This window comes from Nicotiana tabacum, chromosome 11, assembly GCF_000715075.1.
Source record: "Nicotiana tabacum cultivar K326 chromosome 11, ASM71507v2, whole genome shotgun sequence".
NCBI classification, from domain to species: Eukaryota; Viridiplantae; Streptophyta; class Magnoliopsida; order Solanales; family Solanaceae; genus Nicotiana; species Nicotiana tabacum.
The window spans coordinates 119853813-119925901 of record NC_134090.1 but is presented as its reverse complement, the minus strand read 5'-3'; the positions used below and the strand labels follow the sequence as shown (position 1 = coordinate 119925901).

Genomic DNA, 72089 nt, shown 5'->3' with positions numbered 1-72089 from the left:
GTAGTTTGTTTTAGGCGCGTTAATTATATAATTGCCTTGGCTACTATTAAAATCCGGGGTATATTTCATGTGATCCGGTTCTAATTTCCAACAAGGTTAAATAGAACGTGTCGTGAACCACGGGTGCATTTCATGTAGCGTGGTTTGCGATATATTTTAAATAACCTTGAAGTAATTCTTTAAATAATTAAAAGCGGCTAAAAGGTTAAAAAATGCACATAGGTTTAAAAGTGTTTCAAAATCAGATAAATAGGCCAATAATAATAGTTGAGCGACCGTGCTAGAACCACGAAACCCTGGAATGCCTAACACCTTCTCCCGGGTTAACAGAATTCCTTACTCGGATTTCTGTGTTCGCGGACTATCAAACAGAGTCAATCTTTCCTCGATTCGGGATTTAAAACCGGTGACTTGGGACACCATAAATTATCCCAAGTGGCGACTTTGAGTTTAAAATAAATAATCCCGTTTTGATTGTCACTTAAATTGAAAAAAACTCCCTTATACCCTTTCGGCGATGGTGAAAAGGAGGTGTGACAGCGATTGTGCTGAAAAATGACCATCTTAGAGAATTCTTAACTGGTCGGGCTAAAAATAACTACAGCCAAAACCAAGATAACGTAGATCCCTCTAAGATAGAAGAAGATCCTCGTCGACTAACGAACAACATGATTTTTGTGGGGAACGAGATTAATGGTGTAACTTTTTCGGCAGCAAAAAAGACAAAGGTATATGTGACTCATAGCAAGAGACTCCGGGAAGTTGTCGAGGACGATATCACCTTCACAGAGGAGGACGCCGATGGATTCCTACTACAGCACAACGATGCCCTGATAAATTCTATCAATGATTTAGATTTTAAAATTAAACGTGTTTTGGTGGACAAAGGAAGTTCCGCCAATATCATTCATGGAGAGTGCCGGAACAAGCTAAGCTAACTGGAAGCATCATTCCGGCCAAAAGCTCCTCATTGGGTTCAACTTAGCAAGTGTGACAACCCGAGGGGAGATCCTACTGCCCACAAATGCCAATGGGATCATGAAGACTACCTTGTTTGAGGTAGTAGATGGCGACATGGGCTACAACATTATTCTCGGCAGACCATGGCTGCACGAAATGAAGGTTGTGCCATCAACTTATCATCAGTTCCTGAAATTCCCAACTCTAGAGGGAATTAAAAAAATAATAGGATATCAACCAGTGGCAAGGGAGATGAACGCGATCTTAATTTCTAGCAGTAAAGGGAAGGAACATGCGGCATAGCAATTACAGGAACCGACGCCCGCTCCCAAATCAAACGAAGTCGACAAAGGGGAGGAGCTGTCAGAATCCTATTAGGTACCAAGGTATTTTCAGGTACCGCAAGAGATGGATGCAACCAAATCCATGGCGGAAGAGACTGGAGGATTAGGAAAAGACTTCGTTCATAATGAACTTTTGCACATATTGCTACAATGTGATGCCTTTTGGGCTTAGGAATGCCGGATCCACTTATCAGACGCTCATGAACAAAATGTTCGAAAAAAAGATAGGGAAAATAATGGAAGTTTACATAGATGATATGCTGGTTAAGTCTTTGAATGCAGGTGACCATTTGAAACACCTTCAAGAAACTTTTGACATCCTAAGTAAGCATAACATGAAGCTTAACCCCGAAAAGTGTGCATTCAGAGTCGGCTCGGTAAACTTTTGGGCTTCTTGGTATCACAAAGGGGGATCGAAGTCAATCCCAATAAAATTAAAGTCATCGGGGACATTCCTAACCAGCTAACAAATGAGAAAGAAGTCCAAAGGTTAACTGGAAGACTGGCCGCTCTAAGGAAGTTTATTTCCCGGTCATCGGAAAAATGTCATCACTTCTTCCCACTTTTGAAGAAAAATAACAATTCCGAATAGACACTGAAATGCCAGTAGGCCCTAAAAGACTTGAAAATATATTTATCAAGCCCTCCGTTACTATCAAAATCAGAGGAAGACAAACAATTGCTAATTTACTTAGCGGTCTCGGAGGTAGCGGTAAGTGATGTTCTAGTCCTGAAAGATGAAGGTACGCAATCTCATATCTATTACATTGGCAAAATTTTAACCTGAGCGAAAACTCGCTACCCACACCTCAAAAAATTGGCCTTAGCTCTCGTAGTTGCAGCTCAAAAACTTAGGCCTTATTTTCAATGCCACCCGATAGTCATGGTTACAACTTTCCCCTATGGAATATCCTTCACAAACCTGAATTGTTAGAACGACTAGCCAAGTGGGTAGTTAAAATGAGTGGATTTGACATCGAGTATAATCCCAGTACTACGATCAAATCACAAGTTTTGGCTAACTTTGTGGTCAATTTCGGTGTCATACTGCTGCCTTTGGCCACCAAAGAAGTGGCAATGGTGTCGGAAATGACTTTAGGAGTTTGGACCTTGTTCATGGATGGGGCTTCCAACTTGAAAGGGTCTAGGCTCGGGGTATTATTAAGTATGCCTTCGAGAGAAACCCTAAGGCAGGCCATAAAAATCGTTCCCTTAGCTAATAATGAAGTTGAGTGTGAGGCTTTGATTTCAGGACTTGAACTGCCTCGGGGACTAGACTTTGAGGTCATTGAAATCAAATGTGATTCCCAACAAGTAGTAAATCATGTATACGAGATCTTCGACACCAAAGAGGAACACATGCAACAATATGTGGTGAAATTTCAGACTCTTCTCGCACGGTTCAGGGAATGGTTAATCACCCATATTTTGAGAGAATAAAATACAGAAGCAGACGCACTGGCCAATTTGGGAACGTCCATGGAAATGAAGGGATCAGATTCCAGTACAGTCGTACAGCTCATGCATTCGGTATTAGATGTGGACGGTTATTATGAAGTAAATGCAACCAATTTGATCTGGGACTGGAGAAATGAAATAATCGAGTATCTTGAGCACAGTAAGCTGCCCGATGATCTGAAGGCATCCCGGGCACTCCGCACGAAAGCAGCTCGTTATAGCTTCTAGGGAGGCTAATTGTATAGAAATTCATTCCAAGGCTCGTTGACCCGATGTTTAGGAGCCTCCGAGGCTAATTATTTTATGAGAGAAGTTCAAGAAGGAGTCTGTGAAAATCACTCAAGTGCGGACTCATTAGTGTTAAAGTTAGTTAGGGCAGGATACTACTGGCCTCGGATGGAACAAGATGCTAAGGTATTCATTCAGAAATGAGACAAGTGTCAATGTCATGCGCCGTTCGTACACCAACCGGTAGAGCTGTTGTACTCAGTATTATCGCCATGGCCATTCATGAAATTGAGGATGGATATAGCCGGTCCGCTACCACCGACTCCCGGAAAGGTAAGGTTCCTTTTGATTTTAACTGATTACTTCTCTAAGTGGGTTGAAGTAGGTCCTTATTAGAAGATCGGCGAGCGCAAAGTGGTCGATTTCCTATGGGAGAACATAATTTGCAGGTTCGGAATACCAAAGGAGATAGCCTATGACAACGGGCCACAGTTCATAGGCGCAAAGGTCATAAAATTCCTTGAGGATCTGAAAATCAAAAGAATCACACCTTCACCATACCATCCGAGTGCAAATGGCCAAGAAGAATCAACAAACAAGGTGATTATTCAAAACCTCAAAAAAAGATTGGAAGTAGCCAAAGGCAAATGGCCCGAAGAGCTACCGAGAGTGTATGGGCATACCAGACAACAACCAAGTCAAGCACGGGAGAGGCACCTTTCTCTCTCGTATATAGAGCAGAAGCTCTAATCCCGGAGATGTGGGAGAACCTACCATAAAATATTTCTGGGCGGACGAAGAAACAAACAACGAAGCATTGCTAGTCAAATTGGAGTTGCTTGGCAAACACAGGGACTTAGCGCACATAAGGATGGTGGGCTAGAAACAAAGAATGGAAAGATACAATAATCGAAGGGGCAATCTCCACTATTTCAAAGTAGGAGACTTGGTTTTAAGGAAAGTGACTCAAAACACCCGAGAACTGAATGTAGGAAAGCTTGGTACGACTTGGGAAGGCCCCTACCGGGTTTTAACTGTCACCGGGAAAGGATCATATGAACTGGAAAACCAAGATTGAGTAAAATTGCTGAGCAATTGGAATGTGTCACACCTCAAAAGGTATTATTGCTGATAAGCACCGCTTATACTGAAAGTATGTGCTACACTCTTTTTCCATTCCTCCAGTTTATGTACAAATTGGGTTTTTCTGGTAAGGTTTTTAATGAGGTAGCAACAGAAAGCATACTACGAAGGAAACTCCATCAGCAGAAATAAGACATTTAAATGACAAAGCATGGAAACAAACCACTATGGGATGGTTAGATAGTCTTTGGCTCGATAGCAAAGTTCTAACGGAGAAGAAAGCTTGCTATCGGACCAAAAGCTATTCGACCCTTCACGAGTGCTTCTTTACTACAAGCCACTGGGGGTGGTTAGATAATCTTTGGCTGGGTAGCAAAGTTCCTAATGGGAAATGAAGCTTGCTATCGGACCAAAGATTATCCAACCATTCACTAGTGGAATCCTCAAAGGAGCAAGACTTCCAGTGTTCCAATTCGTATTCTTCGCATTTGAACACTAGGGAGAAATGATATGAGAATACGGCATCCTGATTTCCAGAAAAATAGGGACTACAAAATCCGGATACAAAAATATCTCATCGGGACCAGGGGCTACGTAGTCGGCCCTTTAGAAACAAGTTGTACAAATTAGCCACAAGTAATATTTTTCAGCAGAACGAATGCTTATGTACCTTTGAAGATAGAAGGAATAAAATATAGTCATTTGATTTTTATCCTTTTTCTTGTCCAAATGATGAATTAATTTTATCATTTGAAAGTTAATCATGTACTTCAAATGCTAGTGCCGGAATGAATAGGAGACGTCCTATTCAAGAGCACCGTAAACATAAGAGGGCCCTATCTTATGAAACCCTCATAGTAAAGGGTTGGTTTCGGAAGAGTTTATGCCCAGAACCCAAATGTTTTCGGGGGAAAATGCAGCCGAAGCCTTGCATAATTCGATGCAAAAAATTAAACTTTGTGCAATGCTTAAACGAAAAGCACTTTTATATAACGAATGTGCCAAGCAGAACAAATACAAAAGTATGAAAAGAAAACAGCAAAGGGAAAAGAAAGCAAAAAACTAAACTACTGCATCCCCTGAACTTGGGGGAAGAGAAGCATTTGCACCCTTAGGAGAAGTAGGCGGATCTGCCGCCAGCTCGGGATCTTGATCTTCATCATTATCCTCTACAAGTTCCTCCTCAGTTCCCAAAAACTCGAAACCGGAATCGGAAGAGTCAGTTGCATTGGGTCGAGCCGGGAGGCACCTTCAGGCGGTTGACACCAGCTCTCGAGCTTTGGCAATCTCGGCATCAAAATCGATGACACCTGTTTTGGCCTCTTCCAAGATTTTTCTCCTCATGCTATGCATAGAATGTGCTTTCTCAACAGTGAGGGAATCTGCTCGGTGCTGGAGCTCTGATTTAAGCCGATCAACCTCGGTCGAAAGGCTATCCTGCTCGGATCTTGTGGCCCTAAGGCTGAGATCAATGTTATGGATAGTAGAGATATGAACCTTATTGTGTTCCATGACCATCTTATACTTCTCCTCCATTTGGGCACGCTTCTCCTCAGCAGCAGCATCCTCTTCAGCTTTTTCCTCCAAGCTATTCAATCTCTCAATAGAGGCAGCCCCGCGCTCAGCAGCAACAAGTATAGTGTTTTGGACCTCAGACCATTTAACCTTGGCTTCTTGAAATTGTATACTTAATTGGGAGGCATTTTGGCTGAGGGCCATCACTTCCTGCTTGCTCTGCTGCAACCGAGCTTCCAACTCACCGGCTTCAGCAGCTCGTGCTTCAAATACGGGGAGGCGATCAGCAACTTGGTCCCTCTTGGCCAACAATTGATCCCGCTCGGACGTAAGCTTCTTTTTATCAAGGATCAACTTCTAAAGGCCCTACAAAGCAAGGAAATTGGCATGCAAAGCAAAAACCCAAGTTAGAAACCTTGTCATAACAAATTAAGAGAAAACAAATAACAAAGATAATGAGTATCATACCGTTGTTGCGTTGTGCATGGCATTATCTATCATAAACTCTCATGAAAGAGAGTGTATTTTCTTCTTATCTTTCTTTGAAACCAGCGGCTTCAGGTAATTAGCGAGTTCCATTGGTCAGGACAGCAGATGTACAAGGTAGAAACCGAGAGGGAGATACTCCTCTGGGGATCTGCAAAAGGGGCGAATAGTTATGCCCCAAGTTCCCGTCTAGGGACTGGGGAGGAGGGATATCCTCCTCTCGGGTGTCTGCAGCCAGTGGGGTGATGTAGCATTGCTGGTAACAAAGGTATGACCAGCGTGGAAGGAGATGAAGCTGGTGGTATTGTAAATTGAGAAGTAGATGCGGCACAGGCAGTGCTAGTTGTAGGTTTCTCACCAATCGAAGACGGAAGAGGCCCAGTACTCAGCCTCACAGTACCAGGAGCAGCAGCTGGGACTGGAAAGGGAGAATTGGCATTCTCCACTAAGTCATACTCCCCCCAGAGTGCTTGGGCATCGTCCTTGGTTGGGGTTATAAGCTCTTCAAATTGAGCATTATGTTGAGCTGATGAAGGTCATTTTCTCCTTTGTAAAGAAGCCCCTTTATCACTGGCTTCCCCATCATCATCAATCACCACAGTGACTACAATTGGCTCAGACGCGGCTTTCTTCGCCTTTTTATTCTTGCCCTCGACCGAATGAAAGAGCGTCGTCTTTTTGGTTGCTTGCTCTTCGGTCGGGGACTCCGAGAGGAAGAACTTACACCAGAAGTAGATCCGGTGGCGCCTGTTTGGGCGAAGGCCTCCTTCAACAACCTTGCATCCTCTGTAGGATCAGCCAAAACATCCTTCTTGAGGATGGTAATGGAGCCCTGCAGAAGACCTGAATTCGACAGAAAAAGAAGTTAACTAATTTTCTTATACACAAAAATGAAATAAAGACAAGATCAGTTTCATGAGTCAAATTACAATAATTTTTGGCTTTCCACCCGTATTTGGGGGCCAGTTCTTTCCACCGGCGGGTCTCAAGCGTGGTAATGTCCAGAATTTTCTGAACCCATTGGTCCAAGCCTTCCACATTTGGTGGTGTCCACCAAGTTGCTGAAATAATTAAAAGAGAAGTATTAATATCAACACGAAACAACCTTTCAGAGAAAAGTCAGACGTTGAACTTACGTGTACAAGTCTATGACTCAGGGAAAGATGGAGTTGTATCCGGGATGATATCCCCAGTGGCAACAACGATGAACCGCTCCATCCATCTGCGGTCGTTGTCATCATTGATGCTAGTGAGCAAAGCATGGTGGCCACGTTTGCTAAAGTTTATTACTCCTCCATGGAAAATCTTGGGGGAGTCGAGGTTCATCATGAGAGCCAAGGTAAGCTCTTCCTTCGTCTCCTGGCATAGCCTCCATGACAGACTGCCATTCACCACACAAAGGGGCCTACTTGTGCCAAGTAGACTTGATACCGGTGGCAGAACTCCAAGATGACGGGGTTAAGTCCCCTGCTCAATGAGAATTGTCCCAAAGTGAAGGGTTACGTGTAAACGCACGTAAAGCCCTTCTTAGGGAAGGTTACTCGGTCCACCAGTTCAGGAGAGATGATGTTCAGATCATGGCAATCATAATCCTCCTTCACGGCAGGAATGCTAGAAGGACGGATGGAAAAAGGGTACACACCAACAACCCATGTACGAGAACTTGTAGAAGAAAACTTCTCTTCAAAGTCCTTAGCTGTGTTGAGTCTTCTAGGAGTGATGGTGCTCACCGTATGAGGGGCTTCATTATCGGTGTTTTCTTTATTTTTAAGAGAACTTGAGTTCTTGGAGGAGGAAGCCATGGTTAGAAGCAAGTAATAAGAGATCTTTGAAGAAGAATATTAAAGAAGAGTGGAAGAATGAAAGAGTTGAATGCAAAGAAGTTGAGAGAGTTTAAAGAACTGTGAATGCAAAGAAGAGGGACTATCTGTATTGGATAAAATCGGTTCATATTAAATACTCAAATAATAGAGCGACATGTGGAACCGGAGGCAAACGGAAGATGAAGCAAGTGAAAATCAAGAACGGGGACAACAGCTTCGGTTGGCACCGGGCAGACCCTGAAGGAAACATTGCTAACGAGTACAAACGAATACTTGCCACCCGATGACATTCAATGAAGAATATTCATCAATATTACAAAAAAAATTGGCATTCATAGCATGTCGTTACACATTCATCAATGGCCCCCATAATTGTCATTTAAGAGGGGCTTGATCCTAGAACCTTGTTCCCTAGGTGTAGCTATAAATAGTGACTTCAACAACCATCTTAGGACACGACAATTCTAACAAACTTATGCTACACATTGTTCTAAGCTCAATAATACTTTATTTTCAGTCTATTGGTATTCTTACCGCTATCTTCAAAAGCCTTGCTCCCAGAACCAAGTTGTTTGATGTCTTATCTCGATTTTAACACTAAGTCTTATATTTTGTTTAATTTATTTACTATTTTAGGATCAAATTAATTCGATTGTCTATAAACCACGTTACAAATTCAACTGTATCATTTAACGGATAAATGAATCACCTAAACTTGCACTTGTTTGTCATATGAACTTAGAAATTTTCCATTTGAATACTTTTACTTGAGAGAATGAGTATTAATAAACACCATTATCAAAGGGCATCCCTCACTTGTGGTGACAAAGATAGCGCGTCACATGCCTAACTTCTAATTATTAGACAAATGTAAATTATGGTCCCCACAATTTCTTTTACCAATCAAACAATTCCTAGTTTCTTTCTCTTTTTCTATTTTCCGAATCTTTCTTTGATAAAATCCCCATATGTAAAAGAAAAAAATGCATGATGTTCATCCATCGCAACCCATGGAGGAAGGGGGCGGGGAGAAATTAAAGAAGAAGAGAAGAGCGAATTGGGGAGGAGGGGAACGGGAACATTAATTGGGTTTTTCTTTTCCTTTTTTTGTTTTTTTTTTATTTTAATATTTTTGTCATATAAGTCTGGTCAACAGTCAGCGTGGTTTATTATTATACAAATGCATGAATTGAGGTGTTTAAATGGGAAACTTGTAAGTTCATATACCGAGATGACAAACGGATGCAAGTCTATGTGTCTCTTAAACCATTTCACCTTTGAAAATTCTACGAGAATGCTGAATTTCCTTCACAACTTTACGATAGTTTTTTCGTAGACGTTCACTTGCATCACATACACAAGTGCTCTCTGAACCGTGCAATAAGGTCACCCATAACACGACTCTCCCACTTGAGTTACCTTAGCTCCAGGCCATGCTATTCAATAATATTGGAAAAATGACAGCGTAAGGTAACAACTAGTATGGAAAGTTAGTCGCCTTTGGAAGCCTTCGCCGGTAACCAAAGCGTATCGTTCCCGCAACCACTTTGATATTTTGTTTATAACTTTTTTAAGTTATGCAATAGATGTGTTAAATTTGAATTCAAAGAATGAAAATCTATCTATAAGAAGCGTTTTATATCCCCTAGTGAATCTTATTAAATTAAATTTAAATTAATCGAATTAGTAAATTTGAAATACTTAAAAAGAGATTGAAAACTCTAAAGAAAGGAAGCGCACGAAAGGAAAAGAAAAGAAAATATAATGATGTGAAAATGACAATTACGCGAATTGACTTTTGAAGGGTGGTGGCTAAGAAGCTGGAATATAGTACTTCCGGCCCCATCTACCTACTGCTTCAAATCTCTGGCCAAAAACAGAAAATAGATTTCTGATCCAATTGCAAAAAACATGATGCTGGGTGATGTCCCTACCTACTATCTCATGGCCCCACCCAAGTTATATTTGTAACTTTGTTCGTACGTTTCTTGGTTTTCATTCGGCATATTCATGTTGCAATCTGTTTAAATTTGAATTAATATCGGAAAGTTTTACATTAGAAATAAAGCATTACCTTGCAAAAGCGATTATATATTCCGGACTCAAATACGTGATATCTATTTAAGAATAAAGGAATATCTATCACTGCATTGCAACTCCCATTGTTTACATATTAAAGTACTTAGACATGCATCTTGATATAAATCTTTTTTGCTTCAGCACATGCAAATATTTTAATTAATATTGGAGCTTTGAGAATGAAACTTGATCAGGCACTAGTGCCCTTAACTTGTCATAAAAATAACAATTTACTAGACATTTTCTTATTCATACTTGCTTAAGTACAATTTTCAAATTACACTATATATAAGTACAACCGAATTTTCATAATTATCAACCCACCGTATATAACCTTGCAAAAACAAATTAAGTAATATGACATCGAGTGTAATTTATAGACAAAGATAGTACGAGTTATTTATTTCCAATTATTAGATTATATTAGTATTGATTTAAGCTATATAAACATCTTTTTCACAACATATTATTTTTATGTCATGATTAATGAGCTAAGCTTCTAGAATATCAACGACAGTGCTAACACACCTACCAATATTGGCCTATCAAGTCCTTGGACTGTGTCTCTATTCATGACTTGATCTCCAACCTTCTGACCAAATCATTGGAGGGAAAGTGTGTTTCAGAAACTTTAATTACTTTTTTATATTCGGAGAATATTAAAAATAAAAAAAAATTACTTGATTTATCTATTTAATTAAGCCGGTTTTCTTATCCAGTTTCATTAATGCTTAGTATAACAGCTAGAAGTATAACACAGTAATCTAATGTTCAATTAATTAAATACCTTTTTAGCATAGTTAACAGATTAGAAAAGAATATTCAACCAAACAACAATAGAAGAAGCATAGAAATTAATGAATCCAAGTTAGTGAGGCTACGATTCAAATAATAATTAACCTCTTAGAACTCCTAGCAGATTTCACTATGGTACTAATGTTTTACTAGGGCATGTTTGGAAATCACAATTTAATCACTATATTGTGTAATTATTATGATAGTAATTATAATGACATGTTTGTCTATCATAGCATAATTACAATATAATTTTCTGTGTCATGTTTGATTGCACATGTATAATTAATAGTCTGATGATCTTTTATTTTAAAATTAAGTTAATCACAACAAATTAAATAAACCTTTTTTGATGAACATGTAGATAAGTCTTAATGTGACAAATAATATGTGTATAAGAAATATTAAAAATAGAAAAGATAAAATCTGAACCTATTTTGTTCTGATCAAGTAATTACTTGACTAGACAAATATGTTCATATGTATAATTACATGCACCTAAATCCAATTACAACATAACCTTCCAAACAAGCTCTAAATATAATCACTGCATGCAGTTTTGAATTGAACATAGAAGTAAAAGAGGGGGAATAAGCGAAAGAGATCAATACCTCTTTCAAACATTTTTTATAATATTCCTATTACTTAATAGCCAGAGCAGAAGCAACTAAGCAAAAAAGTGATAAACAAGCTAGGAAATGCTGCATGCAGTCCAAAAAAACAAATCTTTTCCTTCTCCCCGTCAATTGTTTTAGCACATATAATTGTTGTCTTATTTGATCTTTTCAACGATTACTAATTTGTTTATTTATACCTTAGCAAGTGGCGTCCATGTATGTGATAAACTTGGTGAAAATCAAAGAACCCGCGTGAAGCACGAAAACTAATATTATTTTAGATTTACCTTCTATACATTGAGTGAGCGTAAAAAGATTGCACACTACAAAATCAGATAGGATTAAAGGTGGCAAAATGGTTAAAAGAAAATAGTTATTCACACATATTATTCATCAAAAAATTGGTCGGATAATAAACTATTTAAAAGCAGGTCGAATATGAATAAAGAATCATATTATTCACTTAGAAAATGGTTAACCAAATGGATAATTAATGAATAATTAATGTGTTTAACTTTTACATTGTAAAGCCTCAAATTGGAGTTACTCAAGTTTGGAAGACAAGGAATTTTATCATAAGTGAGAAGCCATTGATAATATGGATATCCATATTATCCACCAGATAAACCCGTTTTTATCCGTCTCAAATAGAGGTCGGGTCGGATTATATATCTGTTTTTTAAATTATCCATTTTGAACCGCTCATATCCGACCCGACCCGCCCGTTTGCTACCCCTACATAGGACAAAGGTAATTACAAGTAAATACCTAGGGCAGATGGACGTGCGTTTGATGAAGCGGTATCACGCGACACCGTTTCGTCGGAAAATTTTACTAAATATATGTATTAATACTGTGAGAAAACAGATAAGTAGGAAAAAATGATATTATTTGACATAAATTGTCTCTTGTTGTTAAAAATTGTGATTAATTAGAATTAAACTCGGGGTCTTTTCAAGACTCAACAAAACCAATAGACTTAGGCTATCTCTTGTCCAAAAGTATGATAATTAAAGTTATTATTCCTATTCTTCTATAAATTTTAATACCGCTTACAAAAATTTCTCCGTCCGCCCCGGTAACTACTTATACTCACTGAATTTAACTTTGAAATAGGCCACGTAATCTTGCACAACATGTTAAATTGCACCGATTACTTAATTAGTGGATATTAAATCAATATTTTGAATCTACCCAAGTAACAAGTCACTAAATTCAAATCGAAAACATACACACTTCAAACTGTGGTCTCTCAGCATGAACTGTCTTCACTGGACCACCTAAGGGCTTGCTGGAATCTCATGAAAAAATTTCAAACTAGCTAATTAAATTATCGCTCTGAATTTTTTTTTCAAATTAAATTAACACAAATAAGAGTTAAATAATCATATATCAATCAATTACAATGTCAATCCTTGATAGAAATCAATATTATATTAAAAGGAGATTAGTGAAGCATGTGGTTAAGCCAAGTGACAAACTAAAATGAAGCCACTTGGTAATTTTAAGACAATATTAATTACTAGAAATTATAAATAGAAATATAATTAATGGAAGTAGTTTAATGAATCTTATACATAATCTAAATAGATCTTAGACAAATCTAATCTATATATCTATATTTATATGTATATTTGTATCTATATGTATATCTATATATTGATCCACTCATAGATTTTCTTCTATATTAGCTAGAAATATGGAAGTAAAAAATTAATTAAACGTTAAAAACTATAATAGAAAAAAATTTAAAATACAGAAATACGTAAATTGAAATAATCTATGACTATTTATATTTTGGATTGTGTTAAAATATAAAATAAAATTAAAATTTATTTATGATATTAAAAATTTATTGAGTATAAAAATTAAATAAATTCAAGCAGCAAAATAAGATCTTACTCAATCTATCTATATTATATTAAAAGGAGAGTAATGAAGCATGAGGTTAGGCCAAATGACGTATTGAAAAAAAGCCACTTGGCACTTTTATGAAATCTATTTGTTGGATTCTATTTGTATAACATTGAAAAATAAATATTATTTGATATTCTTTTGTATCTAATTATTAATTGGATAAGAAATCTATTGGGAAAGAAAGATGAAATCGAGCTATCCGTGAACATATATTACCATATCCATATTATATTATATATAAGTTCATGGTTTTCGTCAAAAAATTATTATTTGATGTTCTTTTGTATCTAATTAATAATTAATTTTTTTTGGTGGGAATGAAATATGAAATAGAGTTGTCCGTGAACATATATAACCATATTTGGAGTAATATTACATATGACAAATATTCTGTTGAAATATGAAATTAATGCTTTGAGTTAATATGGGTAAGAGAAAAAGGTATGAAATATTCTGCTGACATAAAAATGGAAAGAAAAAATTCTTTTCCAAAAACGTGTTATGGACCAAAGTCCAAAAATAAGTAAAAGAAAAAAGATCATTGTGACATGACAAAATATGATTACTCACACTTGCCATACAAAATTACAGGATCATCGATTTGTAATACTATTAAGGATTTCTTTTATGGTAAGCATCCTTTTTCGAGAAAGAATCAATTAAAATTTTATTTTGTATCTTACACATTAATTTTAAATTGAAATAATAATTCTATATTTAGTACAAGCTTTGCATCTGACCTTATTTGAGAACAATATACATTAATATATGTATCATATACATTACTATAAATATCTTTAATTAAATTTTGTGTATAATTCAGTTATGTTACGTATTCTTTTTTAAGAAAGAATCAATGAAATAAATGTTTTGTCTTACATCTATATTATAGTAAAGAAAATAGACTGAAAATTTTAAGAAAGAATTAATTAAACTAAAATGTTCTCCTTTTAAATACCAAAGTAGAATCTTTTGGTCGTACATAAAAAAAAAGAGACGCAATTTTCATTATGCAGACGAATATACTATAATTATAGGTATCTTTAATTAAATTTTGTGTATAATTCAGTTATGGTAGGTATCTTTTTTTTTTTTGAGAAAGAATCAATTACAATTTCATTTTGTATCTTACACATTAATTTTAAGTTGAATAAGAATTCTATATTTAGTACAAGCTTTGTATCTGACCTTATTTACGAACAATATACATTATTATAGATATTTTTAATTAAATTTTGTGTATAATTTAGTTATTGTAGGTATTCTTTTTCAAGAAAGAAATAATTAAATAAATATTTTGTATCTTACATCTATATTATATTAAAGGAAATAATATTGAAAAATGAACAAGAAGACAAAGGAAAAAGATAAGAAAATTTAAGGCTTGGTGGTTAACAAATTTTAATTAACCACAAAAAAAACGTTGAAAATTAAAATAAGCCAAAAGCTAAAAAATGAAGATCCGTATCATTTTTTGCGCACTCACTCATACAAATTAATTTACACATACCTTTTTAAATATTAGGATTTCATATACTTAAAAATTGATTTACTAGATTGTCTTTTTCTTAGAAATCTTTATTTAAACAATTTTTGCTTAGATTTGGCTTCTCTACATTACTTAGGGTTTAGCTTCCACACAAACTTCTGCAAAATATAGCTCCAAACTATAACTATATCAGTGAAATATTAATGTCCAAAATGAGTTGGAATTTGAAAGGTCGTGTTGTTAGATTATGGCACATTCCAAATCGCAAGAAACCAGAAAATTTTAATTTAATTTAATTAATTATTCAAGATGAAAAGGTGCATACTCTTTTACATGTTATTTTTTTCGAGTGGTGATGTATTTTCTTCAACTTATGTGCCTTACTAACTTAACTTTCTTTTCAAATTTTTTATTTTAGGGAGATCGAATTCATGCAACTATTGGGATTTTCGTACTTTCAATACAAGCATTAGGATATGTAAGGTGTCTTACGCATAATTAGGTTTTCAATTTTCCATAATGTTAGTGACAAGTGTTCACCAGAAATTCTTGAGTTTTTACCCATATTTTTTTGTAGTGATAAACCTCAATACAGAGGACAACTTCTGGAAAATGCACTGCAATATGTCATGAGCATTTGCTACAAAAATGTTCTCTTAGGCACGTGCTACATATCAAGCAAATTGTATAGCATCAATATTTTTTGTGGAACATTCATATCAAACAAATTGTATAGTATCATTATTTTTTATGGAACATTTATTAGGAGATGGAATGAAAGTTTTGCTGGAGTCTTAAAATGTTTTTAATGTTTGGTTGTAAAAATGGTATTAACACTAACATATTAAACTTTATGGTGTAGATCGTTCTTTTTAATTATCCGCGCATCGCGCGGGTATTAATACTAGTTATATTAAAAGGAGAGTAGTATACATTGTAATTAAGCCAAGTGGCAAGCTAAAATGAAACCACTTAGCAATTGTAGGACAACATTAATTATTAGAAATTAAAAATGAAAACATAATTAAAGGAAGTAGTTTAATGAATCTTATACATAATCTAAATATATCTTAGATAAATCTAATCTCTCTCTCTCTCTCTCTCTATATATATATATTGATCCACTCATAGATTTTCTTCTAAATTAGCTAGAAATATGGAGGTAAAAAATTAATTAAAAAACTAAAATAGAAAAAAATAAAAAAATATAGAAAGACGTAAATTGAGATAACCTATGACTATTTATACTTTGAAGTAAGTTAAAATATAAAATAAAACTTACTTAAGATATTAAAGATTTACTGACTTCAAAAATTAAAAAAATTCAAGCAGTAAAATAAGATCTTACATAAAGTATAAAGTTATTTATAAGATAAGAAAAAACTTAAATATTATATATATATTAAAAAAGCAAACAATCTATCTATATTATATTAAAAGGAGAGTAGTATGCATTGTGGTTAAGCCAAGTGGCAAGCTAAAATGAAGTCACTTGGCAATTGTAGGACAACATTAATTATTAGAAATTATAAATGAAAACATAATTAAAGGAAGTAGTTTAATGAATCTTATACATAATCTAAATATATCTTAGACAAATCTAATCTCTCTCTCTCTCTTTCTTTATATATATATATTTACCCACTCATAGATTTTCTTCTAAATTAGCTAGAAATATGGAGGTAAAAAATTAATTACAAAACTAAAATAGAAAAAAATAAAAAATATAGAAAGACATAAATTGAGATAACCTATGACTATTTATACTTTGAAGTAAGTTAAAATATAAAATAAAACTTACTTAAGATATTAAAGATTTATTTACTTCAAAAATTTAAAAAATTCAAGCAATCAATTAAAATTTCGTTTTCAGAAAATTATTTATAAGATAAGAAAACACTTAAATATATATATAGTATTATATTATATTATATTAAAAGGAATGTAGTGAGGCATGACATTAAGCCAAGTGGCATATTCAGAAAATGTCACTTAGAAATAGTACATGGAGAAATAATCTAAATAGAAATATTTCTACTTTAGTATTTTTAAGACATAATCTAAATAGATTTTTAGACAAATTTAATAGGATTAAAACAACTTAGATTTGATCAAATTTAATTTATGGTAGAAATCAATTAAAATTGACCACATTCTAATACTAAATAAATTTTGATAGCTTTCCAAATATAATTATTAACTAACCACTTGATATGCTTTCTTTCATTTCATAATTTTATTATTTTTAGAAATAGTACATGGAGAAATAAAATAATAGTGAAAATATTATCATTAGATACAATGTGTTTAAACAAATAAGAAATTAACTTTTATGATTAATAATAAAATGAGTGTGGTAGAAATAGATATTAAATTAAACAAGCTAATGAAAGCCACATAACAATGTAATAATATTATATATTGAATAATAGAATAGCAAAAATAAGGAATACATAGAGAGAAATTAATCAAAACTTTCATCATAAAGAAAAATGATAAAACTTATTTAAATTTGAGATGTAAAGTTGTTATTTATCTATTATGATAAGAAAGATGATACTGTGGATAATACCACACAACTTATGTCTAACAGATAAAATAAGAACTTAAAAATATTAAAAATAAATTAAAAATAGCGTAAGAATATTTATGCTAAGAATTAGTTTAGAAAATAAAATAAAGTGAAATAAAATACTTAAATATTGATAAATTTAAAAAACTTAAGAATTCAAGCAATATTTTTAAAATAAAATAGATATTTATTTTAAGATTAAAATATTTCTAAATTTATCTATATTATATTAAAGGATAGTAATGGATAATAATACTAAATAAAGTGGCAAATTAATTAAAAGCCATATGAAACTATGATAATACCATATATTTGATAACATAATAGCAAAAGTAAAAAAATAATTAAAAATTAAATATTAGAAATGAAAGGAAAATACTATTTTGCTTAATATTAGAAAGTTCTTAAATTTATGATGAGAATGCTCAAACTATGGATATGACCAGCAAAAATTAAAGTCTTACTAGATAAGAATTAAAATTTAAAAAATATAAAATAAATATCTGATATAAGTAATTTTATTAACTAAAACTAAACGTCAAATTTTGTATCTTGAAACTAAATGAGATTTTTTTTTATTGCATATAATACAAAAAATAAATATAAATATTTTTTAATATATTTGGAATATAATAATCAAGAAACTTATGTATTAATATTTTATACTAATCAAAGTTACAACTTAAAGTTAAATATGATATTATTTTGATTACAGGTAAAATATTAATTAAACATTTCTTAGTAGGGAAGAGACTGTATAAAGAAAAAAATAGATATAATGTGAGAATATATTAAATTAATTTAATATAAAATAAATTAAATGATTAAATAATATTCCAAAATATTATTTATAGATGTAAATAGTAAAATAGTTTCGAGTAAGAGGATAAAAGCGTAAAATATATTAAATTTCAAGAATAAAAAAATAATATTTATCGATAATTATTAAAAGGATAATAAGCAAAATATTAAGTCAATTAGTAAGCCGAAAAACTCACATGAAAGTATAATAATATTAAATAATAAATAATTTAATAATTATAAGCAAAGAACAAAAACAATTATGTAAAATTTAAAAGAATAAGACTTATTTAATTAATATTTTAGACAAAAAAAATAAACTAATACTGAAAATTTTATTAAGATAATATAATTTAATATGTTTAAACGAGACAAATCACCACATGACATAGTTAGTAATTATATTGATAACGAAACGAAATTCAAGTACTAAAATTAACCTATTGGATTAGATAAATATAGAAAAAGAAAACAGGTTATCCAATATGAGATTTGAGAAATGGTTTAATGTCTTGCTTCTTAATTAATATCTAATGATTATCATTAAATTTTATCTGGAAGGTTTATGTTTTAAAGTAATTTATACATAATTCAAATAATCCAAATCACAATCGCGCGGGTACTAATACTAGTCTATATTATATTAAAAAAGAGTAGTGAAGCATAAGGTTAAGCCAAGGGGCAAACTAAAAAAATCCACTTGGCAATTTTAATACAACATTAAAAATTTGAACTATAAATGGAAACATAATTAATGGAAGTAGTAGTTCAATAAGAATTATATTTTAATTATGATACAAATCTCTATTAGTAGTATAATTTAGTTAACATATTTTTGTATAATTATGGTAGGGACGAAATAAATTATGGTAGGGACGAATTTTAATTAATTGATCAAGCTTTGTAATTGACCTTATTTTGGTACAATACACATTACTGTAGGTATCTTTAATTAAAATTTTGTGCATAATTCATATATGGTAGGTATCCTTTTTTGAGAAAGAATCAATTAAATTTTCGTTTTTTATCTTACATATTAATTTTAAGTTGAAATAGTAATTCTTTATTTAGTATAAACTTTGTATCTGACCTTATTTGTGAACAACATACATTACTATAGGTATCTTTAATTAAATTTTGTGTATAACTCAATTATGGTAGGAAAATAATTAAATAGTAATATATATAATGAGGTTATATTAATGTTGACAATTCGGACAATAAATATTTTATACATAAATAAATATTTCTTAAAATAATAGTGAAAATATTGTTGCAATAATTAGAGTTTTACGATTAATATTTGAATTGAGTATTGCTAGGTTGAGTTTGAAAGTATAAGATGATTTTTGAAAATGTGGTCTAATGGAGAAAATAGAAGAATAAGATATACTTGAATTTGAGATGAGACTTTTTTTTAATATGATAAGAAAATTCATATTTAAGAATATGAGCAATAAAGTCAAAGTTACTATTGAAATAATTTTTATTTATTATTTGTATTAAATTAAAATGAATGGATAAAAGTGAATATTAAATTCAAGTAAAATAATAAAAAGCATATGACAACGTTAATAATATTAAGTATTGAAAACAAACAGAGAAAAAATTAAAATTTCTATCATAAAGAACAAAAAAGGATAGAACTTATTTAAATTTGATATAAAAAGCTTTTTTTAAGTATGATAAAAAATGGTCATGATGTGGATAAGGCCACATAATTGAAGTTTAATAGATTAAAAAATTTAAAAAAATCAAAATATTAATAAATTAGAGATAGTGTGAGGTTATTTATACTAAGAATTAGTTTAAAAAATAAAATAAAGTAAATATATAATTCTTAAAAATATTATTAATAAATTTAAACAATTTGATAATTTTGGGTATTAATTTTAAATAAAATAAATATTTATTTCAAGATTAAAAAATCATGCATCGATTTTATAATAATATTAAAGGATAAATAGATTATGATATTAAATAAAGAAGCATGTTAATGAAAACCACATAAGAAAATAAAATACTATATATTAGTTAACTTAATAGCAATAATAAAAAATTTAAAAATATTTAATATTAAAAATAGAAGGGAAAGACGATTTGAACTTGAGATTTAGATTAAATGGTGAAACGCTCAAACTATGGATAGGACTACTAAATTAAAGTTTTACTAGATAAAAAAACTAAAAATTGGATAACAAATTAAAACTAAGGAAATACAAAATAAATATCTCGTGTGGGTAATTTTATGAAAGAAAATTAAAGTCTATTTGTATCCTAACGTTAAAAGAGAAAGAAAATTTAATTACATGTTATACAAAAAATAATTATAAGAAAATTCAATAGATTTAAAATATAATAATAAAAAAAATTATCTATTAATATTTTAAACTAATTCAAGGTTATAACTTAAAATAAAATGTGATATTATATATTTTATTTATTGGTAAATATTAATGTAAAAACTAATTAAAAATTCATAGTAGGGAAGATGATGTATAAAGAGGAAAATAGAGATAGTGTGAGAATATTTATACTTTGAATTAACTAAGTATGTATATTAAATAATTAAATAATACTCAAAAATATTATTGAAAGATTTAAATGAAAATAGAGTTCCAAGTAAGAGGATAAAAGTACAAAAATAAATTAAATTTTAGGAATAAAAAAATTTATATTGATATATGTTTATCAAAAGGATAATAAGCAAGATATCAAGTCAATTGGTAAGCTAATAAAAGATCACATGAATATAACACTATTAAGTAATAAATAATGCAATAACTATAAGAAAAGATTAAAGAGAGAGTTGTTTTGGGTGAAAATGTAAAAGGATAAGTCTTATTTGAATTTGTAGTGAAACATAAACGGGTAGTAAGAATTTTGTTAAATAATATGCTCAAACAAGACATATTACAAACGTGATGTGTTTAATATTATTTAATATTGACCACAAAATAAAATACAAGTATTAAATCAAGGGGTTAGATTGTTACAGATATAAAATAAAAATATAAATAAAAAGAAACATGTTATCTGAAAGTTTTAAATTTTAAGATAGTTCCAATAACTCAAACTATAATTTGATATTTGTGTCCGCGCTTCGCACAGGCAATAATACTAGTTATTATTGTAAAAAGAGAGAAAGTCACCAATTCAAATTCACTTTCCGGTTGGAGCCGCTTGAAACAAGTTTAGAAGGTCTGAGGACAGCTTTCATCCAATTAAGAGTTTCCAAAATCACATAGAAACCAAGTCAAAATAGGGGGCAGCCCAAGTCAAGTATTTTTTTCAACCAAAACGTATGACTGCTTCTGCTACAGTCTGGTTATAAAGAATATTTGGCACATCTAGTTCGTCCTTGTATAAGTAATATTTTTACTTTGAATATACCCTATATATTTACGGTAAAAAATGTTGTTATACTATCCATGTATTTTAATTTTACCAATTGTAACATGTTACTTATATAATCTTTTGCAGGTTACAAGTCTATCATACTTACAAAAGTTACCCGTAAATAGTTCTAAGTTTAAGTTTTATGTATTGACGGTGTAAAAAATATTTACATAATTAAATTAATTACAGATAAATTTTTATGATAAGTATTACGTAACTGTAACCGGTAATCTTATAACAACGGTAATTAACCTGCTATCATAGGTTAAATTATAGTGGTAATGTAAAAAGATTGTCGGTGCATATGACTTAATTCGTTGATTTTAGATAACATAATAGTAAAAAATAATTTTACATTATTGGTGTATTTTAGATACATGCTTTTACTTTTATCGCAACAACTTTATACACATATGAACAGTGTTAGTGGAAGTGCACATAAAAATACACGCTATAACGTGGGAAAGGGAGCATTCATGACAGATAAAGTTGACTTAATATAATTCAGAAAAATACAAAGTAAATACCCAGAAACAAAATACGTCTAGTGCATGAGGTTATATATATTTATATAAAGGAGTTGAGAACCTCTTTCTTTGTGTCCGGTAGAGAGCAATATTTGAATATTAGCTCTTGCCTTCTCTCCTTATAAACTTCTTTAATAGACCATTCCACATTCAAGAAAACTCGTCTTCTTTTCTTGCTCATCAATCTTCTTCTTCCTACGAAAAGACATTCTTTCTATATATACACGATTCTTTTTAGGGATTTCTCAAAGAATATAGAACATTCATTTCAATTTTCTATTTTTGGCATAAGATTGGCGATGAAGATTACATGGGAATCTCTAGTTCCTAGCTGTTTTAAAGGTGAGAATCCAAAACCAAAGGCAAAGGAGATCAAAGTGGTGACAAAACAAAGTTCATTTCATAGGATTTCTATTTCGGATTTCAGCGCATCAACTATTTCGGAGGACCTTTCGATTTCTCTTGCTGGTTCAAATCTTTATATTTTCACACTTCAAGAATTGAAAGTGATCACACAGAATTTTTCTTCGAGTAATTTCTTGGGTGAAGGAGGGTTTGGACCAGTTCACAAAGGTTTCATTGATGATAAGCTTAGACCTGGTTTGAAGGCTCAGCCTGTGGCTGTAAAGCTTTTGGATTTAGATGGCACTCAAGGTCATAGAGAATGGCTGGTATGAATATTACCTTAATAACCCTTTACCTTACTCAATATTGCTCGAATCCTTTAAAATGTCGTTAGGTATGCCAGATCCTCCAAAAGTTATGGATTTTTGAGGATTCGAACAACATTGATCTTACTATCATATGTTTTATAAATAATTATAATTAAATTTGTGATAAAGCATGTGTTTAATTTGTTAATATTTGTGAGCAGACTGAGGTGATATTTCTTGGGCAACTGAGGCATCCACATCTGGTGAAGTTGATAGGATATTGTTGTGAAGAGGAACACAGGCTGTTAGCGTATGAATACATGCCCAGAGGCAGCTTGGAGAATCAGCTGTTTAGAAGTATGTTCTCTTTTACCATTCCACTATCTACCTTTGCTAATCTGAAAGAGTTTAAGTCGCAAAGATTGCATTTTCAGTGGAATTTAACATGTTATATATTTAGTAGATTATTACTTATATTCTATTTTTTATATTAAAAATCAAGCTTAATATATAGAAAGTTACTTATAATTGTAGGTCAACGTGATTTAGGATTATGTAAAAAAATTGATAATTTTACCAATATATAAAACATAAAGTCGATCCGAAATATATTTTGGCTTTTGGAACTTCAGTCTGCACAAAAATAGCTGTATCCCACATAAAGCACTCATCCAACTTGTGAATATTACTCCATAATTTAGAAATTTGAAGAGGGAGAAGAAAAACGGGATTAGAAAAGGCCAGTTACAGTGTAAATGTGTGAAAATTGACCTCAGATTGGTCCACTCTTTCCCTTTACCAACTCCGACTGAATGCTTATATGAATTAAGAATCAGTCAAATAAAGTTTGGTTAAAAAGCAATTGTCCAGTTGAGGAAATCTCACTTCAGCTAATTATTATTGGATATAGTTCAAATGAAAAGAGAAAAACAATTAACTTGTTCCCGTTGTTTCACGAATGAATTGAAATACAAGATTCAGAAAAAATAAAATAAAATTGTTCAGAAACATAAAACAATGATTGTTCAATTAAATTAATTTATTCTTGATCTTGCAGGATATTCCGTATCGCTTCCATGGTCAACGCGGATGAAAATAGCAGTTGGAGCTGCAAAAGGTCTTGCTTTCCTCCATGAAGCTGAAAAACCAGTCATATATCGTGATTTTAAGGCTTCAAACATCTTGTTAGATTCTGTAAGTTCCTGCTTACTTTTGGAGTTTAATTTCTGTAAGATAGTTTTTAGACTATCAAGTCATAACTACATATAATTGCCCGTGGAACTAAATGATCTTGAGAAAAGTAAAGCTAACAACATCATATGATAAGTTAAATTACATTGATATATAGTGTTACATCTCTTTACATATATATTTACTAATTAATTTCCTTGGTGTCTTTTCCTCCAGGATTACAGTGCCAAACTCTCAGATTTTGGTCTTGCAAAAGATGGCCCAGAAGGAGATGACACACACGTCTCCACCCGAGTAATGGGGACCCAAGGTTACGCTGCTCCTGAATACCTCATGACTGGTAAATATTCATTGATCATTTCACCATTATTTCTTTAATTTCTTTTTTTCTTTTTCCTTTTTTTTTTATTTTGCTCGCTCGAAGGGAAATTTTAGAATGATTTAACCATTATTTCACAAAAAATGTTTAGATAAATAAAACAGTGCCTAATCCATTGTAGTCACCAACGGCGGAGGTAGCTAGGTTCTAGCTAATGGGTGTAAACTAGGAGTATACAATTATTGTCTTCTAACTCAAACTATATACATGTAAGAAAAGTTACAAAAAACATATACTTAAACTAATTCTTTCATTGATTGTCATCAAAGAGTAGTGGGTACCATGATATTCTTACCTAATGGCTTAATATCTCAGATTGGACTCTACAAATTGGTAACAGTACATTATTAATATTTTAAAATTTTCAAATATATATACTTATACAAAGTCTATATTCATTGATTGTCACCAAGTAGTAGTGAGTGCCGTGATTTTCGGTCCACCTAGATTCGTATGTGAACTAGTAACCCTAATTATATTTTGAAATTTTTGCAGGTCATTTGACTGCAGCAAGTGATGTATACAGTTTCGGAGTAGTACTCTTGGAGCTTCTAACTGGTAGAAGATCAGTTGATAAAACTCGTCCAAATAGAGAGCAGAATTTAGTAGATTGGGCAAGACCTCAACTGAAAGATCCTCGAAAACTACGTAGAATAATGGATCCAAGGCTAGAAGGTTTATACTCAGAAGAAGGAGCACAAAAAGCAGCATTAGTAGCTTACCAGTGCTTAAGTCACAGGCCAAAGGCTAGACCAGAAATGAGTTCAGTGGTAAAAACCCTTGAACCATTGAAGGATTATAAGGATATTTCAAACATGACATTTGTGTATATTGCTCCAGCCGAAGTGAAAGAAATGTGCAAAGAAAGTGAAAAGGAGGACCAAAAGAAAACGATCAAGAAAGAAAATAGTCCATATCATCAAAAACACCATCATCATCATCTTGATCGTAAGCATAGAAGAAGTCCTCAAAATTCAACAATTTACTCAGAAAAGGCTCTACACAAGAAACTCGGTCCAAATTCACCATTGCGCAATGATTTCCATAGAGCTTAGATATAAATAATTATAAAAGACAAATTCTGTAACAAAAACTGTAGATAGAGATCATTCATCCATATTTTATTTAATTTTTTTACCTGATAAGAGTAATAGTTTAAGATTTTAATGAGAAGAGCAAAAAAATGCTCAAAATTCTTTCTTTCTTTTCTTTGTTTTTTTCTTTCCATTGAACGAAAGTTCTATTTTAGCGTTGTTCTTCATTTAGAGATTTGTTTAGCGGTTGAACAATTGGGAAGAAAAGAGAGACAGATACCAACTGTAAATATTTTACTTAGTAATTTATAAAGTTACTTAATTACCAGAAAAGAGAGACAGATACCAACTTTGTATATGTTGTACTTCCAAAAAATATACATTCCAAAACAAAAAATTCAAATTACAACGAAACATTTTGATTGATGCCATCCATGACGCTAATTAAAAATGACTGTGAGAAGAATTTAAGTAATTCTATACTGTTGCAAATCATATACACAATCAGATAATTAAAAAAAAATTAAAGGTAAATCTGTGGATAAACGATTAACTAATAACCTGGTAAAAATGGAACTAACCTAAAAAATTTGCTATCACAAGTTAAACTTTATATTGTGCAGAAAATTTTACATGTCAGTATATATATAGAAGTTCATCGAATCAAGTCTCCCATTATTTAAATCATGGTATCAAAACAAAGGGTATATACGAAATAACGTAATATAAGGATCACTAAGCCACGTCCCAGTTGTGTTAAAAAATGATCAAAGATTACTGTTAATTACCAGGCGGGACAACTTTTCCCCAAAGACGTGCATAGACATTATATATTGCAATATGTTTGGTAAACCTTCAAATAGTTATATATATCCTCCTATATACCACCAGATGTCAAGCGAGGTGTTAACAGTTCGCGTGGTGTATGCAACTTTATGCGGCCAACTACTTTAAGCTGACTGTAACATATAAGATAGTATTTCTTTTTCAGAAGCCCTATCACATAGTAACTAGTTTGGATAAGCAGGAGTATAGTTTATTTAGAAACTGATTTTTTTTCCTTTTTTTTTTTGGAAAAATTGATGATGTAATTGGAGCAACTCATCGCATTTGTTGGGCCTGGATGATAGCATTTAATTTGTTATCTTTTCACTGCACAGAGTGAAAGTTGTTCGTTGCTCTATGAATCCAAACTCACGCAGTCCACACCAGTTTAGGGCCAAGCAACCCATCCTTCGATTGGTTCACCTGACCAACCTCTGTGCTCGGACAGAGCAGGCCAGATAACAGCCCATTAGGCCCTCTCTTTTCTTTCTTTCCTCATCTCATTGAGTAGGCTTAATAGTCTTCAGTCTAATGGAGTTACGAATAAAAAATCCAATAAGTCTCTATATACTTAATATATGTTTCACAAATGAACGAACCTGAGATTTAGCAGTTGTATCATGTAATATTTTCAGGTATTGATGTATCAAATTCAATTTACGGCTTGTTTGGAGGGTTGTTACGCATCGTTTCATAATGTATCGTATCGTACTGTATTGTATTGTACTGTATCGTTTGCTCAATACAATGTTTGGATAGATTGTATCGTTTGCCATCGTTTCATGATATCATGCACCAGCAATATGAAGAATAAACTTGCAATATTATAAAAAAATAATTATGATACAACGTAAAATTACAATATAAAAAGATAGGGTAAATGATAAAATAAAATAATTTAATAATAATAAAGGGTGAGATTGAGAGAAAAAGACAAAGTAACGACGCGACCACACCAAATCGGTCGTTACATAAAGTGGCACATTTCGTCGTTATGTAACGACGGATTTAACGATACGATACAATAAAATTTAAGTAACAATCAAAACAAACATTGTATTTAAAGTAACAATACGATACGATACAATGGGTAACAACCATCCAAACAAGCTGTTAGATACCATTTTGAGGTAATTTTAATACAATTCTGAAACAACTCTTATAAATTTCTTATACAATTATGATATAATATTGTATTATAATGTGGCAAGTGCAACATATAGCTGTTTTCAGGGACGCTATTTAAAGATTAAGTATTTATTTTGTCCAAAAATTTTAAACTAAAAATCTTAATTTAGGACATTTTTCTCCTAGAACATTAAGTTGAAAAACTAAAATTCAAGATGCACTCGTTAATTCCTAAATAGCAGTCCTTTAGAGTGGCTATCTGATGTCATTTCTACTATTATACTTATATTAGTATTGTATCAGGTTGTTTTACACATTGATGTATCATATACAATTATCATACACTTATGCTACAATTTGAAAATAATTTTGATGCAATTGTGATACAATTTCGAACTTCTTCCTCTTCAAGTTTCAATATGAAATTCCACCTAAAACCAGCAACAAGCTCCATAACAAGCACAAAATCACCAATAATCTTAGCTTTTATTGTCATATTGAAAATCAATGAGGAAGAACACATCACATACAAAAGACATTCAAACAATAAAAAAACTAATACGATTCTAATAGAAAAAATGTATTATACTTGTAATATATAGTATTATATCAGATATTATTTCATGCATGTATTGATGCATCAGATACAATTCAAATATAATTATGATATAGTTATGTTATAATCCTGAGAGAATTTCGATATAATTGTGATACAATTATCATATAATTATCGACAATCATGATACAGTCCTAAAACCTCTTCTTCTTCTTCACGTTTCATTTTGAAATTTTACCTAAAATCAACTTTAGACTTAACCAATCTCCCTCAAATTGAGATATAAACTCCAAAGTATATTCTCAATCATTTGCAAGAATACTCAATCCAAACATATCACAAATTTGTAAAACCCGAATATTGATACAGTTGCGATACAATTTTAAAACTTCTTCTTCGAGTTTTAATATGAAGTTACCTAAACCAACTGTAAACTTAACTAATCTCCCTTTGAATTGAGATATAAACTCCAAGGTATATTCTCATTAATTTGCAAGAACACTCAATCCAAATAAATCACAAATTTATAAAACTTGAATATTGAATTCAAAGCTTCGAATATTAATGATTGTCAATGAGAACTCTTTGTTGCTATAATTTTAGAGATGTCGATGAATTTGTGTGACGAGGGAAAGATTTGGGTTGATTTGTATAAAAGAGAAAGAAATATTTTGAAATATTTTTGAAAACAGGACGAAGACGTGATTTTGGGGGCTTTGTCTAATTGATATACATGAAAATGAGAAGGGGAGGAGAATGGAGCGACGTCGGAGGAGGACGTGGCTATATCAGTTACATCCTAATTTTAAGGGACACACTCTTTATTAAGATTTTGGATATAAATAATAAATATAGGTAGAGAATATAATTTTTAAGAAATCCAAAAAAAAGTGGTAAATAAATTTATATAATAGTATAGCTAAGTAAATTTCCCGTTTAGAAACAATGTACATAATTGGTTGAACTGATAGACCCCTTTGTTTGGGGAGTTTGGTTTTTATTTTATTTATTTAATTATTTTTATTTTTTTTGTGTGTGGGAAGGGGGGGGGGGGGATAAATATTGGGTTTTGATAGAATATCGCTAGTGAAACATTGAGGGAGAGCCAGAGGGATCTTTAAATGTCAATTAATTTTTGAAAATTTTAAAGTCAGTCCACTTAATGTTCCACTTACTAACGAAGTTTTGCAGAATGAACGAATCTTTGAATGTCAAGCCACGTGAAATGTTGATACTTGAGAGTGAATAATGTTGATACTTGAGAGTGAATAGTACGCAAGTTAATGAACCAAAGGTGAAATACGATATCATGAGAAGCAAAATAAATATTTTTCTCAAGGGACAAAAATTGCAACTTTTAGCAAATTGGGATTACCCCGTCTAAAAGAATGCATTAGTCAGAATCTTCCATTTGATTGAATTTCTGATATAACATGAAAACAAGCCATTTCCTCCAAAGGACTTGAGGATGCCGAATTTTACAAGCCCCCAAAACTACTCTATTCGCCTTTCTTTTGAGAAGAATAACAATTGTCAACGTTAACTTTTATATACAAAATCCAAAGACAAAACTAAGAAAAGAGGGAGAACAAAGATCTTTGCGATCTATTCCGTTATTGCAAAAGAGGGCTTGTACTATCTATAAATTGCACATCGAGCCCATCTTCATTTCCACATCCACAATTATACACAAGAAGCAGTTGCTCTTCCAGATATCTCTGCAACAACAAACTCTCTTGACAACTTCCATCTATAACCCCTTCCCCTTCCGATTCCCATGGCGTTGATAGCCGGCGGCGGCGGCGATGACATAGACGGTAGCAGATTTCGGCAGCACAAATGAAGGGGAAAGTAGCACAGAAGAGAGGAAGAAGAAAAGGAGAGCAAAGAAGGAGACACAAGTAGCGCCGGAAGCGGCGACGACTTAGGCAAGAGGTGAGGATCATTGTGGAAAAGGAAAGTGGAGATGGTGGGGTGGTTTGGTTTTGATCATGTTGAAGTGGGAGCAAATTCTGGTTCTCATCAGGGTAATAGTATTTGGTGGGGTTGAAATTAGAGAAAGAGAAGAAGCACCAACAGTCCCACATGACTTTTGGCTAATCTTTTTACATAATCAACGTGTGGGGGAAGGGAAGATGACTCATGAAAGCGATGGACAGACAGAGAGAAAACTGACTTGATTTTTGGAGTGTGTGGGGGATGCTCGTTTTCTTTTCTTTCCCTTTCTTGTCCGTCCAGCTTCTTCTTCTTCTTTTTTTTTTGGTCCAAATAATGAGATTGAGCTTTTATGTGCTGGCAAATGAATCTGAACATGTGATTTCTAGGCTACATAGATGTAATTGGAATGAAACAAAACTAAGGATCCGTTTGGCCACAAAAAATTGTTTACTTTTTTCCGATTTCTTTTAAAACTTTTTTCGGAATTATCATTCGAACATAAAAATTTTAAATTTTAATTGAAGTTGAATTTTTAAAATTTTCAAATTTTTCACTTCAAATTACTCACAAACATTCAGAAATAGCACCAAATTATATTCATGTCCAAACACAACTCTAATTTTCAAATATCATTCACCTGAAATTTTTATTTTAACTTTTTTCGGAACTTCACAATTCTTATATCCAAACGTCCACTAAGCACCCCCCAAAAAATACCATTGTCTCTCCTTGAATCAACTCGCTCTCCATGAGTCACAAATTCCGTACTTGTCCGTCTCAAAGTTAAAAAAAGAAAAGATATAGTTTTAAAATCTATCTGATTATAGATGATCTATCTTAAGGATAAAATGAGAAGATTAAATTAAAATTATTTTTATTTTTAAAAAATATTTTTTTACATACTAAAAAAGTATATTAAATAAATTGTCTTTTATGTCATCTATGAAAGTATGAATTTAATGAGTTAGGGCAAAATTATATAGGCCACACTCTTCAATGTTGTTTATATCTCATTGAATTATATAAACACATGGAATTCATGTGGTTTGTCATTTTTATGAATGACTCAAGACCAGTAGTGGATCAAAATTGTTGATGTTTCTCTTTCCTTCCAAATTACGGCGAGTGGGAGTTTTTCAGATGTCTGCTCACTGTAACTTCCTGTGAGCATAAAGTGAATGGGAATTCAGATGCAACAGTTCCCCTTCTACTGTCATCAATGCTGAAAAGAAACTTTATAAATTATTACCACCTACATAAATTAAATCCTTTGAGTTTCATTTCGCAAATAAAAAACAAGGACTCTTTTTTTGCTAAATCAGATGCTTATATTAAACAACCAAGCAAGAGTTATAGTTATTACAAGCTGGGATTGTTCGAGCGGATAAGTCTCCGGAACAATCGTTATTGAAAGCGTATAACATAAGTGTAGACAATAAATTTGGTTCGAGAAATAAAATCAAGACCGAAAAATATCGCAACAATCGTAGTATTTTATTTCGAATATTTGAGTGTTACAATCTCTATGAATCCTCTGATTCTTCTTTTCAGTAGCAAAAAAATTCAAGGGTCTTTGAGCTTGATCTTGAATATGTGCTTGTTGCCTCGAACGATGATCTTGTTCTTGAGCTTGAGCTTGATTTCTTCTTCGTTCTTGAACTTGAGCTTGATTTCTTCTTCGTTCTTGAGCTTGAACTTGATTTCTTCTTCGTTCTTGAGCTTGAACTTGATTTCTTGAACTTGAACTTGAAGCTTGAAACTTGTGGAGGAATTTGCAGCGTTTGATCCACGAGCTCTTTCTTGCTTCTTGTTATAACTTCTGGTGTCTTTTCTGAGTTATGAAGACCCCTATTTATAGTTGTGGAAGGGAGGAGTCATGATAAGAACAAACTCTTTCCGACCAATCAAATTGAAGTGTGACATGACCGCATTTGATTGGCCAGAACATGTCACTTGCACACGTGGCGCGATTTCATTGGTCTTTTAGTGTGACTGGGCATGCCTTGTCATTTTGACACATGGCACGATCCTATTGGCTCTTTCGTTTGACTTGGTGTGCCACGTCATTTGACACGTGGCACCAAACTGGGCCTCTAGAAAGATGACATCTTGGGCTTGATGAAGTGGGTTCATCACTCTAGCCCAATTAAATGGGCTAGCCCAATAGATTAAGACTTATTTATTTAACCCATATGTATTGGACTTATATAATTAATTCAATTATATTAGTCTATAATATTTATTTGGACCAATATATCTTGAATTTAAAATATAGTCCAAATTATTTAATAAATTTAATTCTAATAAAATTTACATGCCTACAAATGTCCCCTACTTCAAGATTTGTCGGAGTATGAAATCACTTACCCGTGACGAGTTTTGAAGTATAATGTACATACACACACATGTTTTATATGTGTATATAATACACTAGGAATATACATTTGTCCAATAGTAATGGTTAGGCTAGGATAAGTTGAATTCACATGGTTTCATTCTTGTATCCACGTCATTCAATCTACCATTTATTTACATTACTTTAGGCCAAACATTTAGCTTATCCATTAGGCTATTTTAAAGAATCCAAACTGTCATCGAATTAGAATTTGCATGGAAGGTGGAATCCTTTCTAAGGTCAAACACCAATTGCCAAATGTTGTTACCGACAGAGTTGAATGTCGTTTCTCACAAGTCCGAATCCTTCTACAGAACTAATTGTAGATCAAGTTTGACTCCACTTATGAGATCAAATTCTTCGGTTAAATATGCAGTCCCACATCGAATTACATATCATTAACGCCCCTCTCCATAATCTATATAAACCCATGTGCTCGTATTTGTTGAGCATCAATACGCAGTATTCGCAAGCCACTTGAGTCTATTTTTGTGGACTCGGAAGCATCAACGCGAAGGTAATTTCTTCTTCTTTTCTTGTGCTTTTCTTGTTTTGTTGTCTTTTTTTTTGTAGGTCAAGCGAGAATGATTTGTTCTTGTTCAACAAGATGATCCACGCATGAAGAGGACAATCTTGGGGTGTGAGAGGATGAGTATTCATTCTTGCCCGATTCTTGGAGAGATTACTCTCAATGTGGCCCAATTCTTGGAGAGATTACTCTCAAAATGGCCCGATTCTTGGAGATATTACTCTCAATGTGGCCCAATTCTTGGAGAGATTACTCTCAAAATGGCCCGATTCTTGGAGAGATTACTCTCAATGTAGCCCGATTCTTGGAGAGATTACTCTCACTGTGGCCCAATTCTTGGAGAGATTACTCTCAAAATGGCCCGATTCTTGGAGAGATTACTATCAACGTGGCCTAATTCTTAGAGAGATTACTCTCAAAATGGCCCGATTCTTAGAGAGATTACTCTCAAAATGGCCCGATTCTTGAAGAAATTACTCTCAAAATGGCCCGATTCTTGGAGAGCATTTCATCCATTTAGACCTTTGTACCCATTCTAATATTCTTGATTCGGACTTTGATGACCCCTCTTTTCTTTTTCTTTTTTTAGCACGAAGAGATGGCAAATTTCAGGGACTATACCTCACCTTCCTCAAAACTTAGATATCTCATCATCGAGACTGAAGATGGCATAGAACAAACCAAGCTTTTGGTTCACACCTCACAAGCCGACTGATATGAAGCCTCATGGCCTCCTCTAAGGAACTCCCTTCATGTAGAGAACTGGACCTTGGAACACAAATCGATTTCTAATCCATTATCCAAGATGTGGTCTATCCAAGCGCCAATCCATCGCCATGTAAATATTGCTAGCACCCTTTCAAACTTAGGAAGTCGCATAATTCAAGGCGAAATACATTGGGAAAACACAACAACAATCGAGGGCGAGTATCGTCATATCCCAGGATATTGGGAATGGGCTGAAGACGTACTTGGTGGAAGCCACCAAACTCTGAGTACAACAAAGATTTATGATGCTGTCTATGCCTCACTTTTCACTTATGATCGAAACTCGAACATTTTGCAAGCATTTTGTGAGGCTTGGTGCCCCAAGACGAACACACTTCTTACATCAGCTGGGGAGCTATCTATATCTCTTTGAGACTTACATATCCTTGGGGGTTTTCCCATTGCGGGTTCTCCGTACGAAGAAGTAGTACCTGAGACAAGAGAACTCATCTGTTTGAATGAAAAACAAGTCAGATTTATTCCTCGATCTTGCGAGTATTTATTTTCCGCATTTCATCATCTTAAGGAGGGTACGGGTGCTACCCAAAAGGTCTCCTTCATCAAGTGGACAAGTTTTTGGTATAAAAAAACTTTAATATATAGGCCTGCCCCGTTGCGAAAGGAAAAGAAATCTGCACGCCTAAAGTCAACACATAATCCTAACGAAGTTATTCCCGAGACGATGAGGTGGTCAAGTGATCAAGAAACTATATTCTCTAAGCTTAGGGTGAGGTCTGACAAGAAAGACATATGTAGCAGCATTCTTATCAATTTGGCTATGTGCCTTTGTGTTCCCCAAGGTAGAAAATTCCATTCGTCCTGAGACTTTTAAGATGGCAAGCATGATGGCAGGCCGGTGACAGATTAGCCTTGCAGTCCCAGTTTTAGCGAGTATTTATCATGGTTTGAATAAGATTTCGCATTCTTCCCAACTCGATCAGGTCAAAATTTCTTTTCCCATTCATTATGTTTATGGCTGGCTTGCACATTACTTCAAAACCCACTATCCACTTGCTAAGGGTCCGTCTGTCCCTTTGATCGTGGCATACTCAGGAGAAGGGGCTGCAAGGTACTTTGACGAGAAGGATGGAAGAAAACACATCCACAATGGGGAGGATATAGTTTGGGCACCAACAATGTTAACCAATTCCCGTCCTTATTATTATGTGGATAACGATGCCCCTCAAGAGTTGGAATCAAACTACTTCATGAGCTTATGTTTTAATTACCTTCCTTTGAGGTATGGTAACTCATTCATCATCGAGCCATATAGCCTGCATCGGTTTGGTCGTCAATTTGGATTTTACCAGAACGTCCCTGGCTTTTTGGAGAACGATATCCGCAATACCTCTCTAGATGAAGGAATCAGATTTTGGAGGATTTGCACACTGTATCGATCTATGTCACGTGCGGTTTTTCCCCCAGCGGGAGATCCTATGGAGAAGCCTTTCTCCACTAATTATATGTCTTGGTGGGAGAAAGCGCATGGGAAATTTCTCGAGAGTAACTTACAAGCTTTGGTAGACAATGTTGGGCTAAAGTCTACAACTCCTTTAGGAGGTGAAGATCAAGGTGTTGGAAAGATGCTCTCAAAAGTTTAAAAAATATCAACTCCAATCCCAAATGTAGTTACGCAACCTAAAAAAAAGAAGCTTAAATCCTTAAAGACAGCTTTGAATGAAGTGGTGTGCACTTCAACAGCTATAGAGACACACCCTCTAATTCTTCCATTTAACACGCGTGTTCCTCAAGACACAAGCCAGAGTACCAATGAAGATCAAAATTGGAAAAGGAAACGGCCTAACCCAGTAGAGATCGTAGAGGTTCAAAGTGTTGATAGTCCCTCAAGAACGCATACAGCTTGTAACAAAGAGGTAAAATACAATCGCCTCGCTCATTCCTTTTTTTAGGAGTAGCTTCACTATAAATTACTCCCTCCATTTCAATTTATGTGAACCTATTTCCTTTTTGGTCCGTGCCAAAAAGAATGACCCCTTTCCTTATTTGGAAACAATTTACCTTTATGAAATGATTTATTGCCACACAAAATATATGTGTCTCATTTTACACCACAAGTTCAAAAGTCTTCTCTCTTTTCTTAAACTTCGTGCCCAGTCAAATGGGTTCACATAAATTGAAACGGAGGGAGTACTTACTTTCTTTGCCTTTTCTTTATGCGGTTAAACACCATTGGGCATCCGATGGTATCCCCATGTGACAAGCCGCAAGTGAGTGATGAATCTATTGGAGGGCCTACGTGTAAAGTGAAGTCATCGTCAAAGGCGTCATCTCTTCCTCATGACGAATCCCTAGAAAGACAAACTCCAAATGAGATAACTCGCATTTCACCAATGACAAATACGACGGTATCTATATTTGAAGGAAAAATCATTATTTTCAATCGCAAGAAGGAATTCATTTTGGGACTTTGGGAGGATATTTGCAATAGGCTCTCCAAAACTCGTCCGGAATTTCTCTCATCTTATAGGGAGCAGATCATTGAGATTTTCGAGGATATGAAGAAGACGAATATTCTGAATTTTTCTCCATTAGAAGATTTACTGAATTCTCTTTTTAAACTTGCCGCATCATATGACCAAGAGCGATCCAATATGGCTGATAAGACGAGTGAAGATGAGAAGCTAGAGCTGATTTCCAAAGCTAAAGAGCGTCTCGAATCGTTCAAACTTGAAGCAAGTAAGAAAGTCAAGAAAGTTTCCTCTAGTGAAAAGAAATTGAAGAGAGTCGTGAAGAAGTTGCAGACATTACAACAAGAGAGGGAGAACCTCGAAGGTGTTATAGAAGCGACTCAAAAAGAGGTTGAAGAGATTCAGAAACAAATTTCAACCGCCGAGACTGAGCTCTCTTGATATGACAACGTAAATTTGTTGACTGTTGATGATTCGGCCAATTTGGAGGAGAAGAAGAAGAACTTGGAGACTAGTTGTCAAGAATTGATCAACTACAAATTTTGTTTAGATTAGGCTATTAGCATTATATCCCCTTTTATTTTTTATATTAGGTTGACCTAGTGGATATTTGTTTCATCTTAGATAAGATTGCTTCTCGTTTGCTTTACATTACCCGACATTTATCTTAGTTGCATAATTTTTTTACTTTACGCACTTGTAACGAAAGATTCATATCTTATCGTGGGAGAGTCCAAATAATGAACCATTTGATTTTTCGAAAATTAGATTTCAATATCTAAAATATATCCAAAATTCAGAATCAAACACCTTCAGAATTGCCCTAGATAATATTTTGGAACCAACTTTGGATCCCACCACGTTGAAAATTTCAGATTTGCGCAGTCTCACCAAAAAATTCATATCTCGGTGTAAAAATGTCGAAATTGCAAGCCGTTTGATTTCAAGAAAACTAGACTTCACGATCTAGAGCATATCCGAAATTCTAAATCAAACAACTTCAGAATCGTCCCAAATAATATTTTGAAACCAACTTTATATTGCACCTCGCTATCAATTCCAGATTTGCGCAGTCTTACTAAAAAAATCATATCTTGGTGTAGGAACGTTGAAATTACGAACCGTTTGATTTCTTGAATACTAGACTTCAAAATATAGAACATATCCAAATTCTCAATCAAATAGCTTCATAATCGTCCCAGATAATATTTTGAAATCAACTTTAGGTTCTACCACGTTGAAAATTTCAGATTTGAGTGACTTGGCCAAAGGTTTTGTATCTTGAAGCAGGAACGTCGAAATCATGAACCATTTGATCTACTGGAAACGTAACTTCCAAATATATAACATATCCAAAATTCAAGATTTAATGCCTTACGGATACATTTAGATAATATTTCGAAGTTAAGACTAAATTCTGATACACCGACAATTTCAGATTTGCGCGACTTCACCAAATATTTTGTATCTTGATATGGAAGACTCGAGATCGGAAGACGTCTTACTTTCCATAAATCAAAATTTAAGAGCCATATTCTCATAAATATCTTGGGGTTCGAGTCTCGCTGAATTTGAAACGTTGCGCCAAGCAATTATTTCCTTATACTTGTGTTTCCTTTTGACACCTCGCTTCTCTTCCTCCCCTTTTTTTAGGCAGAGGGCGGACTTGGAGACCAACAAACTTGAAGGTTTGGCGAACCTGGAGACATAGAGAATCTCTGAACTTCAATGCAAATACTTGACATCCTTCTAAAATCGGCCCATTGAAGATATCAATTTACTAAGGAGGGTTGCCTCCTTTAAATCAAATGAGATCAAAGTTCAACAGGAGAATGGCATTTCAGCTTGATTTTGCATTCCTCCATACTTCACTCGAACAACAATTGAGGCAATATTTATCTTTTGAACTTATGCGACTGAACTTAGAATGAAACTCTAAGCTGCCTACGTACCCTAGTGAAGAGGATCAAGTCATACCGTAGTTCAGACTGGGTAATTTTTTTTATATGTCCTAACTTTTGCCTAGGCCACCTCTTTCAAAGTTTTCAACCTAGCGGACTCTCTATTTTTTTTTGCGTCCTAACTTTTGCCTAGGCCACCTCTTTCGAGATTTTCAACCTAGTGGACTTTTTTTTTGGGTCGTACACAGTTTATACTCTTGCGGGCCAGGAGTGTAGTAACATGCAGTTTAGGCTCGTGTGTCGAGGAGTATCATGACTTGCAGTTTAGGCTCGTACGTCGAGGAGCATTATGACTTGCAACTTCATGGATAATACTTCTTCAAAAACTTGCCGTTGATAGGGCCGATTCTCATACCATCTGCATCAACCAGCTTGTAAGCCCCACTTGAATAAGCTTCTTGTACGACATATGACCCATCCCATTTTGAAGTGAACTTCCCTACAGGTTTATGGGAAGTAATTATGGGTCTTCGTACGGCAAGGACTTGATCTCCTACTTGAAAGGATCTCGGACGAACTCTTTTATTGAAGGCGCGAGACAATCGAGCTTGATAACATTCAAGACTCTGTGGAGCTTCCAATCTCTTTTCATCAAGAGCTTCTAACTCTGCTAATCGAAGTCGAGCATTTTCTTCATCAGTGATCCCTTATTGAATAGCCAGTCGTAATCGAAGGTATTTGACGCTCAAGTAGCAAGACAACTTCGATTCCATAAACGAGTGAATAAGGAGTCGCCTGTGTTGGCGTGTGATGAGTCGTTCTATATGCCCATAGAGCTTCTTCCATACGGTCATTCCAATCTCATTTGGATTTGGAGACAACTTTCTTTAACAAGTTGCATAGAGTCTTGTTGAATGCCTCAGCTAGACCATTGGCGGCATCATTGTACATCAAAGAGTTACGTTGCTTGAAGCCAAAGAGATCACAAATCCTGTTCATCAACCTATTATCGAATGGCTTTCCATTATCCGTTATTATGTAACAAGGAATGCCAAAGTGATAAATAATGTTTACTCGGATGAAACTTGCAACATTTTCCTTTTTTACTTCCTTAAGAGCAACAACTTCAGCCCATTTTGAGAAGTAGTCAGTTGTAGCCAAGATGTATAGGTGCCCACCAGAGGACTTTGGTAGTGGTCCAACAACATCCAATCCCCAAGCGTCAAATGGTCAGGATGCAACAGTCGGGTGCAACACTTCAGGAGGTTGATGAATAAAATTCGCATGGAATTGACAAGCCTTGCATCTTCGAGCGTAGTCCAAGCAATCTTTTACCATTGTTGGCCAATAATATCCCATCCTTTTTATATGGAAGTGGAGCTTTGGTCCGGACTGGTGTGACCCACATACCCCAGAATGTGCCTCTTGCAAAGCTTGAAGAGCTTCTTCTTCTCCTAGGTATCGCAAGAGTACTCCCTCGAATGACCTTCTGTATAGAGTATCCTTATAGTAAAGGAAGCGAGGTGCACGACGATGGATTTCAGTCCTTCTCCTCGGATTTTCTGGAAGTATCCCATAGCATAAGTAGTCGATGATGGGTTGTCGCCATTCTTCTTTCTCAACTTCAGAAATAGCAACAAGATGCTTGAGTTCATTTTCTTCACGTTCGACCTCATTTGGCGGCGGTACTACCCATTTTTGGCAGACGATAACTTGCGCTTGGTCAGGCAGGGTTAATGATGAAGCTAGAGCAGCTAAAGCATCAGCCTTCTTATTTTCTTTCCTTGGTACATACTGAATAGTCACATCGCTGAGCCACCCCATCAACTTTTTTGTGTAATCATGATATGGGTGTAGTTCAGGCTTCTTGACCTCGTAACTACCCAAAAGCTGATTGACCACTAACTGGGAGTCACCAAAGACTTGCAATTGTAATTGCTTCATATCAACGGCCATTTCAAGCCCAAGTATTAATGCTTGATATTCAGCAACATTGTTGGAACAGAGTTGTGTCAAGGCGAAGGAGTAGGGCAAGACTTCACCTTGAGGAGTGACAAATACTACGCCAGCCCCGGCTTCTCCACGATGCGCAACACCATCAAAGTACATTTTCCATGGAGGTTGAACTTCAACGACCATTGCGTCCTCATCAGGTAGTTCATCAGTTAGCTCCCAATCATCAGGAATCATCAGGTATCAGATGATCTGCCAATGCTTGTCCTTTTACAACCTTTTGAGGGATGTACAAAATCTCGAATTGTTGAAATTGGAGGTACCATCTCGCTAGTCGATCACTAAGAACAGGTTTTGACATCACGAACTTGATGGGGTTTGCTTTAGAAACAAGACGAACAACATGAGCTTGAAAGTAATGCTTCAATTTTTGAATTGAGAAGACTAGCGCCAAACACAACTTTTCAATTGGCGAATAATTCAACTCGTTAGGTGTCATCATCCTGCTCAAGTAGTAAAGAGAGTTTTCTTTCCCCTCACTATTTTCTTGGGCCAACAGTGCTCTAACAGACCTTTCCTGCGCCGCAATGTATAGTATCAACAACTTTCCAGGTATAGGAGCTGCTAAAACTGGAGGCTTCATCAAGTAGGTTTTGATACTTTCGAAGGCATTGCTACAAGCTTGGTCCCACTTGAAAGGAACGCCTTTCTTCATGAGGCGACTAAACGGTTGGCACCTCCCAGCTAGGTTTGATATGAATCTTCTAAGGTATGCTAGATTTCCTTGCAGACTTTTCAATTCATGGATATCTCGAGGCTCAGGCATTTTCAAAATGGCATCCACTTTGGCTTGATCAATTTTGATCCCTCGATGTCGGACAATGAAACCAAGGAACTTTCCAGAAGTAACTCCAAAGGCACATTTCAACGGATTCATCCTAAGTTGGTACCTCCGGAGCAATTCAAATACCATCCTCAAGTCTTTCATGTGGTCGCCCTTTTCTCTTGATTTCACCACCATGTCGTCAACATAGCATTCGACATTCTTGTGGAGAAGATCGTCGAAAATATTCTGCATAGCCCTTTGGTAAGTAGCACCAGCATTCTTCAAGCCAAAAGGCATTACCTTGTAGCAATAAATACCCTTGGGGGTGCGAAACGCAGTAAGCTCTTCATATTTTTGTGCCATGCGAATTTGGTTATAGCCCGACGAACCGTCCATGAAAGACATTGCCTCATAACCAGTAGTAGCATCGATCATCAGCTCTGGAATAGGAAGCGGGAATTCATCTTTGGGACATGCATTATTGAGGTCCCTGAAGTCAACACATACTCGAATTTGGCCATTCTTCTTCCTTACAGGGACAATACTTGAAACCCATGTTGGGTATTTAACTTCCCGAATAAATCCAGCTTCAATGAGCTTGTTAACTTTCGTTTCAATCAGGGGAACCAAGTCCGGCCTAAAACGCCTTTGAGATTGTTTAACAGGGCGAGCACCATTTTTGACTGCAAGGAGATGGACTGCTACTTTCGAGTCCAAGCCAGACATCTCTTTGTAACTCCAAGCAAAGACATCTCTGAATTCTTTGAGTAACTCAATATAAGTGCTCTCTTCGTCAGCTTCTAGTAAAGCACTTAGGTAGGTGGGTCTTGGTTCCTCATCGGTGCCAATGTTAACTTCTTTTAAGGCATCAATTGTCGTCTTCACTCCTTCTTCAAGTTCAGGTGGAGCATCTTTCGCATCTTCATCTTCTTGAGGGTCCCCATCATTGAAGGATATGTGATAACACGGCGAAACATCCTCCAATTCCGCATTATCTTCCATTGAAGACGAAACACCATTCTCGCCTTGTATAGTGACATGATACGAAGAACCTACACTTTCTTCATCTTCGTCATGTTCCTTAGTGTAGACCACAGTATATGGCTTTACCTTCAGTACTTCTTCACATGAAACCACCAGTTTTGTTTGTCGCCTCATTCTGGAAGGAACCAAACTTTGGAAATCCTTAGAGATCTTCTGAATTTTGGGTGAAGCGGGTGTTATTGTATTTCGATGATTTCTCTGGAACTTATTCCCCTTCTTTAATGGACCCAATATCTCAAATACAGAAGTTCTCACAGTTGATTTTCCAAGCCGATCAAAGATAGAAGGCCTGTTAGAAGAGGCAGATTCGTCTTCTACACTGATATAGTTGCTACTCGCCCTTCTTATTGAGATGCGCAGTGGTGACGGTTACTTGTATCCCAGACCTTCACGTGGTTTCCTCGTTGCATCTTCTGATGGGACCTTCCCTAACTTTGACGGCTCATTGGGATTGTATCCAGTTTTTGCAAATAGCTTGTAAGTGTTAGGATCAAAACCTTCATCTGTTCGCTTTGTAGGGAGTGCCACATTCTGCAAACGATTTGGGGCTACAAACCCTGCAAACGACTTTGAGGGCAACTTTACTGCCTCAATTCGTTTTACCGGAAGAGTTAACTCCCTTAGCGTCTTGGTTTGGAGATTATATGATTCGCCCTTATCTTTCTTCCTTTTAGGGACATATTGGAGCGCGGGACTTACTTTCTTTCCATAAGACGCAATACCCCCTTTATGAGATTTATTCACGTTGGCGGGTACCTCCCTAGTAACAACTTTGGCTTTACCAATAGTCACCTTAGCTCTTTTAGTTATGGGTTCGTCATTCTTGCTTTTCATACCATCATCAACTTTCAGCTCCTTCACAATGCGGTTCTTCAAGTAGAACTTTGCATCGGCGAAGTGTGACTCAGCCTCGGTGAATGGCTCATCATCAGCAACTACCGTCTTCTCGACTTCGCCCTCGTAGTATTTCAAACATTGATGGTAGGTAGATGGAACAACTTTATTCTCATGTATCCAAGGCCTCCCAAGCAAAACATTGTATGAAGTCTTCGCGTCGATCACATGTAGCCATGCACTTGATTGCATATCTCTAATAGTGATTCCCAACCTGATCGCGCCTATGGCTCTTTTCCCCCCTTGGTTGAATCCTTAGATCATCACACAACTTTCTGAGAGTTCGTTCATGGGAATACTAAGTTCTTTCACAGTATGGATTGGCAAAATGTTCACTGAGGATCCTCTATCAACCAAAATCCGATTTATCCTTTCATCGCGCATATATCCAACCAGGTACAATGGGCGGTTATGAGGAGTGTCACCTAGCAAAAGATCATCATTTGTGAACGTGACCTTTTCCTCACAAGCATTAACTTCTTGAGGCATGGACTCGATGGGCTTTTCCAAAGATGGTGCCAACGGTAGGTCATCACTCTTTTCTTCCCTTTTGTTAGCATGGCAACAAGAGGCATCAATGCCCTCATGAGAAATCTTCGTGCGGAACCAACTTGGTAAAAACTCCTCCAAGGTCACTGGATATCGTGGCTTTTCAGGGTGGTGCATCTCCACTTTTGCTTTCTTCAAATGCCTAACCGGATTCTTTTTTATTGGTCTTTTTACCATCATCTTCCTTGTTGGTTGTTCCATTGATTCTTTTTGTGGGCTCCTTTTGTGGCGCCTATGACGAGTCACCAACGTCCAACCTTCATCATCATCAGGTAGGTTGACTTCAGCTTTGTCGCTCTCCAGTAATTCTTCATTTTTACTTTCTTTAAAATCACATAATTCATCCGGACTGAATGAGCCAAAGGTGATAGAGATTTGGTTTGCGCTTGCTTTCTCATCTTCAAGCATGATCTTCTTTTCGCGAGCCAAGTCCATGACTTTATCCTTGAAGACAAAGCACTTCTCCAGAGGGTGGCTTACAAGTCGGTGATATTTGTAGTAGTTCGGGTCATTTGTTTTCCCAGCTTTATTTGGTCGCTTCATCTCCGGAAGCTCAATGAGATTTAACTCGAGGAGTTCTTCGAAAATGGCTGGCACATCAGAATCCAGGAATGTGTATTCTTTTTCCTGCATTTCTTTTAGAGTCAACTTTCCACTTGGCTTGTCTTGAAAAGAAGTGGATTTCAGACTCTGACTCTTGCTCACCTTCATCGTGAACTTCATAGGTGACGTATTGACATTCATAGCTTCTTTGCTTTCAGACTTGGGTATAAACTTGCCCCACTTCCTGACTTCTTGCTTGTCATTCACTTTGCGAGGTTCATAGATGGGTAGCCTTTCATTTCTAGCGGAGGCCATGCTCAATTCCATGTCATGGGCACGAGTTGCAAGTTCTTCAAATGTGCTAGGCTTGATACCTTGCAAGATGTAGTGCAATCCCCAATGCATGCCTTGGATGCACATCTCTATGCCTGAAGCTTCACTAAGCCTGTCTTTGCAGTTGAGGCTTGCATTCCTCCAACGATTGATAAAGTCGATAACTAGTTCCCCCTTTCGTTGACGAGTATTTGTAAGCTCTATCATACTCACCGTGCGTCTTGTGCTATAAAAGTGATTGAGGAATTCCTGCTCTAGTTGATCCCAGTTGTCGATAGATCTAGCCTCGATGTCCATGAACCCGTCAAAAGCATTTCCTTTTAGCGAGCGGACAAACTGCTTGATGAGGTAATCTCCATAAGTCCCAGCATTGTTGCACGTCTCCACGAAGTGCGCAATATGTTGCTTTGGGTTACCTTTACCATCAAACTGTTGAAACTTCGGGGGTTGATAGCCAGCAGGCATCTTCAACATATCGACCCTTGCAGTGTACGACTTTGCATAAGTAAGGGAGGATTTGGCAGCAACTTCATATTTGTTCTTAATGGTTCCTTCGATGAACTCCTTCAGTTGATCGATTGGAATCATCCCTTCAGATGAGACAGGGATAGCCTTAGTGGATGCTGCTTGTCTTGGAGGAGAGTCACTCTCTAGAACTTCTGGGAGCTTGCCGGGTGCATGGGTGGATTCTTCTTCCATCAAGATTCCCACCCTGTCTGTTAGCTTATCAATTCTAGCCTCTTGATTTTGCATGCATTTGGTCAAGCCAACAATTGCTTCCGTCAAGTTTGCCAACTGCTCCTCTACGGATGAAGTATTTGTCATCATAGCTTGCACGATTGTCGTGGACGACGGAGAGAAGCATGGATTTTCACACAGATTGATCCTTGATCGGCTTATGCTATGTGGTGTAAGTGGGGAGGATCCATCACTTGAAGCATCATCATCTTCCTTCATAGCAGAGTGCTTGGATCCTGAGAGGTCAAGTAGAGCAAGAGTTTTCTCGATCTTTTCAGCAACATCGCTTCCTCCTTCAGATGCGTTTGTGGAAGATCTTGCTCCTTTTGAGGATGAAGATCCGAAAATAGGGGTTGACGCGGACGACACTTGGGGTGCTTGTTGTCCTAAAAGGGTTGCTTTGCTCCTCGTAACTGGTCCGAAACTTCCAAAGGTAGCATCGAGGATGCTTTCCACATCAGCATAGAACCTGGAGTTAGCAGCCTTGGTGGAAGTTGAACCGGAGTTGATTTTCTTTGAAGCCATTTCGATGTTTTTGGTATTTGGTGAATGAAAAGTTGAGATGAGAGGTAGAGACTGTCCCACTGGGTGTGCCAGAATTTGTAGACAATAAATTTGGTTCGAGAAAAAAAAATCAAGATCGAAAAATATTGCAACAATCATAATATTTTATTTCGAATATTTGAGTGTTGCAATCTCTATGAATCCTCTGATTCTTCTTTTTAGTAGCAAATAAATTCAAGGGCCTTTGAGCTTGATCTTGAATATGTTCTTGTTGCCTCGAACGATGATCTTGTTCTTGAGCTTGATTTCTTCTTCGTTCTTGAACTTGAGCTTGATTTCTTCTTCATTCTTGAGCTTGAACTTGATTTCTTCTTCGTTATTGAGCTTGAACTTGATTTCTTGAACTTGAACTTGAAGCTTGAAACTTGTGGAGGAATTTGCAGCGTTTGATCCACGAGCTCTTTCTTGCTTCTTGTTATAACTTCTGGTGTCTTTTCTGAGTTATGAAGACCCCTATTTGTAGTTGTGGAAGGGAGGAGTCATGATAAGAACAAACTCTTTCCGACCAATCAAATTGAAGTGTGACATGACCGCATTTGATTGGCCAGAACATGTCACTTGCACACGTGGCGCGATTTCATTGGTCTTTTAGTGTGACTGGGCATGCCTTGTCATTTTGACACATGGCACGATCCTATTGGCTCTTTCGTTTGACTTGGCGTGCCACGTCATTTGACACGTGACACCAAACTAGGCCTCTAGAAAGATGACATCCTGGGCTTGATGAAGTGGGCTCATCACTCTAGCCCAATTAAATGGGCTAGCCCAATGGATTAAGACTTATTTATTTAACCCATATGTATTGGACTTATATAATTAATTCAATTATTAGCCTATAATATTTATTTGGACCAATATATCTTGAATTTAAAATATAGTCCAAATTATTTAATAAATTTAATTCTAATAAAAATTACATGACTACAATAAGTACTCGAAACAACACACATTTGTTCTTTATTTGGAAAAGGCATAAAACACCCTTAACTTTGTCCAATATTTTCAGTTACACTCTTATTCTTTCTAGATGTCCTATGTCCCCCTAAATTATTTTAAAGTGAAATATTTTCACCCTTAAAATGCTATACCCAAATCTTTGTTGTGCAATGAAAATATGCGCCTATTTAAATTGTTGTTTATCTTTTTATCTTTCTTTCTTTCTCTATTCTTCCTTCTTTCAACATTTTATTTTAGACTATACCTAGACACAAGAAGGGGGATTGAATTGTGTATTACCTGATTTTTATGTTTTCAAAGAATCTGATTTTGAACTATTCAAACAGACACAAGCAGAAATAATTGCGGAAAAGTAATCAACACAGAAATTTTTACGTGAAAAATCTCGTTGTTCAAGGGAATAAAAACCAAGACCTGCCCCGTAGGATTTTCCTCGAATCTCCACTAAATTTCAAAGAGCAATTTTAGGTTACAACTCTATAACCAAGGAGACTAACTCTAGTACCCTAGCTCCTACAATCTATCCAATGTAGCACCCACTTCCCAAACTAACTCTAGCCTAGGAAGCTTAAAAAAACAAAGTTTCACCGATAACCTACTATTACACTTTTTGAAAAGCAAATATGTTACAATTTAGAATACTTGACTCAATCTTACAACTAAAGAACTTGAGCAGCTTCATCTTCAGGATTTGGTTCTTCAGTTAGTTGGGTTGAATCTTCAAAAGTATAATTTTGTTGTGATTGCTATTGTCAGAAGTATTCTCAGTCTCAGTGATTTCTCCCAATATCAATAATCTTGAAGTGTGGCAAAATTCTTCTTTTATAGTTTCACGGTTTGCCGAAAATCTTCTTCAATTAATGCTCCAAAACCGAGAATATATATTTCGGTTAAGGAAAACCTCTCCTATTTAGACTGAGTTTTCTTATTTGTTTCTAACTCTTCAACCTTGTTTTTTCATATAAGTCTTTTCCCATAAATACAAATTCCTTCTTGGTGCACGAAGTCCTCTAATACGCGTATTCCTTTTAAGATACGAACAATCTTTTAGGAATTTCAACTCGCATGGGAATGCTAGCCTTTCACGATCGATCACCATTTTGCCATTGATTTGCTATGAACATGGTTTACCAAACCTAGCTGTGTCAATGGTTCGGTTCGGCCGATTATTTTATAAAATTTGTAACATATTAATTTTTCAGTTATTTTATTATGTATAACCAAAATTAGACTTTTTGAAGCCATCTTGATCATGTCGGTTTCACTTCGGTATCGATACGGTTCGGTTAATTTTCGGTATTTTTCTAAATGTCATGTAAAATTTACCAGTAAAAGTAGAATGCAATAATATACGTTCTTTTATAGGACTTAACAAACTCTCTAGATATTTTACTGTTTAAAGGGTGATGAATAAAAAAACATGAAAGATGGCTAGGGTATAAATACACAACTATCCAACAACAACGTAAAAGAAACCAAGTAAAAGCAAAGAACACATCACACAAGTGGAAAGATATTAACCAAGTTGGGACTCAAGAATAAAGTCTATATTAAATATTCAAAAAGATAAATCTAAATTATATGAAAGAAAACATATTCAATACATGTAGTTTGCTACTCATAATCGCTAGAATACTTTGTGTCTTGCTAATAAAGATACTTGAAATAACTTAGTTTAAATATAAGTAGCATAATGTGTTTTAGGAATTAGTATTTTGGGTTTAATTACTTATTAGCTTGTAACAATTTTCATAATTCCAATGGCCAATAAAAAAAATTTAATGCTTTATTAGTTTTAAACTTACTATATAAATATATTTTTCACATATAAAATTTAGTTGGTACGGTTCAGTATTTTTTCGGTTTATTTTTATAAAATAAAAAACCTACCTTAATTATCGTACGATTATAGATTTATATTAAAACATACGGTTTTTTTAAAAGAAACCTAAAAATCGGTTAGGTGCGGTACGGTTCGATCGATTTAGTTGGTTTTCAAATATCCATTGACATCCCTAACCAAACCCCTTTTTAGCTAATACTCAGATCTTCTTGTGAAGATTTTGGTTCGCCCTGAACACAGTAATCATGAAAATGAAATGTAATAGGAGTATTATTTTCGAAATAAGATCTGCTTTGGGGGAAAAATAGGAAAACAATTCATATAATCTGTATGAATTCCTAATGGAACTTTTAAGAACCCTAGTGATCATGCTCTTGGAAATAAAGATATTAGATAAGTTCATCTTCCCATCAAAGAGCTCTTTAGATCCTCCAACTGCAGGAATAAACAGTTTGTACGTTATCAAAATAGAAAAACCTTCTGATAAAAATATTAGAAAGTTTATATGCATGCGTTACACTGGTTACCGCGAAGGTGGTTTTAGCCGTTGTTGTTCTCAGAGCTGGAAAGAGTGACGAGAAAGAGGAGGAAGGTGAGGGGGAGGGTGAAGAAGTGGGTACACATGACGTCAATGAGAAAAAATGAGAATGAAAAAAAAGGAAAAAAAAATAGGGTTATGTGAATGAGAGATAACAAAGAAAAAAAGAAAATAAATATATATTTAATAAAAATTATTATAACAATGAATTTCAATACCTTTTTTTGCTTCTCTAGATGTGCAGTTCTTCTGCCACATCACCACTTAAGGAGGTAAATATTTTATTTAGGTTGGGTGAATTTAATAATAGACGTTTGTTGATATTCCAACCTTCCTTTTTAAAAGAGAATCCATTATTTCTTGATCGTGAATATCTGAACTGGTTATTCCTAATTGTTCAAGAATTCATGTTATTAAAATAGTTTAGGGGGGGTTACAGGACCTTTGCAAAGACAAATGTGTACCTGAGAATACTAGACAAGTCTAAGGTGTCTTTATACTTTTTCCCTTCTTTATTTTCATATACTTGATGCAATTGAACAAGTCATGAAATATGGCTGAAACTTCTAATGTTTTGTGCTTTTTGTTGAGTTAAGCTTAAATTGGTTTGATGATTAACCAACAGTTATTAAGGACTAGATCTCTTGACGAAATTTTTTGTTTAAATTGGATTGTAGATTTCTCAAAGTACATAAGCAAGACCCAGGTCTATTAGAAGATGCATATCAGAAGCAGGAAGCTGATTCCTAATGTAAGTAGGATTTATTGAGGGATTTAATTTATGGGTTGTAAGTACATAATAAATGGAGAAATTCATGGTCAACAAGGATTCATTAATTATAGGAATACTTCTATTGAAAGAAAAAGTATGTTGTCACACCTCCTTTTTACCTACACCCCGTAAAGGGTATAAATACAAGGGAGTTTTTTCAATTAAAGGACAATCGAAACAGGATTTATTAAAAAAAATCAGAGTCGCCACTTGGAAGATTTATGGTGTCCCAAGTCACCGCTTGAATCCCGAATCGAGGAAAATATGACTCTGTAATGCAGTCCGCGAACCAGAAATTCGAGTAAGGAATTCTGTTAACCCGGGAGAAGATGTTAGGCATTCCCGAGTTCCGTGGTTCTAGCACGGTCTCTTTGATCATATTTGGCTTATTAAAATTATTTAATTACTAATTTTAGATCCTATGTGCATTTGTCTATTAACCACTTTTAAATCACTTGATTATTCGTGAAGGCCTGAGTTACGCGTACGTATACTCTTTTCCTTTGGCGCGTCAAAAATCATGTCACGCGAACGTGTCCATAATTAATAACGTCTTGTTTATTTATTTAAGAAAAATTGGTTGAGGTTGCACGGACGCATCCCTCGTGTTGTTTTTAAGATCGTAATCATGTCACGCGAACGTGTCCACAACCACGATAATCTATTAAACGTGCCTAAAGCAAACTACGATAATTGGTTATTTGTCTAAAATTCTTATTTTTAAGATTATGAGGGCCATAGACTATTGGTGTTATTAACATCGTTCACCTCAATTGTTTTAAAGGCTGAATTATTTAACACTCGATGAAGTTAATGTTCCCCATGGTCGTTTGATTAACAATCAAAGGCCGCAAATGGGCTTCCTATGTGAAGTCCAGAGCCATAAAAGCTAGAGAAAGACCTGGGCGTAACTGGGCCGCAATTATGACCCAAATCATACTCGAAAAAAGCTGTTAAGCTTAGGCCCAGGACTGAGCCCAATTTCGAAACCCCAACAGGTCTGAGTGGAGAACTCAGCATCGAGTCCTTGCAGGCCAAAACCCAGTGATATTCAACATGTTTGATCTAGTTTTTCTTAGCAGGCAATGACAAATGAAATTCTCATTAACGGACAACATATTCGATTTAGTTTTAAACTTGTACCAATGTTAGTAATGCATTTTGACCTTATCCTACTATAGAAAACTTTTACATGTCTAAACAAATCAAAAATTAATTCTCCACCCAATGCATGCACCTAATTACCTTGAGTACCCAGAAACTTATGCCGATCAGACCAGTATTCATAAAGTCTTATTCCCACAAAGCAGGCAGTCACCCCCTTTAATCGAATGCACTCTGATCTCAGTCAAAACTAGATGATAAACTAAAACTCAATAGAGTCTAACCACATGCTGGAACATATGCATAACAAACAGTGAATATCTTAAATCACAGTCCCTATATACAAGATCCAAATGTCCTGAATTACTTACATACAATCAAACCATCAGACCAGGTGCTGCGTCACAAACGAAAGGCAAAATGAGTTTTCTAAGGAATAACACACTACTGTTATATGAAAATGGACAGATCAGACTAAATGCCATTAAAATATACCACTAAACTCCAGAAATTGCAAGTAAACAACTAATATTGCTGATTTAAAAGGAAAACAGTATTCATTCATGAGGATCTTCATGTAATTATAGCTCTCATACTTGCATTTCATCTCCTATAGAATCAGGGAATACCTAGAATTAAATGAAATAAGAAAAAGGGAGAATCAGCAGTAGACAGCAGGGATCAGCATCAGGTTCCAGTAACAGAAACAAACCAACAAAGCATGTTCGAAACCCAGAAATGAAGTACTGCAGCCTAGAAACCAGTCTCAAACACCCAATTAAATCAGCTGACCTCATAACCAACCCTAATGACTAAGTTTCGAACCATTTCTAAGCTCAAACAATCAGGAAAATTGATTCCGGAAGAAGAGGAGTTTAGATTATAAAGCTCAAACCCAATGAAACAGTATTTTCTGCAGAAGTTTCAGCTGTTTTTGTTTTCCAGAATTTTTATTCTCTTTCAAGTCTCTTGGGTCTGTATTTTAGCTCCTGAATCCCTGCCTTGAAAGGCAAGATAGAGATGCCTTTATAGGCAAGGCATTAGGGCATGCCTCAAGAGTTTATTTTTTGCCCTTTGGTCCCTTTTTAATTTTCATTTTAGCTTAATACCCCTAGTTCAAATTCAGATCTTGCCAAGTAGTCCTCCCCAGCTTCCAGGAAGCTTCCTTCGGTCAGTTACATCAAGATTCCTTTAGCAGAATGACCAAATTACCCTTTTATCTTCTGAATATTACTTCAAGAAATCCGAACGGGTCAAATTGACCAAGGACATAGACCAAATTAAACGGGCCACACTTGCCAAATGGGTCAACAACAGACTAAAGCCCAATTCGTACATTAACAACCCTAAACTCTATGAGCTTCTGAGAGACAGAACCATCCAAGTATTGGAACAATTTTCAAAACTAAGATCCTAAACTAAATTACTACTAACTGACACAAATAGAGGAAAAAAAATCCTGAACTAGTCATGCATGAATAACAAAACTTCGGAACAACTAAACAATAACCTAAAAGAGGAGATGAAGCAGAAACACACAAGAAAAGATAAACAAATAAACAAAATGGACAAAGAAGATACCTAACACCAGCTAGAAATCGATTCGACAAACTTTGCAGGGCTTTTCAAATTCCTGACCGGAATAGCCCTTAATTGTGTATTTTCATGTGAAAATACGCGACTAAAGTCTGTTATAGTCTGAAACCTTCAGCACACCCATTGATTTGAACTTTGGGATTTTAGGGTTCTTCTCTTCAGATCAAGATTCGAGAAGTTCTGGGTAGATTCGAAGGAAATTGGTATTGGTCCGGGATATAGAAAGAGGGAAGTGGGGGGTCATGGGGTGTTATTTTGGTGGCGTTTGGAGGTGGCGCTGCCACCGGACGATGGTGGATTTAGGGGCGGCTCAGCTAGGGTTAAGCTTGGGGCTTTCAAATAGACGGGGGTGTTTGGGACGATGAAATGAGGGGGGGGGGGAGGGCATTAGGACATATTTATATCAGGTGAGGGCTGAGTTGCGGACCGTTTGATCAACTGAGATCAACGGTCCAGATCAACAAGAAGAAACAACGTCGTTTGAATTAATTGGGGTATTTGGACCGGGTGAGGCGGGTTTGGGCCGGGTTTCTGCGTGATTGGGTTGGGTAGGCTGATGATGTAGGTTTGGGCTGGAGATTTGGATTGATTTTGGCCCAAATTTCCTTTCATTATTTCCTTTTTTCCAATTCATTTTTCTTTTTAACAAAAATCTTTTTCTTTTCCAAAATTGAAATTAAAACTTAAATTGAATCCTAAACCAAATTATCCTACCACATTAAATTAATTAACCCTAATAATTATTACTACCAATAATTAAAAAATCAAAATAAAAGGAAAAAACTACCAAAATTCGACATTAAAATTAAAAGTGCAAAATAAACTATTTTTGTGATTTTTCCTATTTTTTATAAAATAATTAATTTTTCTATTAATCCTAAAATGTAAAATTAAATCCTAAATGCAAATACAACATATTTTTTGTATTTTTTCATCAATTAAAATGCACAAACAAAATGCAAACAATTAACAGAAAATGCCACAAAATCCGACAAAATTGCAAACACTAACAAAAATTATTTTGTTTTGAATTTGTTGGAGTAATACATATACGGCAAAAATCACGTGCTCACAGCTTCCCCTCTTTGCTCGAAAATACGAAGAGTTTTCGTGCAAAGATAAAGTGAGAGGATATGAGCGATTTTTGCCCGCTTGAATACTCCATGAGAAGCATTTTTGGAAAGATTTGACCGCACCCTGCTTCCGAGGTTGCCTACATATCCTTGGCTAAAAAGGAATCAGATCAGTGTAGTTCGGAAAATTTTGGTAGCTAGGACTACCACGAAGATGTGATTTCACTGTTGTTGTTGCTGCTGCTACTGCTTGTTGAACCTCCTTATTACACCATATCAAAATAAAACAAAAAGCTAGACTAGACTATGATCTATGGATTACAAAAGTCTTATCTATATCTTCAAACTTGCTCTTGTGTTTCTTGTTGCCTTGTTGTCCTATATTCTCTCAGCGGATTCTCTTTGTTGTCACCTTAGATTGTAAACTGAGATGTTTTCCCCTTCTTCAGGTGGGTGCCTGACCGCTGAACTTGATATGTATTTCCTGCTCTCCAGGCGGGCTCTTGACTTCAAAACGTGAATGTATCCCCATGCTATCCAGGCGGGCTCCTGACTGCTGACTTGAAATGTATTCCCTTCAGGCGGGCTCCTGACTTCAACATAAACAAAGCAAAGAATCTGAAAGCTAAACTTAATGGTACTCTCTTGTTCTCCAGGCGGGCTCCTGACTGCTGCATTTGAAAGTATTCCCTGCTCTCCAGGCGGGCTCCTGACTTCAATTTGAAATGTATTCCCTGCTCTCCAGGTGGGCTCCTGACTTCAAAACAAAAAAAAATAAAGAATTTGGAGGCTCAAACTTAAATTGTACTCCCTTGTTCTCCAGGCGGGCTCCTGGCTTCAACTTGAAATGTATTCCCTTGTTCTCCAGGCGGGCTCCTGACTTCAAAATGAACAAAGCAAATAATTTGAAAACTAAAACTTCAATTGCACTTCCTTGTTCTCCAGGCAGGATCTTGATTGCTGACTTGAAAGTCTTCTTCCTGCTCTGCAGGCGGGCTCCTGACTTCAACAAAACAGACAAAACAAAGAAAATTTTCTGCCCCAGTTTGGCGGCTGGGGACAGATGTGATTGTAAAACTAAATCATGTTACCAAGTGTTACTAAGGATTTGAAAGCTAGGTCCCATTATTCAGGGGGGGTCCTGACAACTCTTAACTAACGACAATTTAAAATCTAAGTTATATCTTCTACGGGTGTGACTTCTGCTAAATCTTGCTAGCTAAGAGGATCTTTAAACTACTCCCCATTATCCAGGAGGGTCCTGAAACTCAAAGGTCAAATTTTATCTTAAAGGTGACAGCTTTCATGTCTGAATTATACTACCCTACAATAGAGTTTACGCTAAATGTTGGTATCTAATCGAAATCTTAAGCTAAGTCCAATTATTCAGGAGGGTCTTGGCACCTCCTAATTGAATCCTATCTCGAACATGCAAACTTCTAAGCAAACTTATATTCTTTTGGGATGTATTTATATTAGATTATGCTATTTCTAATCTTTAAACTAGGTCCCATTTTCCAGGAGGGTCCTGAAAATCAAAACAAACTTGTTTGGTGACTGCCTTTCTCCACGGAGAGTTTCTCCGAATCCAAAGAATTTTCTGCCCTTGTTTCAATCAAAGAAAATTTTGTCAGTTTAAAGTGGTGGTTAGCTGATGGCATTCTTGCTGAAGATCTTTCTGCTGTAATGTTTGTTCTGACTGGCTTCTCCAAACTGGCCCTGAACCGCTTTGACTTTCTGACTGACTTTCAAACCCCATGACTTTTGACGAGCCGAGTGTTCTATACCCCCGCTGTTATCTTACCTCTGACCCTTTTATCTGAACTTTTGCGTCTCCCATGACATTACCAAACCATTCCACCGATGAAGCTTTCGGTGATTCCTTGTATTCCCCTCTTCATCGTGTTATCTTTAGTATGCTTTGACCACTCCGTGCTTTGCAATTTTGGAAGTTGGTAGTGAGCTTTGAAATCCTTTTCACTCGATTTGAACAAGACTGATATTGAAACATCTTTAGATAAATACCCAAAAGAAAATGAAATACAATGACTTTGCGGGTTAAGGATAAGAAGAATCCAAAACCAGATGATTGCTACCAAAGGAGAAAGAAAAGAAACTTATCTGGGTAGAACAGCTGGTACCAATGATCATGACGTGCATTTCGGATTAGTCGGCCCAATCTGACCAACCAATCAACTTTCAGTTTCCGTACTTTGTTGCCCCAGAATTTCCATGACTTGATTACTTTACCCAAACCTCGACCTTGTTCATCCTGCGGTGCCTTGAAAGTTTTTTACCAGCAGACCTCTTTCATTCATTCATCTCTCGACTCACTTTTGTCTTACGGTGCCCGTGAAGGTTTTCACCGATAAGACTCCCTCATTTTTACTTTTCTCAACTCCCATCGCCTTACGGTGCCCGCGAGGATTTTCACCAATAAGACTCTCTCATTTTAATTTCTCTCAACTTCCATCGCCTTATGGTGCCTGTGAAGGTTTTCACCAATAAGACTCTCTCATTTTTATTTTTTCTGCTTGAACTAGAGTGTTGCCCCTGACATGAATTACCTTTGCCTGCTTGACTTGGCATTTCTCAAAGACTGATCAGATGGTCTTTCTTTGGACCGTAATGTGGGCTTTTGGACAGGGTTAAAAGAAAGGGTATAAAAGGCTCGAAACAATTCAAATGGGTTAAACTTACAACTTTCGGAATCAGGTTTCTCACAACATCCACAACTTCTGCCCCAGTTCCTTGCTTGGGGGCTTTTGGACTTTTGTTTTGATGAGACCGCACCGTGAGGCTGCCTACGTATCCTTCAAAGGAATCAGGTCGAACGTAGTTCATGTCATAGAAATTACTTTGTTGTTGTGATTTTTCTTTTCTCTCTTTCTTTTCTTTCTCTCTCTTTTTTCTTCTGTTATTCTTCTTTTCTTCTTTCTTTTTCTCTCTTTTTCTTTTCTTGCTTTTCTCCTTTCTTTTCTTTTCTTTCTCTTTCTTCTCTCTTTTCATTTTTCTTCTCCTTTTCCTTTCTTGTTCATTCTTTCTTTTTCTTTTCACTTACTTATCCTCCGCACTTGCGTTTCTGAATTGTGCCGTTGATCCCAAAAGAGGGGTATGAAAGAAAATAAATAAGGCTCAAAAGGGGTGACAAGGGATAAAGTGTTTAGATAGCAGAACAAAACGCATTCGTCATTTCAATCTTCAAAATATGCCAAATACAAACAAGTACAGTCAAAGAAAGAAATCATACATAGTATCTCTTGACTGCATCGGAGTTGATAGCCATTTCTACACATTTCCCTTCTACATCTGTCAAATATAATGCGCCATTGTACAACACTCTAGTTACAACAAATGGCCCCTGCCAATTTGGGGCGAACTTTCCTTTTGCTTCAGCCTGATGAGGCAAGATACATCTCAACACTAGTTGACCCACTTCGAACTTCCGTGGACGTACCTTCTTATTATATGCTCTTGCCATTCTCTGTTGGTACAATTGGCCATGACATACTGCCGCCAATCTCTTTTCATCAATCAGACTTAACTGCTCCAAGCGGGTTTTGACCCATTCAACGTCATCAATTTTTGCCTCAACAACAATCCGAAGGGATGGGATTTCAATTTCTGCGGGTATTACTACCTCCGTGCCATACACCAACAAATAAGGAGTAGCCCCTACTGAAGTGCGAACAGTAGTGCGATATCTCAGCAATGCAAACGACAGCTTTTCATGCCACTGTCTAGAACCTTCCACCATTTTTCGAAGTATTTTCTTTATATTCTTGTTGGCTGCCTCGACTGCTCCATTCACCTTAGGGCGATATAGGGTGGAATTGCGATGTATAATCTTAAACTGCTGACATGTCTCTGTCATTAGATGACTATTGAGGTTAGCGCCATTGTCCGTGATGATTACCTTCGGAATCCCAAACCGACAGATGATATTTCAATGCACAAAGTCAACCACTGTTTTCTTGGTCACAGATTTGAACGTTTTCGCTTCAACCCACTTAGTGAAATAATCAATGGCTACCAGGATAAACCTGTGTCTGTTCGATGCTGCCGGCTTGATTGGCCCAATGACATCCATGCCCCAAGCAACAAAAGGCCATGGTGCAGACATTGTATGTAATTCAGATGGTAGAGAATGAATCAAATCTCCATGCACTTGGCACTGATGGCATTTATGCACAAAACTGATGCAATCCCGCTCCATAGTGAGCCAGTAGTAACCTACTCGAAGAATCTTCTTTGCTAGAACGTACCCACTCATATGTGGTCCACAAACTCCGGAGTGTACCTCAGTCATGATGAATATGGCTTGTCTGGCATCTATGCATATTAGCAATCCAAGATATGGAGTTCTTATGTATAATACCCCTCCACTAAAGAAAAATCCACTTGCCAATCGTCGAATTGTTCTTTTCTGATCATCAGTGGCCTGTACCGGATATACCCCCATCCTAATATATTCTTTGATATCATGGAACCATGGCTCCCCATCCAGTTCTTCTTCCACCATATTACAGTAAGCATGCTGATCACGGGCCTGAATCTACAAAGGGTCCACATAAGCCCTATCTGTATGATGTAACATTGATGCCAGAGTGGCCAAAGCATCGGCAACTTCATTATGGGTCCTCAGGATATGCCTGAATTCTATCGACTGAAACCGTTGGCAAAGATTATGCAAACATTGTCTGTACGGTATGAGTTTCAAATCCTGTGTTTCCTATTTTCCCTGAATTTGGTGCACCAGGAGGTCCGAGTCACCCAAGACCAAGACTTCCAGGACACCCATATCCACAGCTAACCTCAAACCCAGAATGCAGGCCTCGTATTCAGCCATATTGTTGGTACAGTAAAAACGAAGCTGAGCCGTAACAGGGTAGTGTTGCCCTATTTCAGAAATAAGTACCGCTCCTATCCCCACGCCCTTCATGTTTGCAGTCCCATCAAAGAAAAGTTTCCATCCCGGCTTCTCAAATTGCTCCAACTCATCAATGTGCATCACCTCTTCATCAAGGAAATAAGTTTTCAAAGGTTCGTAATCTTCATCAACCGGATTCTCAGCCAGGTGGTCCGCCAAGGCCTGTGCTTTCATTGCAGTCCGAGTTACGTAGACAATGTCAAACTCTGTGAGCAGGATCTGCCACTTTGCAAGCCTCCCTATGGGCATAGGCTTCTGAAAGATATACTTCAATCGATCTAAGCGAGATATGAGGTAAGTAGTATAAAATGACAAATAATGTTTCAACTTCTGCGCCACCCAGGTTAGGGCGCAACATGTCCTCTCAAGCTGAGTGTACTTAACCTTGTATGGTGTGAATTTCTTGCTGAGATAATATATGGCCTGCTCCTTCCTTCCAGTGATATCATGTTGACCCAATACACATCCGAATGAATTTTCCAATACTGTCAAATATAGAATCAAAGGTCGCCCTAGTTCTGGCGGGACCAACACGGGTGGATTTGACAAATACCCCTTTATCTTATCAAACGCCTCCTAACATTCATCTATCCACTTGACCCAACATATTTCTTTAATAGTTTGAAGATAGGCTCGCAAGTTGTCGTGAGTTGAGCGATGAACCTGCTGATATAATTCAATCTCCCCAACAAACTCATCACCTCGATCTTGTTCTTCGAAGGTGGCAATTCCTGGATGGCCTTGATTTTTGATGGGTCCAATTCAATACCCAGGCGGATGACTACGAACCCCAACAACTTTCCAGATGACACCCTAAAAATACACTTTGCAGGATTAAGCTTGAGATTGTACCTGCGAAGCCTTCGGAAGAACTTCTTTAGATCCCTAACATGGTCAAACTGCTTTCTAGACTTCACGATCACATCATCCACGTACACCTCGATTTCCGGGTGTATCATATCATGGAATATTGTTATCATTGCCCTCATGTAGGTTGCCCCAGCATTTTTCAAACCGAATGGCATGACCCGATAGCAGTACGTTCCCCACGGCGTGATGAATACTGTCTTTTCTGCATCTTCCTCGTCCATTAAGATCTGATGATAACCCGCGTAACAATCCACAAAAGAACCAATCTCATGTTTGGCGCAATTTTCAATCAAGATATGGATGTTCGGCAATGGAAAATTGTCTTTTGGACTTGCCTTGTTGAGATTCTGATTGTCAACACACACCCTGGTCTTGTCATCCTTCTTTGGTACAGGCACAATATTGGCTAACCAGGTGGGATACCGGGTGACCCAAATGACTTTGGCATCGAACTGCTTGGTGAGCTCTTCCTTGATTTTTACACTCATATCCGTCTTGAATTTTCTCAGCTTCTGCTTGACAGGAGGGAATGCCGGGTCCGTGGGCAACTTGTGAATCACTAAATCAGTACTTAGACCTGGCATGTCGTCATAGGACCATGCAAAAACGTCTTTATATTCGAACAATGCTTTAATGATCTCCTCCCTGAGTTGGGGTTCCAGATGGACACTTATTTTGGTTTCACAGACATTTTCTTGGTCCCCTAGATTAACTGTTTCTGTGTCATTCAAATTAGGTTTGGGCTTTTCATCAAAATGACTTAGTTCCTTACTAATTTCTTCATAGGCCTCATCATCCTCAAATTCCAACTCGTCATCACACTCAATTTCTTGTATTATTATTTCAGAGTTAGATTGGCTTTTAAAACTGGGCTAAAGATTCCTCATGCATGTCATGTCATTGATATTAGCATAAAAAGAACTGTACAAAATAAGAAAACTAAAACAAAAATAAAATTAGAAGAAATGAAGAAAAATGAACAATTGCATTTTATTGAATATAAAGATAACAGGGTTTTAACACATCCAACTGGACGGAACATAATATCTGAATTACAGACCCTGAAATAATCCAGATAACTAAAAGAAAATCAAACCCCACTACCAAGACTCCCTCCAGATAGGAAGGGGAGTAGCTTCCCAGTTGTTGACTTTTGCATGTGGTCCTACAAATTGCACATTTGCCTTACTGGATCCTTCCCCAGCCTGAACCATATTAACCTCGGCGAATAACCTTTCGAACCCCTTCTACAAGTCTCCATCGGCTCCAATCAGTGGTCTAGGGACTTCTATCAACAGTTGCTTTCTCGTACCCGACCTGATGAATGACATAGACAGACGCGGGACTGGCTTTGGCAATGCCCATGCTTTCTTTTTCATTTTCCTAGCTCTTCTCACGTCTACAACGGTAGGGTTGAACCCCAGACCAAAAGTATCTAGATTCCTTGGAAGGGAGACTGGCTGCACAATACCTTGCAGAGATGCACCTAAACCCTTGCCCGGTACGAAACCATTTTTCAACATTTCAACAGCTACCATAATTGATGTCGCAGCCATCTTTGGAGTTGGAAAGTACTTTCCTTCCGGAATTTTCTCTACCGATACTGTGTCGGAAACCTGATAAACCCATGGTCCCTTGTCATCGTCAATCTCTATGAACGGAACAATGGCACCGTTGGGCACACACAAATTATCTTCGCCGTGTACAACAATTTCCTGTCGATCCCATTCAAACTTGACCATTTGATGCAGAGTAGACGGGACTGCTTTGGCTGCATGGATCCAGGGTCGTCCCAACAACAGATTGTACGAAACAGCCACATCGAGCACCTGGAATTCCATAGTAAATTCAACTAGCCCTATTGTGAGCTCAAGCACTATGTCCCCGACTGAATCTTTCCCTCCACCGTCGAATCCCCGAATGCAAATACTGTTCTTGTGAATTCTTTCATCCTCCACTTGCAGCTTGTTCAATGTGGAGAGAGGACAGATGTTCGCGCTAGACCCGTTGTCAACTAGTACCCGAGTAACCATGGAATCTTCGCATTTCACCGTCAGATAGAGGGCTGTATTATGCTAGGTACCCTCCACGGGTAACTCATCATCAGAAAAAGTGACTCGGTTTACCTCAAATATTTTGTTAGCTATTTTTTCCAAGTGGTTTACTGAGATTTTGTCAGGAACGTGAGCCTCATTCAAGATCTTGATCAAAGCCCGACGGTGCTCGTCGGAATGGATAAATAATAACAATAGCGAGATCTGAGCCGGTGTTTTCCTCAACTGCTCCACAATGGAATAGTACTGTACTGTCATCTTTTTCAAAAATTCCTCTGCTTCTTCCTCGGACACAACTTTCTTCACCGGCACTGGATTGTCTTTAGAAGTTTTAGCTTTTCTCAACTCTTCGGGGGCAAATCATCTCCCCCGATAGAGTCAAACCACGGGTCTCACACACTTCTTCTCTAACCTCTTTCCCCTGGTAAGTTACTGTCACTCGTTCATAATTCCACGGGACCGCCTTGCTGCTGATCACTGGAAGCTGAGTTACTGGTTTTATAATAACAGGCTCTGTGCGAGCACCCTTCACGACCACGACAGGTTTACTTGTAACCCCTGGTACCACCACTTTAGCTTTCTCCGATTTCACTGTAATAGTACTTGACGACCCTTTCTCGGCTACCACAGTTTGCTTGTTGTCTACCTCTTTCCACTAGACCACTGATTTCCTATTGGTTACATTTTTCTTTGAACTGGTTTCACTAGAGCGGATCATCATCACCGTATGCAAGGGTTTCTTAGCCTCCCCTCCCTTGTGTATCAACTCAATCATATGGGTCTCATGGTGAGCTGGTAGCGGATTCTGGTTGATGTTTGATATTTCTGGGGCCTAAACCTCGATCCGATGAGTATCAATGAGCTCTTGTACAACTGTTTTTAGTTTCCAGCATTTCTCTGTGTCATGGCCCAGGGCCCCTGAACAATACTCACAATTCACCGAGCGATCAAGATTTCTGGGAAGGGGATTCGACATTTTGGCCTCGATCGGATTCAACATACCCAACTGTCTCAATCTATGGAATAGGCTGATATATGATTCTCCCAATGGAGTGAAAGTCTTATGCTTCTGCAACCTCTCATTCTTAAAGGCTTGATTAGGTCAAAAACCTATTCCAAGAGGGTTTTTGTAGGCTTTTGGGGGTGGATGGGTACTTTGTGGAGCTTGGTAGGGACTCTGTGGAACTAGCGCACACCATTGTGCATGAGCGGGAGGTTGGGTATAGGTTTGTGCGTGATAGACAGATAAATGGGGATCTGGCGGTGGGTAGTAGTGTTGTGGTGGGCTATATGGAGTGTGGGGGTATGTTTGGGGATAGGGTCAAGGCTGGTTGTAGAATGGTGGAAGGTTCCTGGATCCACCCCAAGCTGTCGACTCGATCGCTGCAACATCCTCTTTCTTCTTCTTTCCGAGTACACCCCAGTACCGTTTTGAATGGCCTGGGTGGTTGCTTTGATTGTCGAGTAACTCATGATCTTATTGGACTTGAGTACCTCCTCAATCATGCCTCCCATTTTCACAACTTTATTAAAGGACTTGCCCACTACTGACACCAAATGACCAAAATAAGTGAGCTCCAAAGCCTGCAAGAAATAATCAACCATCTCACTTTCTTTCATCGGGGGGTCAACCCTCGCTGCTTGCTCTCTCCAACGGAACCCATATTCTGGAAAACTTTCACCGGGCTTCTTCTGAATCTTCGTCAATGACAGACGGTCTGGGATGATTTCAAGATTATACTCAAAATGACAGGCGAAGGCTTGGGCCAAATCGTCCCATGTATACCACCTGCTATGATCTTGTCTGGTGTACCATTCTAGCGCCGACCCACTCAAACTTTGGCTGAAATATGCCATCAGCAATTCGTCTCTTCCACCTGCTCCTCTCATCTTGCTACAGAATCCTCTTAAGTGTGCTACCGGGTCGCCATGCCCATCGTACAGATCAAACTTGGGCATTTTGAACCCTGCTAGCAACTGAACATCTGGGAACAGACATAAATCCTTATAGGCCACACTTACTTGGCCTCCCAGCCCCTTCATATCTCGGAACGATTGCTCTAAGCTTTTGACCTTTCTAATCATCTCTTTATGCTCGGGATTTTTGGGCAGTTTCTCGGTCTCTACCGGGATATCAAGATGAGGAGTGTAAGGATATGGTTCTGGAACTTTGAAGGTGGGTTCAGGGGGATAGTACTGGTTGTTGTGAGTTTGAAACAGGGGTTCACTGGAAGATTTGTGTAATGTAGCAGGCGGAGCTGCCACAAACACATGTGTAATTGGTGGGGGAGGGTACGAGACTTGTTTGGGGGGTGGAGCTTGAGAAGTATGAGAAGTGGTGCCATGGCATTGTTGTTAGAGGGTAAAGGCTGGAGATGAGTTCACAGTAGAAGGCTCCAGAGGTTGGGCTGATGGTGGGATATAAGCAGGATTGGCGGGATAAACTGGTGGTGGATGCCCTTTCGCCCAAACTTGGTACATTTCAGCCATCTGTTGTTTCAGCTTATACATTTCTTCCCTCATTGCATTAACGTCCATTTCTTCCACCTCTTTTGATGGGTCGACAATACTGGTTTCCGGTTCCTGGTCGAACATATTCAGCCTGTCTTTCGATCGGGTGTTGTAAGAGTGAGTTGACAGAATACCAGTCAACTAACCACCTGCCTGGACTTAATACATCAAACAAACAACCTTGTTAGCTATTAGGCTTTAACAGATTGGTAACCGCACATTGGGCATGAATGCACCTAAACAGTTAACCATCTCTATTATGTATTTGATTGGTTGCATGCGTCATCCCGGCCTTTTCCTTGCAAACAACCCCTTTTCTTTTCTTTTCTTTTCCTTTCCTTTCATTCTCTCTTTGTTTTTATTCTCCCTTGATTTTTATTTTCTCTCTTTCCTTTCTTGTTTTTCTGCTCTTTCTTTCTCTCTTTTATTTGGTTACGGTCGAATCCTATGGAGATTGCCTACGTATCATGACCCCGCATGAATCAGACCAAGTGTAGTTCTTGGGGATAAGTGCAAAATAAAGTAAAAGCATTTTGGGATTTTCAATTGTCATAAAAAAACGCTATTACAAAGACTGAAACTAACAGACTCGCAAGAAACTAACAGACTCGAAATACAAACTTAAAAACAAATAGCCCACATACTCTGATAACAGAAATACAGACTCCAAAACAACTGGCAGACTTTAGCGGAAAGAAAGCACAGACTCAAGAAATCACAAATACATCAATGCCTCAATTGTCCCTGGGACCCGCAGGGCGTCATTCGGCCTTGCTGCGGGCTGACTTGCTAAATCCCCCTGAAGGTGGTAGAGATCTTCCATTACCCGGCGAACAAAAATCATCACAATAGCGAAGAACATAGATCTCGTCATATACTCACATCTACTGCACTTCATTGCGATATAGTTGACGACCCTTTTGACTCGCTCTCTTATGACGCCCTTCTCTTGTAACAAATGCCCAATTTGTTCGGTTCTGGCTTCTGGAGTTCGTTCGGCTACCTGGTTCTGTTCCTGGAGTTGTTGCAAGTCTCTTTGTAGTCGTGCCATTAAAGCGTAACAATGTTCTCTTTCAGCTTTAAATTTTTTGGCTTGTTTAGCCATTTTACCCTCGAGGTTGCCAATTGCCTTTTCCCAACCTGTGACCCCTCTTTCATATCTTTCTTTCATCTGTTGAATGAAAGTTGCACGCCCTTCAGCGTTTTTAGCCAACCTTGCCCGTGCTTTTGCTAGTTCAGACTCAGCTTTCTGCAGGTCATCTTCGTAGTCACGTACCTTTTGAGTGAGGTTGTAAATGAGCCTCTCGTCTTTCCTGCTTCGGCCTGGGTTCGCGGCTTCAATTTTCAACTATCGAACCTGATCTCTGAGGGTCTCATTTTCTCGCACCAATCTTCTCCTTTCACCTTCGGCCTCTTGTGCCTGCAAATCATTGTTGAAGGTGACATTTCTCAATTATTCTCGCAGACCATGGATAACCTCTCCTGAATTTTATCATCAAAGGCTTGAACATGAGGCCTTTTGGCGGGCCTCTCGGGCTCTGACTCGTTGTTTACATAAGACATTTTCTCAAACCAAGCAGCATAATTTGGATCTACTTCCCCCTTAGCGATATCTGGTACCTGGGTACCATTTTTTAGATACCGACAGCTATTCCAATCCTGCTGAATTACAGCCTCAGGCAATGCAGCTTCTGGATGCAACTCTATGACCTGGATGCTTAGATCTTCATCTTCAGGCACGACCTGATACCTTCCCAATTGCCTTAAGACCCTTTGCAGTGCATATGGTTGAATACTCCTTACGCCCATTATCCTCAGGTATCCTTTGGTAGCAGTCATATAGATGGCTTCTGTCCTCGGGAGCCATCCTATAGTCCATTCAACCTGACCTGCGTCAAGAGCTTTCAAGTGAGAAACCCATGCTTCAAATCTTTCTGGTGCGTTGTAATCTTTTGTCCTCTCCTCATAACTAATGATGAAGTTGTTTGGGATCGAACCGTAACTCATGATTCTGGGGTGATGGCGAAGATGCGCGATCAACCACATTTGCAGAATGATACTGCAACCCTAAAAAAACTGAGCCCCTGCTTTGTATACAGTCGATGCGCGATAAATATCTGTTGGTACTAGCGGGGCAAGTGTATGATCTTTCTTGGTAGTGAGGATTTGTGCGATACTAGCCATACGAATATCCACCGTTCCTTTCTCATTTGGAAAAACCATGATCCCCAAGAATGCCACAATAAATGCGAACAGACAATGAATTTGCCAAAGGCCCTTGTTTTGTTTGTTGCTCAGACCCTTTTCATGCGTTTCAAAACCAGTAGAATGTCCGAACCTGAAGTATAGGAAATGGAAAGCACAACACCCGTTGCTCACACGTTCTTTATTCGTCTGTCTACTAATATTCAGGAGGTCAAAGAACTTGTGCACCGATGGAGCCCTTGGAAATATAAGTTTTTGCTTCCTCATATCCCATCCGAATTCAATGTACCCGGCTATCTCCTCCAAAGTAGGGGTGATCTCAAAATTTGAGAAACGAAAGACATTGTGGACAGGATCCCAGAGCGTTACCAAAGCTTTGATCAGATCTTCCCGTAGTTTGATTTCGAAGATGTCTATAAGAGCACCCAAGTGCTTTTTCACCCATTTCTTACCATCTTCGTCTAGATCATTCCACCACATACGCAAGTGTAGCTAAGCCTGTTCCCTGACCACTTCTGGCGGTTCCTGGATGGTATTCATTTGTTCCTGTGGAAGATTAGGGTTAGGGCTAACTCGAGTGGACAGTTTTTTGAAGAAGAAAAGAAGAATAAAGGGAAAAGAAAAGAAGAAAAGAACTATAATTTCTTCCCCTATATGCCAACTTAGCCAAGTGACTGTTTTTGCAAATGCGGCCCCTTCCCAATTTCACGCGAATTTTGAGGCCGAGGGGATTTATTTTATGACCCTTCACAAACTTGTCCATTCTTTTACGAAAATAGCCTTTCGACAACTGAAGAATACTCTGAGGCTATCTCGGCAAGAATGGTTTAGGACATTGCCGAAGCTGGATCGGTTTATTTCGACCAAACATCAAGATTTCATTCACTCAACCACCGACTCTCTTTTCTTGTTTTCCTTTCTCTCTTTTCAAAAATAAGGCCGAACCTTATGTAGGTTGCCTACGTATCCCATATCCGGTGAGAATCAGACCTGATTAGTTTGGTCAAACAAAACAAATTATTTTGAAAACAAGAATCTCTCCTCTTTTTTTATTTTCATTGGCAAATAAAATGTTTTTTGAAAACAAAAACTTTTCCTCTTCTTTTTTCTTTTTCATCTCGTTGGTAAATGAAACATACTATTTGAGAACAAAAAATTTCTTTTTTTTCTTTCTCCCCCCTTTTTATTTTCTTGAAAATTCGGCGGAGTTTCGACACTATTTGGACATTGGGTTTTTTCAGAACAGGCGATTAACTCTCTTTTACCCTCATACTGCTATTCCTCTTTTCCCAATATTCGTAAGCCGGTCAGCATGCAAGTCCGAAGAAAATAAATGCACAAGTAGCAAGTAAGATGCATTAGGATGGTCTTTTTGTTTCGGGTGCAACTGTCCTAGACAGACCCAACCCCTGTGTTGAGTCTCCAAAGTCAAAATGCACATTATGCAAACAAACGTTCCTACTAGGGATCCGACATGAGGCTGTATTTTTCTAGGTTTAAATCCTGCGGTTTTGGTCTAGACTTGGAGTACCCGAGCGGACAACTGGGGCCGAGGAGGGGGAGACGTACCGGGAGCACTGAAGTCTACCCGGCCTTGTCGCTTGCCCAGCCTCGTTCTATTTGGTATAATTTCTACAGAAAAAGCGGGCTACGCGAACGTATGCACCATTTTTCAGAAGACTCAGACGGGTGGCGTAAGAAGACAATTATATACAATTCCAACAATATCAAAGCGGTAAACAGATAGCAATTAACATAAGGGTTCAGAGAATACAATATTATGAACAATAAATAAAGCCAAGTAAAAATCATGAAACAAGCTCAAATCCTTGAATCCTGAACCAGAGATTCTGGGTAAAATCTCCAGCAGAATCGCCAGAGCTGTCACACATTCTTTTTACCTACACCCCTTAAAGGGTATAAATACAATGGAGTTTTTCCAATTAAAGGACAATCGAAACGAGATTTATTAAAAAAATTAGAGTCGCCACTTGGAAGATTTATGGTGTCCCAAGTCATCGGTTGAATCCCAAATCGAGGAAAATATGACTCTTTAATGCAGTCCGCGAACCAAAAATCCGAGTAAAAAATTCTGTTAACCCGGGAGAAGGTGTTAGGCATTCCCGAGTTTCGTGGTTCTAGCACGGTCGCTTTGATCATACTTGGCTTATTAAAATTATTTAATTACTGATTTTAGATCCTATGTGCATTTGTCTATTAACTACTTTTAAATCACTTGATTATTCGTGAACGCCTGAGTTACGTGTACGTATACTCTTTTCCTTTGGCGCGTCAAAAATCATGTCACGCGAACGTGTCCATAATTAATAATGCCTTATTTATTTATTTAAGAAAAATTGGTTGAGGTTGCGCGGACGCATCCCTCGTGTTGTTTTTAAGATCGTAATCATGTCACACGAACGTGTCCAGAACCACGATAATCTATTAAACGTGCCTAAAGCAATCTACGATAATTGGTTATTTGTCTAAAATTCTTATTTTTAAAATTATGAGGGCCATAGACTATTGGTGTTATTAATATTGTTTAGCTCAATTGTTTTAAAGGCTGAATTATTTAATACTCGATGAAGTTAAAGTTCCCCATGGTCGTTTGATTAACAATCAAAGGTCGCAAATGGGCTTCCTATGTGAAGTCCAGAGCCGGGAAAGCTAGAGAAAGGCCTGGGCGTAACTGGGCCGCAATTATGACCCAAATCATACTCGAAAAAGCTGTTAAGCTTAGGCCCAGGACTGAGCCCAATTTCGAAACCCCAACAGGTCTGAGTGGAGAACTCAGCATCGAGTCCTTGCAGGCCAAAACCCAGCGATATTCAACAACATGTTTGATCTAGTTTTTCTTAGCAGGCAATGACAAATGGAATTCTCATCAACGGACAACATATTCGATTTAGTTTTAAACTTGTACCAATATGAGTAATGCATTTTGACCTTATCCTACTATAGAAAACTTTTGCATGTCTAAACAAATCAAAAATTCACTCTCAACCCAATGCATGCACCTAATTACCTTGAGTACCCAGAAACTTATGTCGATCAGACTAGTATTCATAAAGTCTTATTCCCACAAAGCAGGAAGTCACCCCCTTTAATCGAATGCACTCTGATCTCAGTCAAAACTAGATGATAAACTAAAACTCAACAGAGTCTAACCACATTCTGGAACATATGCATAACAAACAATGAATAGCTTAAATCACAGTCCCTATATACAAGATCCAAATGTCCTGAATTACTTACATACAATCAAACCATCAGACCAGGTGCTTCATCACAAACGAAAGGCAAAATGAGTTTTCTAAGGAATAGCACACTACTGTTATATGAAAATGGACAGATCAGACTAAATGCCATTACAATATACCACTAAACTCCAGAAATTGCAAGTAAACAGCTAATATTGATGATTAAAAAGGAAAACAGTATTCATTCATGAGGATCTTCATGTAATTATAGCTCTCATACTTGCATTTCATCTCCTATAGAATCAGGGAATACCTGGAATTAAATGAAATAAGAAAAAGGGAGAATCAGTAGTAGACAGCAGGGATCAACAACAGGTTCCAGTAATAGAAACAAACCAACAAAGCATGTTCGAAACCCAGAAATGAAGTACTGCAGCCCAGAAACCAGTCTCAAACACCCAACTAAATCAGCTCACCTCATAACCAACCCTAATGACTAAGTTTCAAACATTTCTAAGCTCAAACAATCAGGAAAATCAATTCAGGAAGAAGAGGAGTTCAGATTATAAAGCTCAAACCAATGAAACAGTATTTTCTGCAGAAGTTTCAGTTGTTTTTGTTTTCCAGAATTTTATTCTCTTTCAAGTCTCTTGGGTCTATATTTTAGCTCCTGAATCCCTGCCTTGAAAGGCAAGATAGAGATGCCTTTATAGGCAAGGAACTAGGGCAAGCCTCAAGAGTTTATTTTTTGCCCTTTGGTCCCTTTTTAATTTTCATTTTAGCTTAATACCCCTAGTTCAAATTCATATCTTGCCAAGTAGTCCTCCCCAGCTTCCAGGAAGCTTCCTTCGATCAGTTACATCAAGATTCCTTAAGCAGACTGACCAAATTACCCTTTTATATTCTAAAAATTACTTCAAGAAATCCGAACGGGTCAAATTGACCCAAGGATATAGACCAAATTAAACGAGCCACACTTGCCAAATGGGTCAGCAACAGACTAAAGCCCAATTCGTACATTAACAACCCTAAACTCTATGAGCTTCTGAGAGACAGAACCATCCAAGTATTGGAACAATTTTCAAAACTAAGACCCTAAACCAAATTACTACTAACTGACATAAATAGAGGAAAAAAAATCCTGAACTAGTCATGCATGAATAACAAAACTTCGGAACAACTAAACAAAAACCCAGAAGAGGAGATGAAGCAGAAACACACAAGAAAAGATAAACAAATAAACAAAACGAACAAAGAAGATACCTAACATCAGCCAGAAACCGATTCGACAAACTTTGTAGGGCTTTTCAAAATCCTGATCGAAATAGCCCTTAATCGTGTATTTTCATGTGGAAATACGCGACTAAAGTCTGTTACAGTCTGAAACCTTCAGCACACTCGTTGATTTGGACTTTGGTATTTTAGGGTTCTTCTCTTCAAATCAAAATTCGAGAAGTTCTGGGTAGATTCGAAGGAAATTGGTCCGGAATTTAGAAAGAGGGGAGTGATGGGTCATGGGGTGTTATTTTGGTGGTGTTTGGAGGTGGCGCCGCCACCGGATGATGGTGGATTTAGGGGCGGCTTAGCTAGGGTTAAGCCTGGCTTTCTGATAGACGAGGTGTTTGGGACGATGAAATGAGGGGGGATAGGGCATTAGGACATATTTATATCAGGTGAAGGCTGAGTTCTGGACCGTTTGATCAACTGAGATCAACAATCCAGATCAACAAGAAGAAACGACGTCGTTTGAATTAATTGGGGGATTTGGACCGGGTGAGGCGGCTTTGGGCCGGGTTTCTGCGTGATTGGGGTGGGTAGGCTGATGATGTAGGTTTGGGCTGGGGATTTGGATTGATTTTGACCCAAATTTCCTTTCATTATTTCCTTTTTTCCAATTCATTTTTCTTTTTAACAAAAATCTTTTTCTTTTCCAAAATTGAAATTAAAACTTAAATTGAATCCTAAACCAAATTATCCTACCACATTAAATTAATTAACCCTAATAATTGTTACTACCAATAATTAAAAATCAAAATAAAAGGAAAAAACTACCAAAATTCGACATTAAAATTAAAAGTGCAAAATAAACTATTTTTGTGATTTTTCCTATTTTTTATAAAATAATTAATTTTTCTATTAATCCTAAAATGTAAAATTAAATCCTAAATGCAAATGCAACTTATTTTTGGTATTTTCTCATCAATTAAAATGCACAAATAAAATGCAAATAATTAACAGAAAATGCCACAAAATCCGACAAAATTGTAAACACTGACAGAAATTATTTTGTTTTGAATTTGTTAGAGTAATACATATAGGAAAAAAATCACGTGCTCACATATGTGAATGAGTATTTCACTATGACCAAGGTCAACCGGCCAACTTTGGGCGGTCAAAAAACCGACCAAAGTTGGTCCGTTTTTCAAAATATTTTATTTTTTAATTTTTTTACGAAACCGACCAACTTTGATCGGTTTTCTTTGGCGCAAAAATATGGGAAACTATTTTTGAGTCTCGCAAAATTTATTTTTCAAGAAACCAATCAATTTCTGTCGGTTTTCATTCAAAATACCGTCCACACGTAAATGCTCGCATTTTAGATGGTTATTGGCCATTACCGACCAACTTTGGTCTGTTTTGGATTTCTAGTAGTGTTTTAAGAAAAGAATATAGAATTCTTTTATGGTTTATTTTTCTTAAGAAGTGACCCATTATTTTAGGTCTTGAAGTAAAAATGGATAAAATGATTCGGTCAACCTCACTCTTATGTAAATATTGAGAGAAGGGTAGTTTAGTTTATAGTGTAAAATAGAGAGCAGGGGTATTTTTGTCATTACCCAAGCTCATTCCACTAACCACCGTGAAAATGGTTATATTAGTTAAACACTGTACATTTTATAGATTTCAGTCAGTTAATACAGAGGATTGTCTTCTTCTCCTCCTTCTCTTTACTTTCTCTCTCTATAACCTTGCTTGATCTTTCAATTCTTCAGTTGCACGAGTATGAATCCGAGTTCATGACACTAGATCTCAGATTCTATCATGGTATTAGAGCGATCAATCAGAATTTAGGACAAAATTCTTCAAAATTTCAGTAGAAAGCCATTGCTGAAGCTGCTTCCATTAGAGAACCAGTGGTTGAAGTTTCTCAGATTGATCACAATCATCCT

The 72089-nt window shown here is 36.6% G+C and overlaps 1 protein-coding gene across 1 annotated transcript; it reads left to right on the top strand.

Annotated features, from left to right (window-relative positions):
• The first annotated feature begins 22185 nt into the window (after nt 1–22185).
• Nucleotides 22186–25457, top strand: LOC107812196 (serine/threonine-protein kinase At5g01020-like). The gene is made up of 5 exons (NM_001325888.3): nt 22186–22764; nt 22968–23103; nt 23804–23940; nt 24154–24277; nt 24812–25457. Exons 1-5 carry the CDS (start codon nt 22393–22395, stop codon nt 25369–25371), a joined length of 1329 nt encoding a protein of 442 aa, NP_001312817.2. The 5' UTR covers nt 22186–22392; the 3' UTR covers nt 25372–25457.
• Nucleotides 25458–72089: the final 46632 nt, after the last annotated feature.

Excerpts from the sequence above, each read along its gene's own strand:
- LOC107812196 (NM_001325888.3), top strand. The coding sequence starts at position 22,393 with ATGAAGATTACATGGGAATCTCTAGTTCCTAGCTGTTTTAAAGGTGAG. Across the intron at positions 22,765-22,967 it reads AAGGTCATAGAGAATGGCTG|ACTGAGGTGATATTTCTTGG; the intron begins GTATGAATATTA and ends ATTTGTGAGCAG. Across the intron at positions 24,278-24,811 it reads TCCTGAATACCTCATGACTG|GTCATTTGACTGCAGCAAGT; the intron begins GTAAATATTCAT and ends AAATTTTTGCAG.